We start from the raw sequence: 70,917 nt of genomic DNA on the forward strand, positions 1-70,917 counted from the left end.
TATATATATATATATATGCTACTAATTATGGATCAAAGATTTATGCAAGTCCTATTAGATATATTATAAACATATAAATGTATACCTGACTCGGAAATAAAATTGATTAATGTCATAGAAAAAAAGATAACTCCGAATTAAGTAGGCGTTAATTGGTTAGAGACTCGTGCTGATAACATGTTGTGAAATATTAGCAATATAAAATTATCTAAGAGAATAAATATGTAGACAAGATATATGGGAGAATGTTTTCTTATTTCTTTCTTCTGTACTCGATTGTCTCTTTAATAAAATAATCATCGCCTATTTATAGTACAAAATATCTCTTTAAAGTTACATGAATTAAAGTGTTCATTTGTTTCGTACATGAACTTTCAAAGAGAGTTACGAATAATCTTTTAAATGAGTTACAAATGACATCCACATTAATGTATTTATAAAAAAAAATTGTGAAACTTTAAAATATTTAATAATAAAAAGAAAATAATGAAAGAGAGAATGAAAGAAGTAAAGGGTGAAATACATTTACACCCTCAACTTTATTTTAAAAATCAAACTCTCCCCTCAATTATGAACAATATAAATTCTCCCCCCTTTGTCCTAATTGACTTTCGAAAATGCTTATTTCACCCTCTGCATTATCAACCGAAGAAAAAATATTTCTTATTGAAAAATAAAAGTAAAAATAATACTAATGGAGTATATATAAGTTATGACATTCAAAAATGAAATAAATGAGCAGAGTAAAGAGTTAAAATTTTAATAGAAATTAAAATTCCAATATTTATTTATACAAGTAAAAATATAACCCCCTCTAGTTCATAATAAGTGAGTAATTTTTTGTATTTCTCATTCGATGTTTGATGTGTGATATTCACATTAAAACCCAATATATTCAAATTTGCACCGAAAAATTCCACTTGAGTATATATTAGTTAATGACATTCTAATTAAAATGAAATAAATGAGCAGAGTAAAATGTTAACATTTTAATAGAAAGCAAAAACTCTAATATCTATTTATACAAGTAAAAATACACCCGTCTAGTTATTAGTGAGTTGTTTTCTTATGGTTTCTCACTTAATGTTTGGTATCCATATTAAAATTCGATTAAATTTGGATTCAAGCAGTAAATTCATATATTAGGGGTATAAAAAGCTCTGTAACAAATGTGACTATGTAACCAAGGGAATTCGAATACGAACTTTTTGGTTAAGGGTGAATGAGTATTTACAACTCCACCACAATCTTTGTTAGTAATAAGCGAATTGTTGGTGTATGACACCCTTTAGGAAAGATATTTGAGGATGATTCTTCACTTGAGTGTTAGTCTTTACTAGAGTTTTGAGTTTTCAAGTTGCAAACACTAAGGTTGTAACTATTGAACATAATCTTTATGAAGAATACTCATAACCTTCAAGGTCATGTCATTGGCCGAGGTTTCTACCATTTCTGTCATAGTTGGAGACTGTGCACCAACCAACCAACTGTACTTTTTTCAGCCTGGCAATTGTGTGTATATTTGCACAAGGGATCAAGTCCCTTTACAAGGTTCCTGAGTTTGTCAAATCATCAAAACTATAAATACCACGTATCCTTGAAAAGCCCTGTGTCATATACATTATTAATATTTTTTGTGTATGTTAGCTTTGTATCTTCATTTTAAGCCAGCCAAAACAATCCTCAATATTTAAATTTTGTCGAGAAAATATATGTTTCTAAGGAATTCCAACCACATTCACTCGAAAAACAACTATTAAAAAAAATCCTACTTTGAATTGATGTTTCAAATAAGATTTGATGGTGAGATTACAATTTAGTATGATGATGAAAATTGTTATCAACCGTTCCTTATGCTTGTGTATTAGATATAGATAAATTAATAACAAGACCGGAGCGGTACCCAAGATCAATGATTCAATTTTTGAAATTGTATTCTATATTTGCATTGTTATAAGGAAAATTGGTTACCATGCCAATACCTAAAATGTTGACCATATGATTGTCGGTATATTTTTAAAGTAGTATTTTCCTTTTTCATAAAATATTTGTCATATTTTATTTGTTGAAAGTTAAGTTGTTTTAATTTTGATAAATATATTTTTATTATATTGATATAAAAAGCATTATACTTTTAATATTTTCAAATATTTTTTAAATATTAAAATTTAAATTTTAGTTAAATATTAAATTACTCTAATTCAATTTTGTAGGAAATTTAAGTCCACCAATAAAAGATACTTTTAAGGTTCATTGGTACAATTAACATTTATCCTAATATTTTCCATATAGGTACATTTACGTTGTATGATAATTAAGGATATCGAGATCACATATTTTTCACCCTCTTCTCTCTCACAATCATGATAAGATTTAGATTATAAATTTATAATATAAAGAATTGATCCAATATATAGTAATAATCATCATCGATCACTAATTTCAGTTGTAATTTATTAAAGTCTTTTACTTTTTCTATACCATCAAAATTTCATTTTTTATTTACAGAATAAATTATATATTGTGTTTAATTTTATAAATTTTATTCTAAAATATAATCAAATTGACTTTAAACAAAAGTGATAATCATAATTAGTTGACAAAGGGGAAAATTTTGGCTTAAAAAGAAGTTGACAAAAGGGGTAGTATATTTATCTAATTTTCCCAAATATATCTTTGTGATATCGATATGATAAAGTTTGTGGAAATGATGACTTCCTAATCAATTGTCTAAGAACTCCATGGGAGGAGCTCTGAGCTTTGACAGAGAAGAACCGGGAGTGAAGCTAAATTTGTGCAAAATGAAAACTGAAAATATCATTGAGCTGATCTTTGTACATTTATACATGCTAAACTCATCTAACATAATGAGAATCTAACTAACTAGAAAGAATTAACAAACTAAGTAACTGAAGAATAAAACTCAAGTCCTAGCTGTACTAATTTAACAGAATATAAAATACATGATCTTAACACCACCACCACCCCCTCAAGTTGGCAGTGATGTAGTTACTGACAACTTGCGCAAGATGTTAGAATGACTAGGTCCACTTAAAGCTTTGGTTAGAATATCAAACATTTGTTCTGAAGTGGAGACATGATGAAGAGTAATGAGCCCTTCTTGCAATTTCTTTCTCACAAAATGACAATCAACCTCAATGTATTTGGTGCGTTCATGGAATACTGGGTTCTTTGCAATATGAATTGCTGCCTGGCTATCACAAAAGACTGAAATATGCAACCTGCAAGACTCAGTTAGCTCACCCAATAATCTTTCCAACCAAACTAATTCTCCAACTACCTTTCGGACGGCTCTATATTCTGCTTCTGCTGATGACAATGATATTGTTGTCCGTTTCTTTGATTTCCAACCAATAGGACTATCCCCTAGGAACACTATATATCCACTTACAGACTTCCTAGAATCAGAACATGCTGCCCAGTCTGAGTCACGATAGACAGTAATTGTACAGTCTGCATGTTTGGTCATGAAAATCCCTTAGCTCAAGTCATTCTTCAAGTATCTCAACACATGAAAAGTTGCCTTAAGATGTGGTTCCCTAGGTGCCTGTAGAAATTGGCTGAGATGTTGAACACTATATGTGATGTCCATCCTTGTATTTGTAAGAAAATTCAATTTACCCACCAACTTTCTATAATAAGTTGGATTAGTAAGTAGTGTTCCTTCATTTGAGCTCAATTTCACAGAGGGATCAAGTGGTGATGATGTTGTGTTGTAGTTTGAACAATCAAACTCCTTGATTAAATCAGTAGCAAACTTCTTCTGAGAAATCAAAACACCATTGTCCTTGTATAGAATTTGCAGGCCTAGAAAATAATGCAACTTTCGCAAATCTTTTATCTTGAACTGATCATGTAGATGTGCTTTTAAAGACTCAATTGTTGTCAAATCTGTTCCTGCCAAAATAATGTCATCTACATATATTGCTACAAAAACTACAGACATTCCAACTTTTCTATGTAAAAGAGAATAGTCACTGACAGAGTGTGAATATTCTCTCGAGCAAAGTGTTGTGGCTAGTTTTTCATACCACTATCTGCTGGCCTGTTTTAATCCATATAGAGACTTTCTCAACTTACATACCATTCTTGTATCATCAACTAAAAGACCTTGTGGTAGTTCCATATAGACCTCTTCATGTAGATCACCATGAAGAAAAGCATTGTTAACATCCAGTTGAAATAAACCCCAACCTTTTTTGACAGCCAAACCAATTAATGTCCTTACAGTGGTCATCTTCACCACATGTGAGAAAGTCTCATTATAATCAACCCCTGCTTGTTGTGTATAACCTTTGACAACTAATCTTTCTTTAAACCTCTCCACTGTGCCATCAGCTCTGTGCTTGATCTTGTAAACCCACCTGCAACCTACTAATTTCTTTCATGCAGGCAGTGGTACTAAATCCCAGGTGTTATTATAATATAAAGCTTTAAATTTCGAAATCATGGCTGCTTGCCATGCAGGATCCAAAGATGCCTCCTCATAAGAAAATGGTTCAATGTCATGAGAAATTTGTTGCATTAGTTGCTGACTATCCAAGCAAAAAGAGGTGAGGGAAATATGGTTAGAATTATGATGACTGGTGTGTGGAGTAGAGGTTGAAAAAAAAGAATGTGATGAAGGCAATTTGTAGGCATATTCACTTAGATATTTTGGAACAGTGTGTGTCCTAGTTGATCTCCTAAGGGCTAGTTCATTTTGTGTTTCGGTTGGTATTATAGGAACAGAATTAGTTTGGGTAGTGGTTGGTTTAGTGTGCATGTTTGTTGGTGAAACAATAGTGGTTTGAGTGTTATCTCTAACAATATTATCAAGTACAAAAGGTGAAGAAACAGGATCATCAATGTTAGTGACTTCCTTAGTGACATCCTTATCCAATATGTTCAACATTGTAAAATTATTTCTCAAATTCTTCAAGACAGAAGTAAAGCTAGAATCAGGAAACACATCAGCAAAAGGAAAAATATTCTCATGAAATGTGACATCTCTATAAATGTGTATCCTTTTAGACTCCAAGTCTATAACCTTGTAACCCTTTGTGTTAAAAAGATATCAAATGAAGATGTGAGGTGTTGATCTTGGTTCAAATTTATCTTTATGTGTTTTTCAGGGTGGTTGGAAAGCACATGCATCCAAATGACCTGAGATGTGAATAGGTAGGTTGATTGTTGTACAATATTTCAAATGATGTTTTGTTGTTTAAGGTTATGTAAGGAAGTCTATTGATCAAGTATGTTGCAGTAAGAATATATTCCCCCCAATATTGTAAGGGGAGTTTTGAGTGATATAACAATGCTCTGGCAGTTTCAAGCAAATACTTATGCTTTCTTTCTACAACACCATTTTGTAGTGGTGTATAAGGGTAGGTTCTTTGATGAATGATTCCTTTATCCTGGAGAAAATCAGAGGTTTCTTTATTTGTGAATTCTAAGCCATTGTCAGTTCTAATGGACTTTACTGTGGTCTTGAATTGGTTTTCTATTAGGCAAATCAAAGCCTTAATGGTTTGCAGTGAATTACTTTTATAGCTGAGCAATTGAGTCCATGTTGATCTACTGAAATCATCAATCATGGTTAGGAAGTATTTTTTATTTGTATGTGTTGGTGTATGATATGGTCCCCACAAATCAATGTGAAGCAATTCAAAAAATTTTGTGGACTGTATAGTCTTTTTGGTAGGAATAGGAAGTCTTGCTTGTCTTGTCATTGGACAAATAATGCAGGTGAAAGGTTGTTTTGTGGCAAAAGAAACAGGTATAGTGGAGATAGCCTTCATTTTTCCAAAAGGTACATGGCCTAGCCTTGCATGCCACAAATGATCCACATTTCCATGAGACATACATGACTTATGAGAACTAACAGGACACAAATTAATAACAGATTGTTGTGGATTCCAGCAATGTCTTTGTTATTTTCATGAAAGGATTTTACACAAAAAGTACAAGAGAAAGTAATTCTCCCATGTGATACAGGGTGTGAAACAGAAAAACATGGAGTTGAAACAAGTGAAGAAAGACTAGATAAAGTCCTGCAGTTTGGACACCTTGAACAAGTGAAGTATAGGCCATCCTTCGCACTACCAATCTCCAGAGGGCTCTTCAGAGAAGGGCCCTGCATAATACATGATGAATTGGTGAAACTAATAATAGCTTTGAGTTGTGAAGTCAAACACTGGACAGAAATCAAATTGAATTTAAAACTAGGTACTACTAGTACTTGATATAGAGTCAATGTTGAATTTAGATAGGCATCACCAATTTCAGTCACTTTCACTTTATATCCATTAGGCAGTGTAACTAAGAATGGATAGGCTAGGGGTCTGATTCTAGTAAGTAAGGCTTTATTATATGTCATGTGGTTTGTGGATCCTGAGTTTATAATCCATGAGGCAGCAGGTGATACAACAGATTTACAAGATATTTTACAAAATTCAGTTATAGAGGAATGACAAGCTAAGATGCCTGCAAGGTTCACAGCTCCTTGTCCATATGCAAGACTGTCAGCAGAATCCTTGTGTCCATCACTTGTGGCTTCTTCACGAACATGAATATTTCCCAACAAACTGAGCAACTGATTATACTGGTCATGTGTAAGACTATGAGTCACATTGTTCTCTTGTTCCTCATACTTCTCAAATAATTGAACTTCTTGAATTTTCATGAACATTTGCTGCAGATCCTGAATTTCTTCCCTTAGTAAACTTGAAATCTTAAGTAAAACCATGTAGCCTATAACATTTTTCCTCAATGTGGCCTGATTTCTTACCATAGTCACAAAACAAATTTGACTTATTGTAATTTGGTGGATATATACTGAATGAATTTCCTGAATTACTAGATGAACCTGCATATTAACCAGAAGATGAATTGTCGGTAGGATTATTTGGCTTGTACACACCTTTGCCCCCTCTTCTATTTGAATTATAATTTCTTCCTGAACTAAGATGGAGAAAGTCTGTGCCATGGTGGGTAGAGGATTCATCATCAAAATGCTTCCTCGCACAACTGTGTAAACTTCATTTAGGCCCATTAAGAACTGAATGAGGCGTCGATCTTGTTCTGCTTTGTGCAGTTTATTCTTACCCCCACAGGTGCATGAGCAAGTGCATTGTGTGGTGACATCCAAAGTAGCCAATTCATCCCACGGCCTTTTGATGTTGGTGTAATAACCTGTAACATCAAGGTTCCCTTGAGTAAGACTGCTGAGTTCCTGTTGAATTTGATACAATTTCACACCATTTGCTTGGTCATATCGATCTTCTAATTCCTCCCATAATTCCTTTCCGTTATTTACATACTGTAGGCTGTCAGGTAGATCCTTCGACAAAGAATTAAGAATCCAGGAGGTTACCATATTGTCACAGCGCCTCCCATTGATCATACATAGGCGAAGTAAGAGCTAGTTTCTTAATCTTGCCATTGATGAAACCTGTCTTGTTCTTCACCGAAAGTGCTCTGAGAATTCCCCGTCGCCATGATCGATATCCAGTACCATCAAAAACGACTGGAGTAATTGATGACCCAGCATTCTCTGAAGGATGCACATATAGGGCATTATTGGAATCATGGATCTGTGTTTGTTGAGTCTCAGCAATCAAGGTCGGTTGATCTGTACCAATCGCCATGAATCAATAACCAGTAATAAGAAGAAGAAGTGAGAACCGAAGGTTGAGATCCCAAAAAATGGGGAATATTAGATTGAGAATTAATCGAAAAAGACAATTGCGAAATCACAAATCGAGAATTGAAAGGAGAAAAATCAAAACGGAAGAATTGAATCACAATATTGAATCAATGCGGAAAAATAATGAATCAACACGGAAGAAGAATCCTATGATCTGATACCATGTAGAAATGATGACTTCCTAATCAATATTGTCTAAGAACTCCATGGGAGGAGCTCCGAGCTTTGACAGAGAAGAACCACGAGTGAAGCTGAATTTGTGCAAAATGAAAACTAAAAATATCATTGAGCTGACCTAAACTCATCTAATAGAACGAATGAGAATCTAACTAACTAGAAAGAATAATAAACTAACTAACTGAAGAATAAAACTCAAGTCCTAATTGTACTAATTTAACAGAATATAAAATACATGATCTTAACAAAGTTAAACTCCTTGAGGAATGGTAATCGATTGGATTGACAACAAATTTAGTAACATGTTATCATAATACTCATAATTTTATTTGTTGTACTCATTGTGTCTCTAACATAATATTTAATTTATTTTTATTGGGTTAATATATTTCCTCCGTCTCATTTTATATGTCATTCTTCTTTATATATAGTTAGTTCATAATATTTGTTATTTCATAAAATTAATGTATAAATTACCATATTGTTCTTTTTTTTTTTATTCTTGTGAGTTATTGACCTTGAAAATATACATTTGATCTAACTTAGAAAAGTTAAGTAAATGTTCATGTTCAATGGTTAAATTAATTTATATTAATTGATTGAAAACTTGAGTTCCAAAAATATTAAATAAGGATAGAAGGGTAAAGTTACATCATTTCTTAATGCAAGTGCAAAGAAAAAAAATGACGTATAAAATGAAATAGAAGGAGTAATAATTATTCCGTAAATTTGTAAGAAAAAACAATTTACATATACGAACGGAAATTTATTTTAATTAAATATCTCAATTTTTAATATAGAATTTCAATTAAATATGGTCAGTTATTTTGAAATTTATTTTGAACGTGTTTTCATTCGTTTATTAAGAGTTAAGTTAACTAAATAAAGTATGTCATTCCCTTTAATTATATGCAATTGACTTAACAGTCCATAAAATCCCATATAGTTTATACTTGAGGTTGATGTGTATAACTTACTGACATATTTTATGTGATTAACTTAATTACCTAATAAATAAATAAAAGCACACGCAAAATATTCAAAATTCGAATAGAAAGTATGTAATTGGAACATTAATTTATTAGGAATTGATATTTTCAATTGAAACATGACTTAATTCGAGGGTCCAAATGAAAAATCATAAAAAATTATTACAAGCTATATACAACAATAATAACAATAACAATAACGACATATTTTATGCAATCCTACGACTGGAATGTCATTTCTTAATAACAATAACGACATATTTTATGCAATCCTACGACTGGAATGTCATTTCTATTCTTTCACCCTTTTATAACTTTGTCAGTGCTTCTTCGGTTTCAAAATAAATGGTATCTTTAGTCTGAGTACACCTTCCAAAAAAACTACTCATTCTTAAAAAGTAAACATATTTTTAATAAACGGCTAGAAAAAATGTAGCTCTTTTTGATAATTTTTTGATTATATGAAACTTTATTCAATTAAGGGTATTAATCTAATACTAGTTGTTTTTAAACAAAATATAAACAAACACCACATATTTTAAAAGAAAAAAAATGGTATAAATAGTTTCTTTTTAACTATAGGAGTAGGTCTAAAATGGTCCCTCAACTATACACTTGACGGATATAGTCCTTTAACTATTCAAAAACTTGTCAGCTTTGGTCCTTTAACTATACACTTGCCGTTTTTAGTCTCTTAACTATAAAATTACCGATTTAGTTCTTTAAGTATTCAAAAACTTATCATGTTTAGTCTTTTTCATTTTTTAATATAAATAGCTTTGGTTTATATTAACGAAACCCATGTCTCGAGAAATTAAATCTTTTAGAAATTCCTCTTTCTTCGCTTCATTTTCTTGAAATTAAACTTATGCGACGAACCTTAACTTTAACGATTTAAAATAAAATTCACGAGCAAAGAAAATAGAAGTCATAGTTTTATTCAACAGACGATACAATAAAGCATATTTATTGCTACTAATGACTTGAACATGTTAATCTTTATCATAAAAAGAAAAGAATATTCCCCGTTAAATTCAAAGTTTGTACTCCAACGACTTTATTGAGCGGAATTTATTTAATATTTTCAGAAATTGAAATTTATAAAATGGTATAGTTGTAATTTTTTAAAATTATTTTTAAATATATTAATTTTATTATTCTATTCATTTTATTTACATAAAGAAATTGAGTAAATTAAATAAAATCCACACTAATTAAAATATCAAGTGTGACTTCAAGTCATTAACAACAATTATATGCTTAATTTTTGTCCTCCATTGAATAAAATTAGGACTTATATCTTTTTTTTTCATTGATTTAATTTTGAATCGTAGATGTTATTGTTCTTTTTATAACAATAGTTTGAAGAAGAAATGGCGGGGATTGAGAAACAACTTTTAAAATGGGTTAAAGATTTAATTTCACGAATATTTTTTTTAATATAAACCTAAGCTATTTGTATTAAAGAAATGGACAATGACCAAACCTGATAAGTTTTTCAATACTAAAAGGACCAAAATCAGTAACTTTTCAATTAAGGGGCTAAAACCGATAATTGTATAGTTAAGAGACCTAAGCTGACAAGTTATTGAACAGTTAAAGGACTAATATGTTAAATATAGTTAAGAGACTATTTTAAACCTAACCTTAGTTAAAGACTATTTGTGTTATTTTCTCTATTTTTAACCAATCGGATAAATAAATAATGTCAAGGGCTCCCGTGAAAGAAACTCAAAAAAAAAAAAACGTATTTGATAAATGTGACGATGAGTCAAATTTATAAGTAGTCTTTTCAATTCCTCTTGCTTACATAACAAGTTGATAATAATTCTTTTTACGATGAGTCAAATTTATAACTAGTCTTTTCAATTCCTCTTACTTACATAACAAGTTGATAATAATTCTTTCTTTTCTAGCTAGTAACGTAGCTTTTGAGTTTTCAGCTCGTCTTCCATCAAGCCAGCACAAAAGAAAGAAAAAGAGAAAGAATGTGAAATTAAAGTTTAATCAAGCTACCTAGCTAGCCATATATATTATATATAAAGGAGTTGAAGAAGTTTATAATATGAATAATTAAGATGGGCTCAATGGAGACAATATCACAAGCAATGAAAAAATTTGGAGATGAAAAAAGTACATTACTTGATGAATATGAAAGAATTACATTTGAAATACAATTAAATCAAGCTATTCTTGCTAGGAGTTTATCTGAGCCTAGCCGAAGGAGTACTACTACTACTAGGCCACCACTAATGGCTGCCGCCGATCAACAGCCGTTCTGCCGCCGCCATCGACGCCGTGGTTATGGATTCCACAAAGTTATGAAGAAATTGCTCAAACCAATTCTTGGGAAAATCAAAGGAGATAATAAGGAGATGATGGAAACTCCTCCTAAGGACCCAAGATTTTGGAACAAGTTTAGTACATCTTTCAGGCTTTAACTTTATGTTTATGATAATTATAATTATTTATTTATTTCATGTTTATTATACTTACCAAAAATTTAGTAGAACAATAATACTGTATGAGCTTTTTCTTTTTCGTTGTTGGCAAAATATGGAGATTTTGATGGTGATGGGAAATTAAAGAACAAAAATTATGACTACTATCATTTGGTTGTTTAACAAATGTTGGAAATATTGGACTAGTATTAGTCAAAAATATCAATAAATATAAGTCTCAATTATTCAAAATTAGTGTGCAGATACTATATTGTTTTTCTTGTGAATACTATTTTCTGTAATTTTAAGACAAACAAAAACTTTTGTAAAATTAAAGATTTTCTTCAATCTCACTTTACTTTCTAAAGCACATACTTGTTTTAGGCCCCCTAGAAATCGACACTTGAAATTATTAACTCTTTCATTATTTTATGTATTAATATTTGACTTTAAATAAAATTTATAAATAACTTTTTTTTTAAATTTATGATCCTAAATAAATTATAAATATTTGTATGTCTATAATTTATTTTATTATGATTAAATAGATATTTTAAAAGATAATAATGTTATATAAATATCGTGATCCAAATCTCAGTGTCATGAGGAAATTTATCCGAACCCACCTATAGGTAATTAACCAATATTTCACCCCAAATCATTATCTAGTCACAATGCTAGAAGTCCTAAAAATAGCGAAAGTAAATCCGTCAAATATTAAAATTTCCTACATAGAATAAAAGTGTTATAATAACTAGATTTGTACCAAAAGATGTAGTTAAAAGTGTGATAATAACTAGATTTGTACCAAAAGATGTAGTATGAATACAACTATACATATAATCAGTAAGCATTATAGGCCGATTGAGCAACAATAATAACTATATCGTACAAGAATGATGATAGAAATTCTGCACTCAGAAAATATTCTAATAGTTCAATATAAGATAGCCAGGAATATAACAATAACAAAAATATAATGTATTATGTACAATATTAATATAAATACAATATGTTGGGTAATAATAAATTACTAAAGAGGTTGATATTACATCTTTACTCTACATAAAATATATAGGATCAAGGCTAGCTCAAGGCACCCAAAGAGAAAAGTCTACACTAGCTTAAAGAGATTGATAATGTATCTTACTCTATGTAAAATGTCGCGCCCCATTTTCGCAAAAATGAGTTTTATGCACGACCTAACAACTCTTTTGAGATTTTGAGTTTGGAGTCGCCACCTAACGAATTAAGGCGCGTTAGGGCACCTATCTAACCTAACTAAGTATAGCTAAGGTCAACGAGTCAGAGATCAGGGTAAGGGTTCAAATTACCTCGAGAGGAAGGTGTTAGACATCCCTCAAGGTCCACAAATGTGGGTCTCAGCCGTATCTCATGCACTCTATGTAGGGTTACAAGTAGCAAATATGGTCACTTCATTTATTAGTTTATTTAAGTAGCATGCTTGCTAGGTGATAAGAAATATGAAAGAAATAAGACCATTTTATTATTTTAATTAATTTAAACATGCAAGACTAGGTGATAGCAATAAATAAACAATCAAGTTTATTTTTATTTATTTTAACATACGAGACTATGTGATAAACGAATCGAACAAATAATTCATATTATTATTTTAATTAATATTTAAATATGCGAGTCTAGGTGATAAAATATTAAACAATTGAGAAATAAATTTATTATTTTTTTAATTAATTATTTAAGCATGCAAAACTAAGTGATAACAATAAATGAACATTAAATAAAAATTTAAAATAAGCGAGGGGATAGAAAAGAGGCAAATAAATAAGCAAACAAATTTATTTCAACCCCAAAAAAATAAATATAATTAAACAAAACAAATAAAGGGATAAAGGGAAGGGAGACTCTAAGAGACTTTTTGGATCAGCACTCGACTTTTCTTTTTCTTATCTGATAGGCTGCCGTATAGGGACAGACAAAATCAAGGTTTGTCTTTCAAGCCTGAGTCGGTGTCATCATCTCCATAGGGCCAACTACCCCTACCCTACCACCACATGCATTTCGTACCTAAAAGGTTCCTAATCAACCCAACTTGATTGTCCAAGAGGCATTGGACTCTTAAAGGGTGGGTTTATACAAAATAGAATATAAGGCCCTCCTAGACACCAAGTCAAACAAACAAGACAAACAAGATGGTCATTTTAGCATGTTAGATTTCAATTTGGCCTCTAAATTTTAAGTAGACATGCTTGCAACAACACATAATTGTGAAAAGGCCTTCATGCTAAGTGTGAGCACACAAAGTTATAATGAACAAAAAAATTGTGAGAGCATACGAATATAACATGTATACAGATTTCAATATTCAATTGATTTAAGGTGAGCAGAAATTAATAAAAAGGTTTTTTTTCTCTTAATTCTAAGTAGCAAAGAAGTGATCCCACATGCATATATATTTTAAAATAGTAGTCGGTTTAATTATAAAGGCAGAAAAAATTTATTCAAGGCAAAAGGATTTTATTTTGTTTAAGGCGAAAAATTATTTTAAAAACGACAATAAATTTATTACTAATGCAAAAATATTTTTTGCGGACAGTAGCAAATTGATCACATGCAAAAATATTTTTATCATGGAGATTAGTGAAGGACAGATTTGATTTGACAATTAATATTGTAATATGCTGAAAATTCATCCATTTTTTTAAGTAGCCAAACAATGCAGTAACTAATAAAGTTAATTGGGGCAACAAGCAATTAAAGTTGCAAAATCTAAGTGAACGTGCAGAAAATTACCAAACTGATTTATGTGACGAGGGAATGTTCAAATGCAGAAAATAATCTTTGAGCAATATTTAATGCAAGCAGATGATTTAAGTAGATTTAGCATGTTGAGAATAATTTATGAATTAATTTTAATACAGGTAGAAGAAGATTATAAATGCAGAAATTATTTAACATTTGAAAAAAAAGTGAAGCACATTGATTTCAATTACTTAACATACTGGAAAAAAAAATTATTTTGACTAGTTAAATGAACTTGATTTTATTAGTTAAATCCTATGGCATGACTTCTAATGACAAACCAAGTTGGTGAACACTTAGGGGCCTTTCATGCAAATATTTAGTTCAATCCAATAGGCATGGATTTTAGATGTATTTAAAACAAATTAATGGCAAGATGTTGATTCTATTTATTAGTATTATCACCTAAAGGATATGCGGAACGACAATTAATTAATATTAATACCAAATTAGTTTATTTCACATATATAGAGTTGACGAGTTATACAAACATTACAAGTAAAAATAAAGAACGAATAAAGATATATAACAATAAAATGAATGAGGCTTCCTCCACAATTTCTTCTAGGCAAATCTTCAACATCTTGATCTATAAGTTTAAAACCTGGTAGAAGAGGCAATGTAAAACATATACGATGAGGAAATAATTGTATATAGTAGACTTATAGTAGCAAATTACTCTCACATATATGTAAATAACACACAAAAAGAGATAAAGAATAACCATAGTTATATTATCAAACTTAACAGGATAATGAAACTAACTTGGATGCTTCCTTGTTGTTTCGTTTCTCAACACACAAATAAAAAAATCAAATTGAAATTAATAAAGAGGATTAACCAATTCTGCAGAAAAGATTATCAACTTGTATTATAAGAATGAGTGATGAGTTGAGAGCCTGAATGTGTGTATGAGCAATGAGAGAATGAGAGAAATTATAGCAAGAGTTAGTGTTAGTTGGGAGAATGTGAATTTTTCTCAAAGATGTGGATTTTTTTGTCAATGAATGAGAGAATGGTCTAATTATATAGCAAAGAGGAGGAAGCAAAATAAGGAAAAGAATAAATTAAGGAATTAAATAAATATACTATCTTCCTTATTCAAAAAGGAGATTCAAATCAGCCAAAATTTAAAAATATCATTACCAAATATAAGCAAGTAAGAACAGTTAGGAAGAGTAATATATATTTTCCTTAAATAAAGAGAAGCCAAAATCAGAAAATATTATTCTACCATAAATAAGCAAGTAAGAATTCAATAAACTTACAAATAAGGAAAAAATAGATCAATTAATATTATTTTCTTTATTTCAAAGGAGTCAAAATCAGAAAATTTTAAAAATATACCATAACCAAAAATAAATAAGTAAGAATAAAGTTAGGAAGACAATATTCTTTTACCGTAAAATAAAGAAGAGCCAAAACAAACCATATAATATAAACAAGTATGAAATTAATCCATTTCCAAATAAAGAAAAAGGCATCAATTAATCATTTTCCTTATTTCAAAAGGAGCCAAAATTAGATTTATACAGATCTTATTGTCAAATATAAAAAAGTAACAATAAAATTAGGAAGAACAATATACTCTCCTTAAATAAAAAAAAAAGCCAATATCATAAGATTTTACTATTAAATTATTTTACCAAATATGCGCAGCTAAATATGACAAGGAAATAATTTGAAGTTGTCATAATAAAGCAAGCAATGGCATATAAAAAACTGATCACCTTAGTCCAATGTTTACCTTATATTAATTAGAAGATTTTTATAAATAAATAAATAAAAAATTAATTAGGACAAGCATTAATGGAAGGAGCCGCCAGAATGCAGTAGTTCAATATTTTGAAGCATTGAATTATCACCTATGCATGGTCAAAAAATTAAAAGAAATATAATTAAGAGATGAGACTGTCATGCCTTAGTTTCCATAGGAAACAAAATAAATTAACTTTCAAAAAGGAAGATAATCAATTTAGGGGGTAATTAAGGAGAAGATAAATATTCACAACTTACTAATTGGATTCAGTAAACTAAAATTTCATTTTAATAAAGAAAAAAATAAATAAATTAGTCGTTCTATGAAAAGAGAAGAATATGAAATCTGAGTGAACACAATATGAAATTAGAATGAACACAATATGCTATAATCGAACTAAAAGGGTAATATTGCATTCAAGCTCGATTTCAAAATTCATGGCGAAACTAAGGAAGGTAACGAACAAATTCGCCACTTAAACAAGAAACTTATCCCAATTATATTGATAAAATGGTAGCTCGTAACATTCACAAACACACTTGAATAGGGAGCAATATTCACATGAACATTAAAGCAACTTTCACATATACTTAACATGCATAACAACCTCTATATATCCTAAAATCCCAGACAACTTGTGAATGAAAAATACAAACAAAATTACTATTAAATGAGATGATAGTTTTAAAGTATGTACCTGGACGGATCTGTCAAGATCCGTCTTAATAAACTCAAAAGCTTCAACACTATTTTCTAGAATTCGATGTCCGTTTCTTGCAGGAACTCGCCTGGTGCTGCTACTAGCCGCTGATGTTGCTGTCATTTCCTTTGCCGGTGGCCTCTCCTAGTGCTGCTGGAGTTGTCCTCACCATAGGAGTTGCTGGTACCTGCAAAAGAGGAAGAGAAAAGGGGAAGAAGAGAGTGGACAAGAAGGGAACAGAGTGGAGAAAGAAGGAGAGGGAGTTCAGGCGGGGAGAGAGAAGGGAGGAGGAGCGACGGCTGCCAGCGGCTGCTAGCTCTGGGCGACTGGTGGCTGCTGTCCGCTGCTGCTGTCGTGCGCCTCTCCAGGCGTTGCTGCTGCGCGGGCTGCTGGTGCCTGCAAAAAAAAAGAAGAAGAGAAAGGGGAAGAGAAGAGACGGGAAAGGGAGAAAGACGGGAAAGGGAGAAAGACGGGAAGGGGAGAAAGACGGAGGAGAGAGGGGAAAGGAGAAGAGCAAAACGAGAGGGAGAAGAGGAGAGAAGAAAGGGGGTCGCCGGGGAGAAGAGAGGCGGTGAATTCCTTTAGAGAAGAGAGAAAGGTGACTGGATAGAGGGGGTGGGGCGTCGCCACCTTTGGCGTTCGCCGGAAAAATTGGAGAGGAGAGGGGGGGCTGATTTTGGAGAAGAGAGGGAGGGGAACGGGAATACTTTTAGGTTTAGTTATTTGATAATTTAAAAGAAAGATTTGATCCAATAGTTGATCTAATTTGAAATAAAGGGCTGGGATTAGATCTAAAATTTATTTTTAAGATGGATGGATGAGATGAAGTCTTAATATTAGATGAGAAAAGATATGAAATGGCTAAAATTGCAATTAAATTAGCTAGAATTGAAATGGAAGAGTAGCTATGATTGTAATAAAATTTGAATTGGAGTGGCTAGAATTGGAAGAAATTAGAATAGAATAGGCTAGAATTTAAATAATTTTAAGGAAAGTGTATGAATTACTATTTAATAGAAATACAACATATATTAAAAGAATTGTATACTTGAAAATCATTTAAATTTTAAAACATTTGAAATTCATTAATAATTGTAACATATTTTAAAAATATTTACGATAATTTTATAAAGTAAAACATACTAAAATATATAATTTCCAAGCAAAATCGACTAAAATTCTAAACTTTAAATAAATTTTAAAATACGTATTTAATCGAATAGTATTCCTAAAAAAGGTTAAAGGTCGGTCAAAATTGGGTGTCAACAGCTGCCCCTTGGTTGATTGAGAATGAAGAGTGAATTGTCAGGCAACCAATGTTGACATAGTAGCCGATTTTGTCCGACCGACGAGAGATGTCAGTTGGATCTATTGAAACGATATAGAGTTGAAAAAGGGTACGACTGAGACTTTGGTATTAAGCCGCCTACATATCTCTGGTTATACGAGAATGAGGTCATGTGTAGTTCTTGATTCAAGAGCAAATGAAACTCTTAAAAGTTGAAAGAGCGCTAAAGTATTCGGAGGACACGATGTCGGCTTGAATGGATAAGATTAGCGCAGCGAGAAGAGAGAGATAGAGAGGCTAAAAGAGCATGAAAGAGAAGCGGGAAGAGCATGATAGAGTGAGGTTATCAGCCTTTGAGCAAGGTTAGTGTGAGTAGCACAGAATTGATAGGGTCTTCGTTGCGCTAGATGATAGCATGATAAATGTAATCAAGACGCGATCGATCATATCTGCAAATTCTAAATAAAATGTTAGCTTATAAATAGATAAAGTATGACCAATAATGAGTTCTAAATAAATGACAAGAGGTGATAAGAAGCGTATCTGCTTTGAGATGTTGTGCAAGCCTTGATAGTCTTTGGCTTAACTTCTTGAAGGATAACGTCAAACTCCGATAGATCTGATAATATAGCGATATAATAAAATAGACGAGAATGTCTGGTTGTAAGGAGAGTCTAGACGTCATTTTAAGGCGGACCAGCCTAAGTGTCATTTTAAGGCGGACGGCCTAAGTGTCCTATAAAGCGGATGAACATAAATGTCCAATGAGGCGGATGAGCCTAAATGTCGTTTTAAGGCGGACGGCCTAAATGTCCATTTAAGGCGGACGAGCCTAAATGTCCTTTTAAGGCGGACGGCCTAAATGTCCTATAAGATGGACAAGCCTAACTGTCGTTTTAAGGCGGACGGGCCTAAATATCCTATAAGGAGGACGAGCCTAAATGTCACGTTGTAAGGCGGACGAGCCTAGATGTCGCATTGTAAGGCGGACGAGCCTAGAAGTCACATTGTAAGTTGGACGAGCCTAAATGTCGCGTTGTAAGACGGACGAGCCTAGATGTCGCATTGTAAGGCGAACGATCCTAGAATTTCTATTGTAAGGTGGACGAGCCTAAATGTCATTTTGAGGTAGACGAGCCCAACTGAAGAAAAGGTAGGTCACAGTAGCGAGTTGGGTCTGACAATATCTCCATGGTAGTCTGAGCGGAGCTGAGTAGCCGAAACAATGATGCGAGTAGCCAAGAATTTGTCGGAGCCTTTGTTTGTAAGAAAGGGAACAACCGTTCAGAAGACGACTTTGTCTGTAATCTGCACAGCTGTAACTTGTAATATGACTTAAATAGAGTGGTTAGAGCAGAATAAGCGGTAAATGTAAACATGATGCAATTTCCATATTGACCATGAATGTTTTCCTTAAGACCATGAAAAATGGTGTCTTAGGCTATGATGACTAGGGCCATGATACGCAAAATGTATCCTCAGGTCATGAAAATGTTGTCAGCAGGCCATGAAAATGACGCCTTTAGAATATGACACATTCGGATCATGATAGACAGAAATTAAACCCTTAGGCCATGATATGATGTCCGCAGGCCATGAGGTCATGCCTTTAGACTATGATACCTTAGGAACATGGTAAGCATAAAATAAGTCCTCAGGCCATGACATGAAGTCTGCAGGCCATGAAAGATGATGCCTTTGGAGGATGACGCCTTTGGAATATAAATAATGAGTAAAGAGAGCGTATCTATTTTTTTTGGCATCTGTTGATACTTGTGACTTGATTTGACTTTGGCACATGCAAACTTCAATCTTGGGCTTATGCAAACTTCGGGCACAATGCAGTCTCGGGCACAATGCAATGATGCATTTCTTCGGGCACATGCATTATCAGGCACATGCAATGATGCGTTTCTTCGGGCGCATGCAATATCGAGCACATGCAATGATGCATTTCTTCGGGCACATGCAGTATCGAGCACATGCAATGATGCATTTCTTCAGGCACATGCAATATCGAGCACATGCAATGATGCAATTCTTCGAGCATAAGTGAATCTCGGGCACATGCGATGATGCAATTCTTCGAGCATAATGCGATCTCGAGCATAATGTAGTCATGCAAGCCTAGATCTCAGGCATAGTGCAACTGCATAGTTGAATGAGGAGGGTATGTAGTAGCTTGGACATCCGCCTTGTTGGAAGGGTCGAGTGTCATTTGTCGGGCTCAAAAGTGGTATGTTGATTGTTGAAATTGCCTTTGTATATGTACCTGTATTTTCTACATTCAAAGAAAAATAGTTAGTTTAAAGGGGGAGGTTGATCTGTATCCATGATTTGGCACAGCGTGCTCCTTTGGTGTCTGATAGAATGTTCTTCGGAGTGTTGTCAAAAATTTTGAGCTCCCCACAAAATTTCTGCCCCACTGTAGAACTTCTGTTATTCTGATCTGTTGTAGTTGTCGCTGGACTGTTGAATTTTTTGAGATTCTCTTAAAAATTTCTACCCAGTCTTGATCTTCAGCAATTTTGAGATCCTCTCAAAATTCTGCTCCAGTTGTTGAGAAGAAATATTTTTGATGGAATTTTTGAGTTTACTCAAAAATTCTGCCCCAGTATGGAGATGTGCAAGGAGAAATCTTGATGGAATTTTTGAGACCCTCTCAAAAATTCTGCCCCAGTTATCAACAGAAAGGGAAAATAAAAGTTTTATTTATGATAAGACCTAACCCCCATAGGAGCGCCTATGTATCCCCTCTTAAACGAAAATCAAGTCTGATGTAGTTCCAAATTATAAAAAGAACATAAGCGAGATATTGAGAACATTCTTGAGCAGCAATTGAATGGTAGATTTGACCAACTTTATTTGCCCATGTGTTATCATGGGTGTCTGCATGTGGAAACATGAACTTAAATGGCGCAAGCCTTATTTGAGAAACTGGATCAAGTAGACGTTGGTGCGTTCACATCTGAACTTCCTTTGTTGCAAAGTCCTCCAAGCATATGGCCTTAGTGTCAATCAGTTGTTGAATCTTGTCTTTCAGATCACGACATTCTCCTATTGTATGTCCTTCCATTCCTGAATGATAAGCACAAATCTTGGAGGGTTCAATCCACGATGCATGCGTAGTCATCCTTATTTCATTGATAGGAGCTATGTGACCAGCGATCCTCAACTTTTCATAAAGTTGGCCTATAGGCTCAGTCAGAGGAGTATAAGTTTTGTCAAGTCTCTCCTCAACCTTGAAGAGGTTTTTGCGGATATGCGGTCGAGTGACTTTGGAATTGTGGCCAGGATATGTTGGTTGTCGATATGGCATAGGAGGCCGTTGGTACAGAGACATTTGATATGGAGCGATTGGAAGTGGCATGAGAGGCGCATGATGCCAGGGAACTTGGTGTAGAGGTGTTTCGTATTGAGGAGCTTGCATAGTGGGATGATGCGGGTGTAAAGTAATGTGTTGAGGTTAGGAGCATATGCATGATGCTGCGGAGGATATGAGTGATTTGGGAAGTAGATGTTCTTTGGAGGCATTTGAATGGAGCTCGGTTGACTTTGAGAGGTAGAGTAATCTGGAGGAGGATTATTTTGGAGAGTGACTTGACTTGCGAAAGGTGACATATCCATGTTTGTCACCAAAGTGGGATTGGCGGAGAGTAACAACTTTGCCCATTCGCGCATATCCAACAACTCTTCTTCTAACTTCTTTATTTTCTGCTCAAGGTTTTATACCAACTTGTCTGAAAGACACTTCTCTTCAATAGTTTTGCACATAACCCTAGCATTAGTCGCTTTCACTTTTCCTTTGCAATTCTCAGTCGGGAGAGAAGGAAATGAACTCTTTGATCGCGTGTGGTAAATCATGGTCTACAGATCAATCATTAGGAAAGGGTAAAGGAAATAAAAAAATAAGTAAAAAAAATAACAGCAAAATAAAGCCCAAGTTAGAACATTGCATAAATTGGGATATCAAACACATTATTTTAAGATAAACGCCCTAAATGCAAAGGAGCCTCGTTGAGCCAGAGGTAGGCCTAAGCGACAGATAAGTGATGCACAATAATTAATTCAAGCCTTATTTGCCAATTTGGAGTTTAGATTAGAAGAAACAAAATAACTTTCGTTTATTATAAAATTCAAACAATACATCATAAGAAAACTGAAATAAACTAAGGGAAAAGAGATAACTTAGGGGAAATCATCCTAAAATTCTGAAATCTTGGAGGTATCGACTCCAAGAGCATGGCGCCAATTGACCTCTTGTGATGGGAGGAATTTCTTGTCTTATGTTCAACACGCTCCGTGCCCATATGTTTTCCCTTTCATCGGCAAGCGCATGTATCCTTCTCCACTTGATATTGGGACTTCATATTCTATCAAGATCCATATGCGATACTCATGCGTGCATAAAGCCTGTCGTGCTCCAATAGGAATGGTCAACACACGCTCCCATTGTCGAAGTATGTTGTGTACTTGCGGTTTATTTAATCGAATAGTATTCCTAAACATGGTTAAAGGTCGGTCAAAATTGGGTGTCAACATAATATATACTCCAAAAGAGAAAAGTCTACACTAGCTTAAAGAGGTTGGTATTGCATCTTACTCTACGTAAAATATCCAGGATCAAGGCTAGCTCTAGGCACCCAAAGAAAAAAGTCTACACTAGCTTACCAGTCCAATCCATGAATAATGTCGGACGTTATTTTTTCATTCATAAAAGTCATTCAACTAAATTATTTAGGAGCTTATACTTACAATCGGGGCGGATCCGCGTTGGGTCCAGGGAGCAAAAAAATACACGATATTTAAGATAAAAAATAAAGTTAAGAAATGCGTGAAACACAGAATTGAGGGCATGCAACTTAATATTCAGTGGCAAGTTTTTTATTTTAAAAACGTGCTAAAAGTGTGATTTTAGATTCAAAAATTTTAAGAATTCCATTTCGAAAGACTTATATATACATTTATATTTATATTTTTCGAATCCCTGAACGAAAATCTCGAATCTACCACTTCTTAATATCAGCTCTTAATTAAGAAGTCATTTCTATAAATTTAGTTATTGGATCTCTACCTTGTAACAAGGGCAGCAAATTCTTAATTTTTATCAAATACTTTTATATTTTCTTTAATGTCACAACTCTCGAGCGCCTATTTATCAAATACTTTTATATTTTCTTTAATGTCACAACTTTCGAGCGCCAAATCAAAGCTTCACTAGGTATCTATTCCTCGAAGATATTGTCGGACTTAGACCAATACAAATTACATTTACTTAATACATCTTTTATTTCAATTACTTTTTTTTAATTTACGATTTTACTTATTTGCTAAATTTATGATATATAATCAATTCAATTTGGATATCATATCTTGTATTACACGTCCATTGATCAAGTGAAAAGGAGATTAATATTGTATTTTATTCAATTTAAAAGCTCATTTAATAAAGTGATATTCTCTTTGTCTCTAATTACTTATTTAGTTTCTCTTTTACCTTGTCCTTTTTGTTAGACCATTTTGACAAATTTAATTTTGTTTTGATCTATTATACTTTCAATTAATTAATTTTGAAAAGAACTGTAAAATAAGTAGAAGAGTCTATTCGACAAATGAAGTCAAAGAGTATTCATTCCACCTTTATCAAAAGCATTGAACCACTAAATTTCTTTAAAAATGTTTTATCCAATTCAAGTCATTAGTAATCAGAAAATTAATTTAATTTGGAACAAGCCTAGAATTAACCTTCTTTACAAAATCTATAACAACTGGATCACAAAACCATAAAACAAATAATAATTACTTTGTAAAAAATTAAGTCTGGTCGCTGTCCCAAACCAAAAGATTAATTCACATTCGATTAATTTGGATATTTTATTTTTTATAACATAAAATACTTATAAATATGAAATATCCATTTGATAATAATAGGTATAATGAAAGGTGAAAGTGTTGTAAATTGCTCAAAGTTTTTGCTATTGCTAAACTGCTATGCCTTGTTCAGCTCTCTCCCCTATCCAGCAACGTCTGGTTTTCTCTGTTACGCCTCAACTATCCACTTCTCTACACAAAAATGGAAGCCAGGTTCACTTTGCTCATAAACAAACTTGCACTCCTCTTTTTCTTGATACTATCAATTCAAAAAATGGTGGGTTTCAAACCATATCTGATTTCAATCATCAACTTACATCTTTAGTTTTAGCAGATGAGTTTGAACTAGCTTTGAAACTGACCTCATCTTCATCATCTTATGGATTGACACCCAATGAATACACATACTCAATTTGGGTCAATTTGTACTGCAAAATACATGACCCTGAAACAGCCAAATCCATTTTAGATCACATGCTGGAGCATGGGTTTCAACCAAAAGTTGAAACTTTTACAACTCTCATCAGTTCTTTCTGCAAAGCTGGAAAATTACAACAAGCCTATCAGGTTTTTGATGTTATGGGTCAAATTGGATGTGAACCCACAATTCATACTTACAATTGCTTGCTTAAAGGTCTTTGTTTTCTTGGTAGAGTAGAGGAAGCCTATGACTTGCTTATAAATATCAAGAAATCTAAGATAAAACCTGATATTTATACTTATACTGCTGTTATGGATGGATTCTGTAAGGTGGGTAGGTCTAATGAGGCATTGGAATTGCTTGAAGAAGCTATGGAAATGGGGTTGACACCTAATGTAGTTACTTACAATACTCTGTTTAATGGGTATTTTAAAGAAGGCAGACCTTTAGATGGGATTGGTTTGTTGAGGAAAATGAAAGAGGAAAAATGTATGCCTGATCATATTACTTACAGCACATTGTTACATGGGTTGTTGAAATGGGGAAAAATTGAAGTTGCTTTATCCATTTACAAGGAGATGTTGAAACTTGAATTTGAGATTGATGAGAGGATGATGAATACCTTGTTGAGAGGGTTATGCAGGCTATCTAGGAAACAGAAAGAACTCTTACAAGATGCATATCAAGTGTTTGTAAAAACGCGGAGCCGAAAACTGGTTGTAGATCCTGTTGGTTATGAGTTGGTTATTGAAGCTTTTTGTAGTGGTAACAAGCTGGATAAAGCACTGGAGAATTTGTATGAGATGATTAGAATTGGGTATTCTCCTAAGGCATTCACGTTCTCTAATCTCATTCGTGTACTTTGTTTGGAGGGAGAAGTTGAGAAGGCGTTGTTAGTTTTTATTCCTATGATGAAAAATGGAAAGTCTCCTAGTAAAGTTCCGTTTAACTTGTTGATCAATGAGCTGAATCTAAAAGGAATGATATTGAATGCTTGTTACTTGTATGGTGTAGCATTGAAATGTGGGGTGGTGACAAGAAATAAACCTGTAGTATGTTTGCGTGGGGATGAGGTTTCGAATTGAGGATTCATATAATCGACTTGAACTTGTTTGAATTGAAGCTTAGTTTGTTTTGATGGCAAGCTTTGTTGTAAAGAGGTTTCTAGTGTTTTTACTATAGCATAGGAAAATTGCTGTAATTACTATCTCATCTGCTGAAATTGAAATGTATAGCTTCCTCACCTTGTTAATGGTCCTATTTTTCCATGTTTTAGAAACTTAATGATACAAGGACTCTTCGACATTCACCACAGTACCACCTTACAAAACAAAAGTTAACTCAGTGCACTGAGTTTTCGCTATGGGTCTATTGTACGGAACATGACATTACATTTCTACAAAAGACTGTTTTCACTAATTGAACTCATAACAACAACTTTAACAATTCTGTTAATACTCCCCTTCAAAAGATTTAGCAGTAGCAAGCTTGCACCAGCCTCATTGCTGTCAAGCAGATAACATCTCTTTTTATGCCTATCACAAAATTCTAGTGAAATACTCTTTTTGAGATACCTTATTATCCAAATTACCTTCTTTTACAGTACAAAAACAACAATTACTCTTTAAGATACCCTTCTAAGGCAAGTTACATTCTTGTATAGCACCAAGCTGGATTTTTCCATCATCTTTTCTTTCTCTTCCCTTTTTCCTTTTCTTTTCCAGGCAGTGGCGGTTAGATGCAAACAATAAAAGCAATATTAATATCGCCCTCGGGATCTAGGGAACACTACTCAAACCAAATGGATACCATATTTACAAAATGGCATTCCCCACATCTTCTCCCATGAGGAAGGGGAAGGTGGAAAACCATGTGCTTATCTTCTATATCTTTTCATGTAATCACTTGTCAAAAGGGAAGGGCCGAAAAAAGAAAAAGCAATTTGAAGAAAAAAGTGTCAAAAGGGAAGGGCCCAAAAAAGAAAAAGCAATTTGAAGAAAAAAGTGCTCTACAATCGATCAAAATCCTTCGACACTAGACCTCCGAACAGATGAAGATGATGGCCTTCGATTTTCCAATCGATCAAAGTCCTCCATAGAGAGGATGGAGGAACATGAAGGTAGAGACAGCAGTGGAGCAGCTGTCCTTGTCGGAGAAATAGATATAGGGTGGGTTGGCGGTGAAGGGGAGAAGCTCAATCTTGATGTTGGGGTAATAATTCCATTTAGGCTTGGAGACTTTGACATGTGTTTTACACCAACTGCCCTTGGCTCTTGAAGAGGAAACCGAGAAGGGTACTTCATCACTTGTACAGTCTTGAGTTGCTCCACTACAGTTCTCATGGTGGGCCTTTCAGATGGATCCTTTTGCAGACATCTTTGAGCAATATCAGCCACAGTTCTTGCTGCTTTGGCAGGGAACCGACCTTTTAACCGAGGGTCCATGATTAGCGATAATCTACTGTCATCAGCTAGAAAAAGCTTGCTCCACTTCACTAAATTCCTCTCTTCCTTTGGATGCCGACTGCCTAAATTCTTCCGGCCAGTCAGCAGCTCAAGAAGAACAATCCCAAAACTCCAAACATTACTCTTTGGAGTTACCAATCCTCGCTCCAGAGTCTCCTCAGAGAGATTTGCCAGGGCCTGAAAAACTCAAGGTTATTAACAAGAAAGTTCTATGGTCTTTGATGAGGTCACAAAGTGTGAACAACTTCAAGCAGAACACATGCTAAAATGCCAATTAGACCTAGCGAGTGGCACAAATACCTCTTTTTCCTTTCAAAATTCACAAAGATGAAATATATGTTGAGCAAATAATTTTTTTTTTGAAGTTGAAAAAGAAAGAAGTAATTGAAGTTATTGAAAAAATAAAATAAAATTTGGAAGTCAAAGTCATGTTTAATCATGACTTCCAGTTGAATTTGGAAGTTCAAGTCATGTTTTGTCAATGAACTATTATTTCACTTGAAATACTCCTCAAACAAGTTTTTTGATATCAAATTCTCTATTTCAAGTTGAAGATAAAATAATGGATAAAATAGTAAAAATGCAAACTTGGTTTTATTTCAGGTTCAAGTTGAACTAGTGAAACAATTTTAATGGCCAAATGAGACAAACCATGGCTATATGCACCTGTTAAGAGCTAAATCCAATAAACACGAGCCTCAATTATTACACAGAACCTGCATAGTTGCAAGATCCTATTCATATACACTTCTAATTAGTGGTGTGGTATACAGGATATGCTAATATCGCACTGGTCACTATGTTCAGGAAACTACTAGGCGACCCCGATTGTTGGTGGAACTTTCAAGACCAGGGTTTTTAACAGAGAGAGAGATGAGTGTTCTGCAACTGTTAACATAGGAGAACTTACAGTTGAACTGCATGATATGTCTGTCTCTTGTATATGAGTAATGCATCCATATCCCGAGAGCTTTGCACTGCAATCCTTATCAATTTGTATATTTGCAGTGGAAAATTCATGGAACATTGCCTGTCACAGGAAATAAGAAACTTAACAATATATAGGTCTACCCAATATAAGAAAATGGAGATTCCTCAATAAAGAGACACAAAGGTAACATGGAGTAATACAAGGTTGCATACAGAAAATGAAGGCAACCATGATTAGACTACAGGTTTAGGAAGCAGCATTGCCACCTGAAAAGGTCCTTCCTCATGCAGGAATGTAAGACCTTGAGCAGCACAAAAAGCAATTTTTGTTCGAGCATTCCAGTCTATTGGGGGACCATCCGACCTCCCAAATAAAAGCCGGTCTAAGCTTCCATGAAAAAGCCTTTCATAAACCAACATTCTGTGCTCAGAACCTTCCCGTGCATGGAAACCAATCAGTTTACAAAGTGATGGATGTTGCAAAGAAGCTAGTGTATTCACCTCAGTCACAAACTCCTTCAACCCCTGAAAAGCAAAAAGATAGCGAGTCTTACAAAACTCATAAAGAATTGTAAAAACAAGTAACCTGCCAAATTGTATCCTAAATATAAAACCAAGAAAACTAGACCATTTTTTCCGTGACATGATCTACAAATGAAGATTTTCAATACGGTGTGACGCAGGAGTTGCATCCCAGAAATTCTACCTCTGGATAGCAACCTTGCTTCTCTAAAATTACATACGTCAGATGATGAAGAAACAAAACACTAATCTAGCCAAAGTATGAGCCTTCCCAATATTAGATATCACATGGAAATCAGACGAAAGATGCCGACCCCCTCCTCACCCAATCAAAAGGAAAAAAGGGGAGGGCACCAAAAGATGATCAGTAGATATGCAAGATAATTCAAAGTCAATAAATCATACCTGCGAAGAAGGATGAAGCCGGGTTACAGTGGCTTCAAGCTTCTTTGCACCAGTGGCATCATCTCCAAAAGAAGCTCTGTAAATAACAGAAGAGAGACCTTCTGACATACATCGCTCAGGAGAGAAGCGGTGGCAGGCAGCAGCAAGTTCTTCAAATGAGAAGTTCCTGAGTGCTCCAGTAGAAGGCAATGTTGAAGGCAGTATAGGAGGCAGTGGCAGGGGTCCAGAGGCATTTAAAGGACCGCTGGCATTACCAACTTTAAAGCTTCCCATAGTCTTGAGAGTGGCAGCAGCACTCTGTGGAGATGGAAGAGGAAGAGGCTGAGGACTTGGTGATTGGTATTCCTTGATTGAACCAATACGACTCCTGAACTCATCATGTTCCTCACATTCATTTGATGCTAGCGCATCTTGTTCTGCGGTGTCCAGGCTAGACGGAGCAGAGAGTGCCCGTGCCCTACTGCTCGTAACTCTATTATTTGACTGTACAGGTTTTACTCTAGTTCTAAAACTTGGAGGTGCCGACTGCAACGACCGTGTCTGCACCTGAGGCTCGGGCAATGCAGTAGGAGAATGTTCTTGAGGATTCACACGTTTAATATGAATACTCTGTTCAGACTTCTTCTTCTTACTTTTTGATACTGTGAAACAACCCATCTTTGTTGTTAATACACTCCTGCCAAATCAGTAGCATAAACAAACTTACGATTCCATTGCGAAATACAACCACAACTCAATTTCAATTCAACCTTCATGTTTCAGAAATTATCAAAAAAATCTACAGATTTACACAATTCCAATATAAATATAATTTCCTAGGTTTGAGAGGCAAAAAATCAACAAGCGAAAAAACGTATATACTAAATAAATAAAATTATCAAAATTCCAACAAAACAAAAGGTGATACGCAATCAATTACGACATACTAGCATTAAACATTCAAAAAAAAAAGGCCAAAACTGTTCTTCTGAATTTGACATTCATATTGAATAAGATGATCCAGTAGAAATTGTATTCTTTTCCTTCGAAAATCATGAATAATGACAAACCAATCTAAACAGCAAACACGAACAAGGATTCATAATAACAAACAGAATTATCAATTCATAGAAAACGAACCTTGAAAAATTGCGAGCTCCAGCAAATTGTATTGATTGATGTTTGAAGTATTGTAAGGTTTAACGTTTCGATGAGCTAAGAAACCCTAAAGAAAGAGAGAGAGAGGAGAGTCAAATGTGAAACGGCAGATTGATTTTCTTTTTTTTTTTTTTGTTTTGAGAGAGAAAAAGGTTGATAGAAATGGAGTAGAAAGAAGCAGTGGTCAAACACTCAAACCCCCATGAGTAAATTTCTCAATTAAGAAACATGCCACTTTATTCTTATCTAATTATAAAGACTCTTTTGCCCCCTTATAACTATTTTTTCCCTAATATTAAACTAGCAATTTTTTCAATTAAAGTCATTAATGCTCTTTTCCTATTTTTCAATTTTAAGTCATTAATGCTTTTTTCCTTTTTTTATTAAAATGAAATATTATTCATAAAGACGTTTCGTTTTTCTTTTAATTCTATGTTAAACTAGATTTTTTTAAAAGTAATTTTATCTTCGTAAAAGTAACAGTAAAATTTGCAAGTGTTTTATATTATATATTATTATTGTTTTTTTTCATTTTGTTCTTTTTTCTATTTATTGAAAATCCTTGGCTACACTTTTTTAATTTAAATTTGTGATTTACAATGAAATATACTTTAAATAATGTTGATTGTTGCCTCATTTCATCTTTGATCTTTTTTATTAAATTTTGTTTGTGAATTATGTTGTATTAAGTAATTTAACATTATAATAAAAATATACCTAAATATTTGACTTATTCGCTCAATTAACATGTCACTAGTACAATTTAAATAACATATTTAATTATGATCACGACTCTTATAATTTAAAATGATTTATTAGTTAATTAGCCTTGATAGTTTTAGGTTACTTATATCACTAAAATTGATTGAAAGGATAAGTAGGCGTTTGACTATAAATTTAAAACTTATTTTATTTTGAACTTATGGAATTGAAGTTTAAAATAAAATTTATAAAAAATAAATAATACTTCAAATAATGTTCATGCTTAATGTATGTGAATATAATTTTAAAAGTGAAAAGTGAGTGGAAAAACAAGCTATAAGTTGTTGTCTAAATTCAAATACAATTACAGGGGTTTAGAAATATTTATTTAAATACTATTTTTCAAAGAGAAAAAGTTATTTTTAAAAAGAAAAATTCATTTTCTTTTAAGTTGTTTCTAATATTTTAACTTGATATGACATTTAAAAAAATCAAAAGTAATTAATCATCTAATTTTAATTCAAAAATATATCAATTCTTTAATCTTGTATTTTTAATCTGAAAATTAAAATTAAGAAAATAGTTTCATTAAAATGAAATTTAAAAAGCTAATAAATTAAAAACGAAAATAATTTTATCAAATGAATTCTTGGAATACTAAAAGATGAAAAGGTTGTAGGGGCATGATTGTCAATTATCGGTGCTATCAAAAGAAAAAGTACCTCGAAATTCAACTAAGAGGAGCCCTCGATTAAAGTGAAACCCCAGACATAGTTTGGAAAATTATTAGTAAGAGCAACAGCAACAGAGTAATCATAATTACTCCCTGCATATATTTTTAAATCCCTCATTTTTACTTTTCAAGAATTAAATTGTATAATTTAAAATTATATTTAATTCATTTTTTATAATATTAATATATGGTATAATAAGTTATAATATATTAATAAAATTTTCATATTTACAATTTAATTTATTAATTTTAAATAAATTAATAAACTTTAAAAATTAGTCCATTGAATTTTATAAAGTTAAATGTGACGTGAAAAAAAAGAATGAATTTGTTATGAAACTATTAAAAAACAACCAGAAGAATAAATTACGGAGAAGAAACAAGGTTTCTTATTCCTCTTAAACTATATTTAAGATTTACAGATTTGATTTACCATGAAGGAAAATTCATTTATTTATAGAGAAAATCTAACTTGGTCCCAAGTAGGATTCCTAATTATATCCTAAAAGGACTCCACATAATAGACATTCTCTATAATACAAATATGTTTATAACATTGACCCCTCCCCTCCGAAAGTCGATAGATTATGTGCGTCCTTAAAACCTTACAAGATAATATTCAGCGTAAAAAATCTAGTAAACGATAAAGAGTACACATATATAATAGTACACATTATGTATGCCTCATTAAAAACCTTACAAAGAAAACTCAAAGGGACAAACTTGTGAGGGAAAAATGGCACATCACGTATTAAGTCCCCCTAATGAGAGCATCAATCAAGAGAAATGAATCTTCGTTTTACAAGCTTGTGCGTCATCTTCTTGAAAGTTGTAGTTGGTAGAGACTTGGTGAATAAATCAAGTATAGTATTACTTGAACAAACCTGTTGCATGTTGCTATCACCGTTCTTGGCAGCTCATGAGTGAACAAAACATTGACGAAATATGCTTCCTTCTATCTCCTTTTATGAATCTTCCCTTTAAGATCAATTATTTATGCAAGTTCCTTACTTCAACTTCTTTAAGCAAAGAGTTTCAATTCTAATCATCAACTTGCATAACACAATATTTGTATACGTTTTATGCATTTTGAATTTATTTAATCCTTACAAGGATTATAGACAAGTTTTTCAAAAACTTATCTATGCTTTAGAGTTTGAACCCATTAGATATTTTCATATCAATTTCGCCAATTGACAACATTCAATATTAAATGTATGACATCTTCTATTGTTTGATTGCAAGTCAAATAAGCTTTACGCTTACCAAGATGCATCGTTCCACTTTCACTTGATAATTATTTATGCACCAACATGCTTTAATAGTCATAGAATTTATATCATAATAATCTTTTACAATATTACGCACTATATATTGTATCAAAGATATCTTCGATGAACATCACTTTGTATTGGTTCATAATACGCCATAATTTATTGAGATATCATGATTTCATTATTTTCAAGTACGTATCCCTCTCATGAGGTTTCATGAAGTGTTATGTCTTAAACTTTGTAATAGCTCATTGCCTCCTTGTTATGATCATTTTGAGCCTCCCCTTTTTCAAAGATTATTTTACTTAGATTGGATTAGTCTAGCATGCTTCATGCATCTCATAGACTTTATCCTTTAGAAACATTCAGTAGGAGCTTACAACACTTGTGTTGTTTCTTATCCCCCCTTATGTTATACAAACTAACATATATCTCAATCTATTTTGGAGAATCCATCTTTATGCATCATAGTATATTTATTAATTATATACCCCACTTTAAAATTATTAGATGAAAAATATTTGGTCCCTGACAATAAATCAATTGATCATAATTTATTGGTCTGATACGTACAATGCAATATCATATTTCAGAACAACACATAAAGCTTTATTTTCACAAACAATGATTTCATTATCTATCTGAGACATATTGTCACATCAGCTTGAATATTTATCAATATTATCAAGAGGAATTGTCTTGATTACATATTCTGAAAATTGTTCTTTTAACTCAATTATATTGCACAAACAATTTTGCGAAAGTCAAACTTCAGGTTGACAACAAACGAACATATGATTATATTATGGATGCTTCTCTTTTGTCATAGCACATGATAGGTGAACGGACCCATATTCACCTTTTATACATTTCAGAATTTAAGGATTTAGTCCTAACATTAGTTTGATCCAATCAACTTATCACGAGAACAAGCAACAATAAGAATTCTTGAAGAATCTTCTAGTTCTTCGATGTACGTCTATTACTCAGTATGCATATCTTTGGAATGTCCAAATTATTCATGCCAACTAGTAAAATTATTAGTACTCGTAAACTTCAAGTTTACTATGTCATATACCTTTTTTTTTGCTTTCGTAAATTTTTAATTTATTTTTATTATATAAACAAATTTCAACTTTAGTACTCCAGGAGTAAATTTCAGATTTATTTTTTTCTCAATTACTCTACCTCTTCTAAATTAAAGGTGAGTCGTGATTCCATCACTGAATAGACTAATCTAAAGCAAATTGTGTTTGTAATCATATATTTGTGTCAACATTTTTGAAAACATCAAGTTGCGAGATAACAATATGCACACATGAGACCATATAAAAGCATCATCTATTAGGACCATGAAGTATATAAATAACCCACTAGGTAGATGAATAGGTCTACAAATATCCATATGTATAAGTTCCAAGAATGCGGTGGATTCAATCTCAACTTTCATTGATGATGGTCTCATCATTAATTTGTCTTGATAACAAGCTGTACAAGAAAATTCACCATTTAAAATAATCATTAGATTCTTTCATGAATGTCCATTTTAATTGTATATAATTCGCCTCATCATTATAGACCCATGATGTTCCATACAATCATGCAAAAATAATACAATATTGGAATTAGTATAGAATGTGCCTTAATCGCAGTAATTATTATCCAATAAAAGTCAAAAGATAAAATATGAAAATTTTCTTTAACATATGTCCGCCCAGAGACATTCTTGGTGATATCACATGCACAACCAAAGGTAGCGATCTTTTTCATGCCTAGCATGGTGGCTTACACCTCATTCACTTTAGAGAATGAATGTATATTTTTAGCATTTATCAAAAGTTCTCATTCTTCATGAATGAAACATAAACATGCAAGCATATCAAACTGTGATAGCTTTAGTACCTCATTCCATATTCATGTGCATTATTCAATCACTTGTCTTCTTTCGGACATAATATGCACGACTATCAAATTCGCTTCAGGAAATTGATCTGCTTCAACGATATATATTTCATGACTAATTTTTATCAAAAAAATTATTATTTTGCCTTAGTCATCATTATATCATCAATATGGTGCATAAAGACTCAAATTCAATGTCTTATCTATATAAAGACGTCTTATGCCATAAATTGATAAGACATGAATCCAACATTTTTTATCAAGGTGCACCAAAATTTGAACCAAATGTCTTATCCTCTTGGTGCGATTGGATATGAATCCACTGTCTTATCCTTTTTGTGCAGTGGAATTTGAATTAATCAGCTTACTCTCAACTAATAGCATAATAGGCTAAACGCTTATTGTTCAATGCTTAAGGCATAAATAAATCAAGATATAAAAACATTTTCACTCTCTAGTGATCATATATTTCTTTCAAACTTTCATTTAGCCATAAGTGATTAACATTATAATTCTTTAAAATGCATTATCTTTTCGAAAATGATTTTGAGTTATAAATGGCCCAAAACCAATTAGGTTCCCTCAGATCCAATAGATCTAACATAAGTATACAACTATTAACAAAAGATATAAAACACAATGAATTAATAATATTTATAAGCCTCGAAAAGTCAAATTTAAAAATAATATGCAGATGCATTATGCCTTCATGAAAAGAAAGCCTACAAATAAGCATGATTGATACGCTCAAACTTACTTCTCAATTAAGAAGTAAAGCGGTCGTATCAAGTAAAGAACCCAACTAATGAGGTTAGGATCGTTCCCACGAGGAAAATAGTTCAGACTTAACTTCAATCTATTATTACTACTATTTAGTCAATTATTTCCTTGGAAAAAATAGACAATAAAAAGGGGGGTTTTATTTCTAAATGAATGAAAATAACTAGCTAAATTAAAGGAGACAACTAACAGATTCAAATGTTGGAGTTTAATCAATTAATAAAAGTAACTAGGGTTTACGTGTTCCCCACAAGTTCCTAACTTCATAATTCTAACTATAACAATTCTTTCCTAGTATCTTGCATGCAAAGTGATAAGTTATGTATTTCTAAATCCTTGGTCCGGCATCTAGAATTATTTCACTCCGCACCTTGGTCCGGCTGCGTGTGTTGCTATACTAACCCTTACCTTTACCTCATATTAAGCATCGTATTCGATATTTGACTAAGTTATTACCTCGTACCAATCAATACTAGCCTATTAGATAGCATACACTAAATCTATGTTGATAATTCTTTTCCTATTATCTACCTCCTTGGTCCGGCAAGTAGCATTAAGGCGAGTTCTAACGTTGGCCATCCGTTACAAAGACTTCTAAGCGAAAGAATTATCAATACATGCAAGACACTATTCTAGAATTGTTATTTTAGTTAGGTTTTACCTCATTATTCGCCCATGGTTCCCACAACCCAAGTTATGGAGTTTAGTTACCCATAATCATAATCACAATATTCAAATATGTAATATAAGAATTCATGCACTTACTTCAATGAGAAAGAATAAAATCCAGAAATTCACTTGATTAATCAACAAAATCATCAACAATCAATTACTTAAAAAAGTGTAATAATCAAAATAATCTCCTCACAAAGAATATAACATCAAAGTGTCTAATAACCAAGAGTCTAACCCCAAAAACGAGGCTTTTCGAACTATAAATAAAAACAAAAACCTAATCAAAGTAGGACTCTATTTGCTGGAAATCTGTCAAAACGCGGCTGGGTCGACAAACCTCGCGACGGGTCGTCATGGTCACAACGGGCAGTCATGGCCTCCATTGTCCCATACTTTGCAAATTCTTCTGCTGCTCTCTTCATTACCCTCGACGGCAGGTATGACGGATCGTCACAGGCACAACGGTCCGTCGAGGGTCTTCGTTCCATAACACTTGAACTCTTGGAATTTGGGTACTGGGACTACTTCTCTGATCTTCATGACGAACCAGCAGGACGGACCATCATGGCTACGATGCTCCGTCACGCACTTCGTAGCTCCACACTTGGTCAGACTTCCCCATCTTCCTTCAGCAGCTTCACTACGATGCCACCTACGGACCGTCACAAGCTCCATAGGTGGTACTTTTCTGCATTTCTTGCTCAAAAACTTCCGCATTCATCTTTAGACAGATTTTCTGCAACTAAAGAGAAACTTACATAAAAATTAATACAAAAAGGCTTTTGGACACACTAAATTTAAGAAAAAAGCATTAAAAATACCGTGAAACCAAGGTATATCAATGATCACTTTGGCAAGGACATTTACTAAAATTACCATATGTATATAATATAGAATAACAACCAATTTATGTTCAACATCCTCACTTTAGTAACAAACCTGGCCAACAATAGTGGAAGAGAAATCTCCATAAAACTCGTGATTCTTTTTTCTTCATATCAATGTAGAGTTTCGTGTTGATAACCTGTTATAAAAGCATATAAAACAATGAGAAGAATAAAGTAGGGAGAAGAGAAAAGATTTATTATTCCTCTTTGAACTATATTCATGATTTACAGGTCTGATTTACTATGAAGGAAGACCCCTTTATTTATAGGGGAAACCTAACTTGGTCCCCAAGTAGGATTCCTAACCATATACTAAAAGGACTCCAGATAATAGACATTTACTATAATACAAATATGTTTATAACAAATTTTTATGGGGGGATGAAAGATGGTTTTCTTTTCATATTTTCTTGGCGGTCAAAGAGATCTTAGTGATGAGTCTTTTGACTCTCAATTTGTTGTTGATTGGGTTATGGTTGGAAGATCAATGACTTACGTTGCTATTTAAAAGAACCCTTTGGGACTCATTGACATCTATATTATTGTGCTTTTAATTTGTGGTGCAATCATATGCTTCTCACCGCTCTGTCAAAATGTGAGTCCACTTTTATTACCTTTTACAATATAAATTATCGGATCAAGTGGAAACCTAGTCGATTCTAATTCGATAGGCGAACGCTTCCTCCATTCCTTATTTTGTAAAATTTCTAAAGAGATATGTGATAAAGATAAATAATAAATAAATAATAAAATCCATCTTATCCTTATTTATAAAAACGTTTTCCATTTCCCAAGTACCTAGTTGTGATATCAAGTTTCATATTTTTTTTCACTTTTTCTATAAAATTATTATTTTATTCTTCTCCATAGTTGTGTTATGCTTCATTTGTGATGTAGGGTTGGTTGGCATGGTGAATTTAGCGATTTTGAGGTGATTCGTTTTGATAGAGTTGATTTGGTCAACATTTTGAGATCTCAGTGTCAGGTGGTGATTTTGTCAGTTCTGGAGAATGTCAAATTTAGTATAGTAAGAGGGTTAGTTTGGGTCTTGAGTTTTAATTGTATGGAATGAGCATAAGATGAACCTCCTAAAACATCCCGAGGGATAATTTTAAGCAAAATATTTTTTTTCAAGAAATTTTATGATTCCATAACCTTCATAATATGTTTTACAATCAATTTGCACTATTGGATCATGTATACAGGTTTTCAAATAAGTTTTGAGGGCCAAACCCATATTTTTCTATAGATATGTTTTTGGACTCGCTGTTTCGCTAGAGTGGGGGAAAGATTGACGATCTACGTTCCGCATAGTCCCTCCACCACTGCTTTATCTCACCTTTAAGCTGGAAGGTCATGAACTCTACTCCATGTTGATGTACAATGCCTAACTTGTGAAACCTCTCACAGAAATCTAGAATTAACTCATAAGCATCTTCACTTTCAGAACCATGAAACACATGCGACTTTATCTTAAGAAACTTAGCCAGCATCTCATGCCCCCTACAAGTCATCATAGGACCCAATAGGGGATGGAAAAAGGCATTAGTGCCTAATGCTCCATCAACCTTGGGAACAATAGCAACAAAGGGGCGGTTAGATAGAGTTTGAGCCGTTTGCACTGTGGGAAGGACTCCGAGGATGACCGACCCCTTCAGAATAGACATGATCTGCTGAGCAAACACTGGGTTTAAGTAAGGAATGCAAATATTCACAGTTTGTGCGTCCTTCTCTTGTCCAACAACCTTATCATCTTCAATTTCCACATTCTCTTCCACCTCTCTTGGAGAGTAGGAGGGGCCTCTTCCCTATGAACATTCTCCGCTGGGGCTCTTCCAATCCTATTCATCCTCTTCCCCTTCCTCTCCTCCTACCCCTACTCGACCACGACCTCTAGCTGCGGACTCCTCTACTAGCTAATTAATGGGAGCTACGGGCCTAATGTTGTTGTATCACGGGTTAACCATCTACGGACAAAAAAGTGGAGGAGATCAGATACAAATTTGGATCGCCAGATACCAATTGGAATTAAGTCATAGCACAAGGAGAATAAAACAGAGAGATTTCCTCAAGTCCTATAGCCTCTTGAAGAAAAGTAAAGATGTCTTCATACCGTTTCATATGACTCTACTTGACTCGTTTTGGTACAATAAGATAAACAAATCTAGGACACTTATACCAACTTTGTCACGATCTAGACCGTCGTGATTGGCAGCCTCACTAACCCTCCGGTGGGAGAATCATTACTACAACCTAACTAAGAAATTTAACAAAACTAATCAATCAAAGAAACGAATGTAGATTTAAATGACTAAATAAAATACGGAGTTCCCATAAACTCTAAAGGTCTAACAAAACAATTATTGCGGAAGTTCAACCCGTAGAACTAAAAGTCATTGCTCAAAACTCTATTTAACCAACAAGTCTAAGGAAAAGGTGCGACCCCAAAAACTAATCATAAAAGCCTCAAAAGATAGTCCGAGTAAAAATTGTAATACCCCGTATCCAAAATAGACCAGAAATACATTTTTCAAAAATTGTAGGCGCAATCTACGGTCACCATATACGGACCATCTACGGACCGTAGTCTAATCTACGACCTGTATTGTGGGTCTGTGGTTCACAACTGTAAACCCTCCCAAAACTCAACTCAGAAAATTGACTTAGTCTCGACCCACGGATAGACCTACAGTCGGTAAGTTAGACCACGGTCTGTGGTCTGTGTCCGTGGATAAGGAATCTTGTTACCCAACCTCTAACATGAACTACGAATGATAATCACAGACCTTCGTTTGATCTATGGTCCGTAGGTCTGACCGTATGTGATGGTTAACAATTAGTTAAGGAGAAATTGCTGATTGGGTCAACTTCAAATGGTCATAACTCTTAGCACAAAACGAATTCGGTGTCTTATGAAGTATGATATGATATATAATTGAATCCTCCTTCCAACTCCGTTGAGTTTGCTAAAATCCGACGTACGAGTAAAAAGTTATGGCTATTTTAATAAAAGCTGTCGAGCAAACTCAAAAAACGGACCCAAAAGATGGACTGTTGATTGAACGATGGCCCGTCAGTCCAGGTCATCAATTGCTCCAATAAAAATTATTTTAGGGGTCTTTTGGTCTTTTCCTAGTTCGTTTAACTCCTAAGATACGTCGTTTAAACCCTAAATCATGATATTTTAGTCAGTTTAAGCCTAGAAACATAACTAAGACTTACTAAGTCAAATCATTGATCAAAACTTAGAAAATAAGAAGCAAGAGAGGAGAAAAAAAGTCAAGAACCCTAGTTCAAGAATGCAACAAGGTTCCATCAGTTTCACCCCCGTAATCTAAAGATTTCTCCATGGAATTCACCAGGCATGTGGGATTTCACTAGTGGGTTTCTTTCACCCATTAGGTCCCTAGTTTTCAGTTAGTTTCTTGATTCCCATTTCATGACTAGACTTAGGGTTTCTTGACTGTTAGAATTATTGGGTTCTTAGCTATTAGAATGATCGAAATTAGATTATTACGTTAATATTCAGCGTACTATATGAACTTCAGAACCCTATCTATGTATTTCTTTATTTCTTGAATTACACATGCTATGTAAGATATTTCAGTTATTCAGTTATACATGACTCAGTTATTAATGAATCACTATCATATTAATTGTTGCATTCTCAGTTTGGATGTTCAGTTTGAGCTATCCAGTATTTACATACTCAGTCATAATCAGTTAACTACTTAATTATTGGGAGTAGCATAATACCGAGTTGCACTAGGGTTCAGCGTACCCAAATCGTCCCAAGACTACTGGTCAAGTAGGTTGTAAGTCCCCTTTGTGGGCATCAATTTAGTGATCACGCCAGCATGCCTTTATACCTCTGACAGGGTATATTGGGTCATCCCGATGGGGTGAATACATTAGACTCCACATTTAGCTCATGTGGTTTTAGTATCGGTTATTAGTAGATACCACAGTTTAGTCAGACTCTATTGCATTGACCATATTTGTAGTTCAGTTAGTATTCAATGTCAGCATGTTATAAGTTTGGTCATTTCATCCAGTTATCTTAGCATGCGTAATATCATGTTTAGATTTATAAATGCTTTATTGCTTTATTCAGTTATGTATTATTTAAGCTTTAATCTATCCTACATGATCATTACCTTTCAAGTACAGACACATACGTGCGCTACATCTTTTCGTGATGTAGGTTCAGGTTCACAACATCCAGATCATGCTTAGATCGATTCCCGATCTGCAGTTCAGCAAAATCAGTAATGAGTCCTCATTCTCTGAGGACAAAAATCATGAGTTTCTTTCCAGTATTTTTAGTCCTTTAGTTTCAGTTTTGCTAGACTTAGCTAGGGTTGTCCCAACAATTCTAGTCAGTTAAAGGGTATTTTCAGACATAGTTAGTTTCAGCTTGGTATTGAGTTGATATCTTTTTTGTATTAAACTCATCAGTTTTCATATATTTCAGTTATAGCATATGGATATTCCCCACCTTTTCATTATAATTATGATTTAGCTTCCGCATCAGTTTATTATCTTTAGTATGCTCTTGATTATGCTAGTAGAGTTAGCTTGGGATCACTTGTGGTCCTAGGTCCCATGTCCGCATCTCCGGGGTAGTTTGGAGCGTGACTTAGTTGGTATCAGAGTACTAGGTTTAAGAGTCCTAGGATGTCTGAAAATCCGCACTAAGTAGAGTCCTTTTCATGGGTGTGAAGTGCACCGCATCTAATGAGAAGGAGGCTACAAAGTGTTTTAGGAAAACTTCATTTTCTTGATATTCTTATCGTGTGTTGGTATGATCCCTTTTCTAATCCATCATTATGCGCTTAAGATCATGCCTCCTCATAGAGTTTATGCATGGAATGCTTACACATGCAATGCTAATGCAACACTTCTAGTCCCAGACCATGAGGTTTTGAACACAGAGTTTTGGAATGCGATTCAGATTTTGTCTCAAAGTATGACTGACCAAAATAATCAACAGGTTCCAGTTTCTACTAATAGAAATAGTGGATCAGTGTCAACTACGATTCACATTTTTTTAGGAAGAATCCACATGATTTTTGAGGTCACAAGTTGGTAAGGACACACATAACTTCATTAATAAGGTTAAGAACATATTTGGTGTGATGCAAGTAACTGATAGTGATAGGGTGAAATTGGCATCCAACCAGCTTAAGGATGTGACTAACACATGGTTCACTCGGTGGAAAGACAATAGAGACTACTTTGTCTCTTATAACTCAGTATAGTAATAAATTTCAGTGTTAATCCAAAAACAATCTCAGAACCTTTCGCAGTCTCTACTCCAGTTGGTGACCCAAATATATCTAGACGGGTATACAAAAATTGCCATGTCACATTCTCTCAAAAAGTCACCTTAACAGATCTTGTAGAGTTAGAAAAGGTAGACTTCAATGTCATTCCAGGCATGGATTGGTTACATTACTATCATGCCTATGTCGATGGTAGAACTAGGATTGTTCGTTTTCAGTTCCCAAATGAACCAATCTTAGAGTTGAAGGGTAATAACTTAGCACCTATGGGTCGATTCATTTCTTATATTAAGGTCAGAAAGATGATATCTAAGGGTTATCTCTATAATCTAGTTTGGTCAAGGATTCTAACTCCGAAACCCTAACTCTTGAATCAGTTCCAGTAGTATGTGAGTTTTCAAAAGTGTTTCAAGAATATCTTCCCGGAGCCCCTCCTGAAAGGGAAATCAACTTTGGAATTGATCTCTTTCTAGATACCCAACCTATTTCTATTCCTCCTTACAAAATGTCTCTAGAAGATCTCAAGAATTGAAATATAAGTTTAAAGACCTTCTAGATAAGGACTTCATCAGACCTAGTATTTCGCCATAGGTTGCACCGATGTTGTTCATAAAGAAGAAAGATGGTTCTCTCTGAATGTGCATTTACTATAGACAGTTGAACAAGGTCACAATCAAGAATAAGTATTCCATCCCTAGGATTGATGAATTGTTTGACCAACTTCAGGGTGCTAGTCATTTTTCAAAGATAGACCTTTGATCGGGTTATCATCAGCTCAGAGTCAGAGATAGTGACATTCCCAAAATAGCCTTCAGAACTTGGTTGTCATCATGAATTTGTAGTTATGTCGTTTGGACTAACTAATGCTTCTGCAACTTTCATAGATTTAATGAAAAGAGTGTTCAAACAATTTTTCGAATTTATTCATTATCGTCTTTATTGATGATATCCTCATTTACTCTAGGAATGAGGAAGAACATGTGAGTCATTTGAGAGTTGTTCTGCAGACTCTCAAAGATCGCCAGTTATTCGCTAAGTTTAGCAAATGTGAGTTCTGGTTGAAATCCGTTGCTTTCCTTGGTCACATTTAATATAGCGAGGGGATCCGAGTGGATTCGTAGAAGATAGAAGTAGTGAAACAATGTCCCAGACCTACCACTACTACAAATATAATAAATTTCTTAGGTCTGAATGGGTTATTACAGAAGGTTCGTGGAAGGATTTTCATCGATAGCCTCACCATTGACTAGGTTGACTCAAAAGATGGTCAAGTTTTAATGGTCAGATGATTGCGAGAAAAGCTTTGCGGAACTGAAAACTAGATTGACTACAACTCCTATCTTAACTCTACCAGAGGGTTCAGATCGTTATGTGATCTATTGCGATGCATCTAGAGTTGGCCTAGGTTGTGTGTTGATGCAGCGAGATAAGGTTATAGGTTATGCTTCTAGACAACTGAAGGTGCATGAGAAGAACTATCCAACTCATGACCTCCAGCTTGGAGCAATGGTGTTTGCACTCAAGATCTGGAGACACTAATTGTATAGTGTTCATGTAGTATGTGTTCACCCAGAAAGAGTTGAATCTTCGCTAGAGGAGATGTCTTGAGTTCCTTAAGGATTATGATATGAGTGTGCATTACCATCCTGGTAAGGCGAATGTAGTAGCAGATGGTCTTAGAAGATTATCTATGGGTAGTGTAGCCCATGTTGAGGAAAAAAGGAGGGAACTAGTGAAGGATGTTCACAGTGTTGCTCGCTTGGGAGTTCTCCTTATGAGCATATCACACAGTGGTGTAACAATTCAGAATGGGGCAGAATCTTCTTTGGTAGTGAAGGTTAAGAAAAAGCAAGACAGTGATCCAATCTTTCTTGAATAAAGGGTGCAGTCCACAATCAGAGAGTGGAGGTTTTCTCCCAAGGGGGAGATGGTGTACTTCGCTACCAAGGTAGACCGTTTGTTCCTGATGTGGGTGAGATGAGACAACATATGCTTGCAGAAGCCCATAATTCCAGATATTCTATACATCCAGGTTCCACTAAGTGTATCACGATCTGCGGGAATTATTGGTGGAATGACATAAAGAGGGATATCATAAATGTTATGAGTAAGTGCCGTAACTGTCAGCAAGGCAATGTAGAACATTAGAAACCAGGGTATGACTCAAGAGATGGACATTCCTATTTGGATCTGGGAAGTGATCAATATGGATTTCATCACAGGGTTACCCCGTACTGCAGACATCATGACTCTATTTAGGTGATAGTTGATAGGATGACTAATTCTTCTCACTTTTTGCCAGTCAAGACTACATATTCGTTGTAGGACTATGCCAAGCTTTACATTGATGAATTTTTAGGTTGCATGGGTTTCCTTTATCTGTCATATCTAGTAGAGGTCCTTAGTTTACCTCTCATTTCTGGAAGTCATTTCAGAAGGGTCTTCGTATTCAAGTTAATTTTAGCATACCATTTCATCCGCAGACTGGTGGATAGACAAAGCATACTATTCACACCCTAGAGAATATGTTGAGAGCTTGTGTTATTGATTTCAAGGGTAGTTGGCATGATCACCTCCCTCTTATTGAGTTCGCCTACAACAATAACTACCATTCCAGCATTTAGATGGCCCCTTATGAGGCACTGTATGGGCATAGATGTAGATCTCCTGTTGGTTGGTTTGAAGTAGGTGAAGCAGCTTTGATAGGGCTAGATTAAGTCCTTTATGCTATGGAGAAAGTGCAACTCATTACAGATAGACTTAAGACATCTCCAAGTCGTCAAAAATCTTATGCAGATGTAAGGACAAGGGAACTAGAGTTCCAAGTTGATAATTGAGTGCTCTTGAAAGTGTCACCTATGAAGGGGGTGATGATATTTGGCAAAAAAGGAAAGCTCAGTCCTTGATATGTAGGCCCTTACAAGATATTGAAAAGAGTTTGCAAGGTGGCATATGAGTTAGAGTTGCCAGCAGAACTAGCAACAGTGCATCCAGTCTCTCACATCTCGATCTTGAAAAAGTGTGTGGGTGACCAGCCTCTGCAGTGCCATTTGAGAGTGTGGCGGTGAAAGATAGTCTTTCTTATAAGGATCTACCAGTTTAGATTCTTAATCGTCAGGTTAGAAGGTTGAGAAAAAAAGAAGTCGCTTTAGTCAAGGTTTTGTGGAGGAGTCAGTCGTAGAAGGAGCTACTTGGGAAGTAGAAGCACCATGAAAGCGAAGTATCCTCATCTCTTTCCTTCTGATTCTATTCTAGCTTGAGGTAATAGTTCCTCTTCAGTTTTTAGTCATTCATGCGTAAAAATTCAGCCATAGAATCATGTTGCCTCAGTTTGTACTTACATTATCAGCGTATTTGCATGTTCTTGCAACTCAATTCAGTCAGAAATTTAGTCCTCAGTGTTTAGTGGTAGGGATTGCAGCACTCTCCCTCTATTTCAACTAGTTTAGTCATCATTCAAGGACGAATGATCCCAAGAGGGAGATATTGTAACACCACATATCAAAAACAGACTAGAAATCAGCTTTTCATAAATTGCAGGTGAAATCTACGGTGATCATCTACGGACCGTAGTCTGATCTGCGGCCCATACTGTGGGTCCGCGGTTCACCACTGTAGCCCCTCCCAAAACTCAACACAGAAAATCATCTAAGTCTCGACCCACGGACAGACCTACGGTTCATAAGTCAGACCACGATCCGTGGATCAAGACTCTTGTTACCCAACCTTTGACATGAACTACGAAGACCAGAATGGACCTTCGTTCAATCTACGCTCCGTAAGTCATGGTTAGCGGTTAGTTGGGGGGAAATTGCTGATTGGGTCAACTTCAAATAGTCATAACTCTTAGCACAAAATGAATTAGGTGTATATGAAAATACAAATATATCTAATGTATATAAAAATACAAAATACTGCTGTGGGAGTTTCTCTAACCAACAACCACCAGTCTAAGACTAAGTAATGATACAACACCCTCCCACTCTGCTAGAATTTTCCTATACTTTGCATTCATACAGGACGCTTTATCTAAGCGGATCCAATAGTCTATGCTAAAAAACACACTTAAGGATTCATCTTAAAAGTATGATCTTTACTACCCACGATGGCTACATGGTTTACGGGGGTTGGAGTTATCTGAACTCTCCCCCATATCGGTGCTCAATACTAAACCTAAAATATACTACCTCATATTCTTAAAAAATAACATCTTTCTTTGGTTTGAGATAATTACTCAAAACTTAGCTTAAAAGTTCTTGAAAACTATATATATCTCAAATGATCTTTTGGAAGTCAGGGTTTCCTTTCTTCTTTTGATGTGAAAGCATTTACTCTTTAACTGAAAACTATCTTAAAGATCTTTTGGAAATCTCCATTTCTTTTCTTGTTCAAATGTGAAAACATTTTTAAACTCTGGGGAATACATAGTCCCCATATACTCTTTTGAAGACATGAACTTCAAACCTTTCTCTTTACTCATTGCTCAACTTAAAACTCAAGTCTTAAAACGTTTGTAAAAGACTTTTGAAAAACTTTCTGAACTTCTCTTGATTTGACTCGTAACTTTTCTTGAATTGACTGTTAACTTTCCTTGAATTGAATTTTGGATTTAAGGATTTTATTTGGGATAGAAAATATCTTATGATGTTTAAGAGTGTTTTTAGATAGTTAAACATGAGAAAATATCAAGAAATCACAGTCTAAAAGCAGTTTGTGACGTGCTGATGTATTTAATTATTTGTTCACAAAAATGACTTTTGAGGCAAAATGGTCTGTCACCGCTTATCGAACGAGGATAACATTTTCAATCCGAAGGAACAGGCCCGCAATGCAGACTTGGTACCTAGATTTGCTCGACTTGTTCCTTCTTCATTTTCTGAGCCCAATTCACGTAAAATCGGTTATTTTATTCAAATTCCTTTTAGATTCAGATACCCAGTATGTATACACAGGAATGTAACTCAAAAAACTCAAGGAAAAAACATTATAACTTCAAGGAACTCCTCAATATCAATCTAACTCAACTACGAAAGCCAATTTCAAGAACACCGTTAAAGATTAATCAACTTTCAACTTTATAGAATGAACATCGCTGAAATAAACATGATTGGCGCGTGGCTGAACGAACCCAACGCTTTGAAAGACTCACATACCTCTTTAGGGAGGAACCCTTGTCAAAATCCACAATCTAAACCTTCAAGAACGATGAACTTTGCTCTTTCTCCTCTTTTCTCCTCTTTTCTCCTCTTGTGTTCTTCCTCCAAAAACCCTAGCGTAAACTTCCAATTTTCTAAACTGAACCAATTAACTTTTGACGCTTCGTTAATTAACTTATAAAGAATTAAAATAGTAGTGTATGGAAAAGACCACAACACCCTTCAAAAATCCGAATAGGACATTTCCTTAGTTTAAATGACTAGTTTCCGAACGTCATGGCTGTTCCTTGACGTTCGACCTCAAAACTCCTTAAACTAAAAGGCAAAAGACATAACTCATCATTTTAATAAGGTTACTACATCAAACACACCATAGGAGGATCTAGTTCTTCCTATTCCATTTTAGGGTCATTACATTATCCCCTATTTGGTAACACTCATCCTCGAAAGACACTTAAAAACACATTAAGAGTAATGAAACAATACTAGCAGCCCACAATCAAGCACGTAACATCATAAATAAGGCACATAAATAGGAGGAACATCAACTCCACATAAAGGCCTCAAATAACTCCATGCATTTCAAGAAAGTAGAAATACATCCAACAACTCCTTATGCACCAAACTTTACTTTCTTCATTTCGTTGGAGAAACTTCTTCTCCAAATCCCATTATGCTCATTACAAAATATTTGGCAATTTCTGCAACTTCTCAATAACAACTTTAAGCATGTTCAAATTTAACCTCATGAAACATTTGAGCAAATCATACTAAATGCACATTAACATGAGGAACTCATTCATGATATCTCATTTTTTTCTCATTAAATAAGGATACAACTAAAATATGCATAACATCTACAATCCATGGAAAAACTCATTAATGCTCATGACTTAAAAACATAAAACAAGCTACAAGAAAACCCTAGGTCTCAAGCTTGAGTAAGATTAGAAGGGAAAGAGATAAGGGTAAGGAACTCTCACAACCTTACTATTCATCATGCCATCCCCACTTAAGCGAAAACCCATAAAAATGAACACGTCATAAGATATGTCAATATACATTATCACAAGGAGGACTATCACTTACAGGTACCTTCATTCGTACTATCTCTTTTTCCCTTCGTGACTTGAAGAACATAGAAACGAGTCTTCTTTTTAGCATCAAGATTTGGGCCATCAAAAGAAGTTTTATTGGCCTCCCTTACTCTAGATGTAAGAGTAGGGAAATCTTTCACTTGGTGATCATTACCGAATGGTACCGACTAGACACTTCTCAAAATGTTTCTTTCCACAATAATGGCAAGTAAGTCTAGCAATTTGATATCCACCACCTCTCTCTTGGTTATCCTTAGGAGACCTTGAAGAATATTTATTTGGAGCTATCTTCTTGAACCTAGGTTGACCTTACTCATCAGACCTACCCCTCTTCAAATTCCTATTTATCCTCTTATATTTTGTCACAACCCAAAACCATATCCTAGAAGTTAGGGCACAATCTTGGATTGTGGCACGACGTCGTCGAACTCTCAGAGTTCTTAGACAAGCCTCTTTCATATCATTCATTGCATATACATAGTGAAAAGTAGTGCGGAATTAAAACTTTTCACAAAACATAATAGTCTTCAAAATCTCTTTTATATAAAAGTAATAGGAAATCCTAAGTCTCAATCTCATCATCTTAAGACACAAGATACTTGGGACACGGCCCATACTTTAAAATATGAATATAGAAATACTTAGTATATTATAGTACTTCAATAAGAAACATAAAAGACGTATATGCCCTCGAGTCAAGCGAGGACATACTTCAACTTCTCTTTAACGATCTTCTAAGTCCAAGTCTTCACTTCTCAAAGCTCGTCACCTACCAAGAACTATATAGATAGATTAAAGCATGGAGTTAGTACAACCACATGTACTAAGTATGGCTTATGCATTAAAATCATGAAAACAGACTTTATTGGAAATATGCATCTTTTCATTTACAAAACATATTTGATCATAATAACATCACTAATCAATTTATAAACACATAAGATACTTTTAGCATGTAATTTCCTCACTTAAAGTAATCCTAAGATTCACTTAAGTCACACAAAGAGAGACTGCCCATACACCCTCTCTAGATGTGCCTAGACAACCCTTAAGATTACCTATAATGAGTTACATACATACTTACAAACAATCATAAACATTAAGGTAAGATTCTTCTACCAAAGGTGAACTCTAAGTCTCACTTGAGTGAGTTGTGAAGCGACCGACCATACAATCCCTTACACACACACTTAAGAGATCCAATAGACTCCCTAAGATAGAATCATACTCACATAAATCACCAACACATAGATGATATGACATTCTCTTCCGAAAAGCTATCAAAAGACCTACTTTAGTAAATCAAGAAGATAACGTCCATAGTGACCTCTTCAAGATTACCTAAATTGTCCTTAACACTGCCTAAGGCTTAGATCATGTCCACAAAATCAACCAACTTCCCTAACTAGAGACACCCTCAAGACTTCCAAAGATAAGACATGAAGAGATCATCCCTTATGCCCTCTGCACACTTTAGCTAAGGAATACTTAAGTCACTTTAGATTAGGTACTCATTTATTTATATACTCCTTAACATAAGTCATTAGCTCATTGGTTCATTAAGTCTCATACATCACATAAAGGACATTCAAATAATAGTCTTGGACAAGACCTAGGAACTCCACATAACACCTTCAAAGTCTATTGCGCAATGTCTAGATGGAATCCGGAGTTCTATCCTACTCCGATGAGGTTGTTCTACTTGCAAATGGTAGAACTTAGACACATCCCATGTAGGCACATGGTTAAGGAATATCAAGGGCATACTTTGTATTCTAGTCTCATACTTAACTAGAACTACTTTCCCTTACCATACTCACTCGGTGCTATCCTTCGTTCTCATAGAGTAATTCATACATTAGGTTCACATAAAAGGGTTCCATAACAAGTTCATAACCCAATCACATTTACCCTACCAAGGAAGGTCCACTAGGGATACCTCACAATGGCGACAACAAGCTCATGATGACTTTCATAAGGATTAATATGATGCCGTTCCAACCAACTAACCTTAAGTTCATCATTCCTTTACTTTGAAGGATACAATTACGACTTACACTTCAATCATTCTTAACCTTACCCTTAAGTCAAGTTTTTCGCATAATAAACTCTCATATCATCATTGAAAGTCACATGTCATTCATATAATCAAGACTAAGAGCTCTATAACTCTAATCAAGACATCACATGTCCATAACCATATACATATCAAGCAAGAGGTACAAGTCAACTAAGACAAGACATCACATACTTCACTTTTAACACATAATACAAGCCATTCTGGAAACATCTCTATAACAACCTAACATCCTCAAGTCATCCTATATATCATCATAACATCATTAATATACTCCACATAGACTCATAAAGTCAATTAAGAATAACCAAGACTTAACCTAACACTATACTCATAATGTCAAGTCAAAGTCTAACATGATAACTTAAGGCAACATAACTAGAAAAATACATATATGACTATATAACTTCACATGATATAGATAATTTCATGCTTCACATAATCAAACTACACAAATAGCCACATAACTTCAAGTAGTTTCCAATAAGGCCATGCTCATAATGTTGCATAAAGTAACGCCGACAAGGCCACGTCTATTGCAAGTAAAACACATAATACCAGCACCATAAGTCGACCATACCAATCACAATAGAGTCGAAGTATAATTAATATCAAATTAAAGAAATCCGGTAAGAATACCTTCATTCCCTTATTCACACTTCAATTCAATGCTAAATCGTCTAATTCAACATCACAAGGCCCTTACCCAAGGCCATAACCAACAATTCAAGAATAATCATAAAATCCAATGAAATCTCTATCAACTCAATCTAGGTTTAACAATATAGGATCAATTAGATAACAATTGAATATAATTCTTATATCATTAGAAAGCCCATAAGAATCTACATAAAATTCATCAATATTAGCTTAATATCAAGTAACCTACATTATAGTCAAAAACTAGGGTTCATCCAAATTCATGGGTTCATAGGTAATTTAGATTGAAATAATCAATACAATATCAATTAGATCATTATTCAATGTTTAGAAATCATTTATGCAAGAAGCCATGGTAGAATCATGAAATTGGACAATTCACTTTAGAAAACTTTGAAAAACATGTTGAGAGTTGGGCTCTTTGATGAAACGAGTTTCAAGGATCAAAAGCCATACCTCAAGGATTATAATTCTTCACTTTGATGAAGAATTTCGACACAAAAACCCCTCACCAAGCTGCCTCTTCAAGCTGGACTTAAATGGAGATTTTGGAATATTTTCTAAGAGTTTTGGGTTTATGATTTTGAAGAATGAAGTCTTCCATGTGATTACTCTATATATACTTGATTAAAATACCCAAAATACCCTTAATAAACCGTCCATGAATTAATTTAAAAGTGGGGCGAATTTACCAATTCACCCCTTGACTTGGCAGCAGCCCGCGCAGGAAGGCAGTTACGTGCGACGCCTGCCCTTGACGGGCTGTCACAGCCACGACGGGGCGTCACATCCCTCCGTTGTTGGCTACAGTGGTTGGACAAGATTCCTTCCCCTCCCATGGTTAAGTCCCCATCGACTACACCCTTTGACGGGGCGTTACAGCTACGACTGACCGTCGACTACTCCATCGTTTGGGGTCTGCCTGGGACTGCTATGCCAACAATTTTGGGTACTTCCTCAAGGACCCTTAGATGGTCCTTGGGGATAATTTCCCGGACGTTTCCAACCCAAATACGATCATTTATAAGTTGAACACATCTCACATGAATTTCATCCAAAAGTAACACCGAAAACTTGATGAAACATGCCTAGACGTACAACATCGACTCAAAGCATATCTTTCGAACACCTTGGACGTTCTTGGTCATTTGACCTCCAAACTTCACGAAACTTTAACCACTGATTATACATGCTATATTAACTCTATTAAGAACCTCAAAACACCATGAAACACATATAAACACATAGAACCACATTTTAGACATTTAGGTGACTTAGTCGTCGAACGTCTTAGTCGTTCCATGACGTTTGACTTCCAATACCTCTAATATTTTAACTATTTCCTATATACCATATATTAGACATATTTAGGACCTTATAAAATCACATCAATACCAACATTTTAGGCTCTAGTTAGCCTAGGTCCTCTTCGGGGTCTTACAATCTTCCCCACTTGGACAACCTTCGTTCTCGAATGACACTTGCCACTCTCCGAACACTTCCAAAATTAGATACTCAACTAGAAGTTAATAAACATTCCATACAACACATAACCAAGAATTAAACATCAAATTCACATAGTCAAGAGATTCACAACACAACAAGAAACTAGAAAACAATTCTATAACTCATTATGCTACAAAATTCACATTCTTCAATCTAAATAGTAAAAACTCATTTTATGCTCAATACCCTACTCACATACATTAGTTCTAACCAAATTACGATATTTTTAGGCAAACAAATCAATTAGTCATTTTCTAAAAAATATAGCAGCATGCAGTTTTTAAGGAAACAATGACTTTTTAAGCAATTTTTTTTCAAAAATCCACATTTTAAGCAATTCATGATATAAACATGCTATTATGAAAGACAACATCATATAAACACATCTTACAACATAATCATGGCTTCATAAAACACGCAAACGCACGAAGTTAATGAAATTCAATTTCAACCAAACTCCTAAACATCATGCACAAGCAACAATTTCAAGGACTTCTATCCTATCCACAAACCATACTCGCCAACTTAGAAGGAACTCATATCTTAACAAAAGAAAGAGAACTTACCAACATCATCATCACTCTCCTCCTCATCCGGCTTCTCCACTCTAGAACGGAGTGCATAGAAACGCCTCTTAGTAGAAGCATCATCCTTTTTGGAACACTAGGAGCAACTTGCTTACCCTCTCTTCCTCTAGAAGCAATCATAGGGCAATCTCTCATTTTGTGCCCATATTTACCACAACTAAAGCAACTTCTGGTACCCAATAGACACTCACCATAATGTTTCTTGCCACAATTTTCACAAGTAGGCTTGCCATCCTTGGAACCACCTCCTTGCTCAACCTTGAACTTAGCACTCCTAGATTCTCCTTGAGATTAAACCTTCTTATTAAACCTAGTTTGCTCTTGATCACTAGCACCACTCCTTTTCAAACTTCTAGCCATCCTCCTAAGTTTAGACTCTTCAATTGATTGTTCATACACCATGAGTCTAGCTAGGGTCATATCATCATGCAACATAGGGGTACGACATTCTTCCACCACTAAGTTGGCTACCCCCATCACAAAACGACTCATTTCATCTCTTGGATTGGACACAAGAGAAGGGGTATACCTAGACAAAGTTGAGAATTTCAAAGAGTACTCCGCAACACTCATATTTCCTTGCTTGAGATTGATAAACTCCTCCACCTTAATTTCTCTCCTCTCTCGCGGAAAGTACATACCAAGAAAAGTTTCCTTAAATTCTCCCCATTCAATACGACCCGATCCTTCCGACCTATTATCCTTCCATTGAGTGTACCAAATTTGAGAAACATCCCTCAATTGGTATGAAGCCAAATCCGCCTTCTCCCTAGATGTAACCCCCATAGCACTCAAAACTTTGTACACTCCATCAAGAAACTCTTGGGGATCCTCATTTACCTTAGAGCCAAGAAAGATAGGAGGATTCATCCTCACAAAACCTCTCAACCTAGATGTCATAGTGCTCTCCACCACCCTAGGCATCATATTCAAATTAGCTTGAATAGTCGCGGCTCGGGCTATAGCAATCAAAGCCTCTCTAATCTCCCTATTAGACATCTCTGTAACCTCAATACCTCTTTCCACATTAGGAATAGGATCACCTCTGGGAGGCACTTGGGCATCTTGAGCACCTTGAGTTCCTTGCCCACCTTGAGGAACTTGCTCAACTTGCTCAAGTTGAGGGGTAACCTCCTCATTCACCCTCTGCTATTCCAACCTTCTAGCGTCCATCCTTCTAGTATTCATCTCCTAGAAAACACAAGGAAACTCATAAAAAGGATAATCATAACATTTACTCTACCGCACGACATAGGAGTAGAAAAGAAGGGAAACTCTATCGTCCTATAACCTCTCGCCAATAGATATGTCACAACTCACACTGATGGTCAAGACTCTACTAGACGTGACTTGATGAGACTTCTTGATTTCTAATACTACTTTCACCATCCTATGCTTTGATACCAAGCTATGTCACAACCCGAAACCATACCCTAGAAGTTAGGGCACAATCTCGGATTGTGGCACGGCGTCGTCGAACTCTCAGATTTCTTACACAAGCCTCTTTCATATCATTCATTGCATATACATAGTGAAAAGTAGTGCGGAATTAAAACTTTTCACAAACATAATATAGTCTTCAAAATCTCTTTCATATAAAAGTAATATGAAATACTAAGTCTCAATCTCATCATCTTAAGACACAAGAATACTTGGGACACAGCCCATACTTCAAAATATGAATATATAAATACTTAGTCTATTACAATACTTCAATAAGAAACATAAAAGACATATATGCCCTCGAGTCAAGTGAGGACATACTTCAACTTCTCTTGAACGATCTTCTAAGTCCAAATGTTCACTTCTCAAAGCTTGTCACCTACCAAGAATTATATAGATAGATAAAAGCATGGAGTTAGTACAACCACATGTACTAAGTATGGCTTATGCATAAAAATCATGAAAATGGATTTTATTGGAAATATGCATCTTTTCATTTACAAAACATATTTGATCATAATAACATCATTAATCAATTTATAAACACATAAGATACTTTTAGCATGTAATTTTCTCACTTAAAGTTATCCTAAGATTCACTTAAGTCACACAAAGAGAGACCGCCTATACACCCTGTCTAGATGTGCCTAGACAACCCTTAAGATTACCTATAATGAGTTACATACATACTTACAAACAATCATTAACATCAAGGTAAGATTCTTCTACCAAAGGTGAACTCTAAGTCTCACTTGAGTGAGTTGTGAAGCGACCACCCATATAATCCCATACACACACACTCAAGAGATCCAATAGACTCCCTAAGATAGAATCATGCTCACATAAATCACCAACACATAGATGATTTGATATTCACTTCCCAAAGGCTATCAAAAGACCTGCTTAAGTAAATCAAGAAGATAACGTCCATAGTGACCTCTTCAAGATTACCTAAATAGTCCTTAACACTACCTAAGGCTTAGATCATGTCCACAAAATCAACCAACTTCCCTAACTAGAGTCATCCTCAAGACTTCCAAAGGATAAGACATAAAGAGATCATCCCTTATGCCCTCTCCACACTTTAGCTAAGGAATCCTTAAGTCACTTTATATTAGGTACTCATTTATTTACATACTCCTTAACATAAGTCATTAGCTCATTAGTTCATTAAGACTCATACATCACATAAAGGACATTAAAATAATGGTCTTGGAAAAGACCTAGGGACTCCACATAACACCTCCAAAGTCTATTGTAAAATGTCTAGATAGTGTCCCATACCACCACCTAAACTCCATAAACTCCTCAAACGCTAATAGGTATTCCATATGATGAGAATAGGCAATAACCGACATAGACCATGATAGCAAGATATGGAATCCGGAGTTCTATCCTACTCCGATGAGGTTGTTCTACTTGCCAATGGTAGAACTTAGACACATTCCATGTAGGCACATGGTTAAGGAATATGAAGGGCATACTTTGTATTCTAGTCTCATACTTAACTAGAACAACTTTCCCTTACCATACTCACTCGGTTCTAGCCTTCGTTCTCATAGAGTAATTTATATATTAGGTTCACATAAAAGGGTTCCATGACAAATTCATAACCCAATCACATTTACCCTTCCAAGGAAGGTCCACTAGGGATACCTCACAATGGCGACAAGAAGCTCATGATGACTTTCCTAAGGATTAATATGATGCCGTTCCAATCATCTAACCTTAAGTCCATCATTCCTTTACTTTGAAGGATACCATTACGGCTTACACTTCAATCATTCTTAACCTTACCCTTAAGTCAAGGTTTTCACATAATAGACTCTCATATCATCATTTAAAGTCACACGTCATTCATATATTCAAGACTAAGAGCTCTAACACCCCAAATCAAGAAATCACATATCCATAACCATATATATATCAAACAAGAGGTACAAGTCAATTAAGACAAGACATCACATACTTCACTTTTAACACATAATACAAGCCATTCTAGAAACACCTCAAAAACAACCTAACATCCTCAAGTCATCCTATATATCATCATAACATCATTAAAATACTCCACATAGACTCATAAAGTCAATGAAGAATAATCAAGACTTAACCTAACACTATACTCATAATGTCAAGTCAAAGTCTAACATGATCACTTAAGGCAACATAACTAGAAAAATACATATATGACTATATAACTTCACATGTAGATAGATAATGTCATGCTTCACATAATCAAACTACACAAATATCCACATAACTTCAAGTAGTTTCCAATACGGCCATGCTCATAATGTTGCATAAAGTAACGCCGACAAGGCCACGTCTATTGCAAGTAAAACACATAACACCAGCACCATAAGTCGACCATACCAATCACAATGGAGTCGAGGTATAATTAATATCAAATTAGAGAAATCCGGGCAGAATACCTTCATTCCCTTATTCACACTTCAATTCAATGCTAAATCGTCTAATTCAACATCAGAAGGCCCTTACCCAAGGCCATAACCAACAATTCAAGCAATAATCATAAAATCAATGAAATCTCTATCAATTCAATCTAGGTTTAACAATATAGGATCAATTAGATAACAATTGAAGATAATTCTTATATCATTAGAAAGCCCATAAGAATATACATAACAATTCATCAATATTATCTTAATATCAAGTAACCTACATTATAGTCAAAAACTAGGGTTCATCCAAATTCATGGGTTCATAGGTAATTTAGATTGCAATCATCAATACAATATTTATTAGATCATTATTCAAATGTTTAGAAATCATTTATGCAAGAACCCATGGTAGAATCATGAAATTGGACAATTCACTTTAGAAAACTTTGAAAAACTTGTTGAGAGTTGGGCTCCTTGATGAAACGAATTTCAAGGATCAAAAGCCATACCTCAAGGATTATAATTCTTCACTTTGATGAAGAATTTCGACAAAAAAACCCCTCACCAAGCTGCCTCTTCAAGCTGGACTTAAATGGAGGTTTTGGAATATTTTCTAAGACTTTTGGGTTTATGATTTTGAAGAATGAAGTCTTCCATGTGATTACCCTTTTATATACTTGATTAAAATACCCAAAATACCCTTAATAAGCCGTCCATGACTTAATTTAAAAGTGGGGCAAATTTACCAATTCATCCCTTGACTTGGCAGCAGCCTGCGCAGGAAGGCAGTTGCATGCGACGCCTGCCCTTGACGGGCTGTCACAGCCACGACGGGGCGTCACATCCCTCCGTCGTTGGCTACAGTGGTTGGACAAGATTCCTTACCCTCCCATGGTTAAGTCCCCATCGACTATACCCTTTGACGGGGGGTTACAGCTACGACTGACCGTCGACTACTCCATCGTTTGGGGTCTGCCTGGGACTGCCATGCCAACAATTTTGGGTCCTTCCTCAAGGACCCTTAGATGGTCCTTGGGGATAATTTCCTGGACGTTTCCAACCCAAATACGATCATTTATAAGTTGAACACCTCTCACATGAATTTCATCCAAAAGTAACACCGAAAACTTGATGAAACATGCCTAGACGTACAAGGTCGACTCAAAGCATATCTTTCGAACACCTTGGACGTTTTATTCATTTGACCTCCAAACTTCACGAAACTTTAACCACTGATTATACATGCTATATTAACTCTATTAATAACCTCAAAACACCATGAAACACATATAAACACATAGAACCACATTTTAGACATTTAGGTGACTTAGTCGTCGAACGTCTTAGTCGTTCCTTGACGTTTGACTTCCAATACCTCTAATATTTTAACTATGTCCTATATACCATATATTAGACATATTTAGGACCTTTGAACATAAATACCAACATTCTAGGCTATAGTTAACCTAGGTCATCTTCGGGGTTTTACATGTTTGGACTCTTTAATATATTCAGCATACACAACAAGTCTAGATAAGTCGATATCATCATGGAGCATCGTTGTACGTCACTCTTCCTTACCTAGGTCGGATACACTGATAACAAATATACTCATATCATTTCTAGGGTTAGACACCAAGGATGGAGCATACCTAGACAATAGGGTAAATTTCAAGGAATACTCCGCAATATTCATGCTACCTTGCCTATGGTTTATAAACTTTTCAATATTCACCTCCCTCTTCTCATTAGGAAAGTACTTACCAAGAAATTCCTTCTTAAACTCTTATCAATTTATAGGACCCGCTCCTATAGGCTTATTTGACTTCCATTTAGTAAACCAAATTGAGCAACCTTTTGTAATATTCTATAAAATTACATGCCTAGTGAACAACCAATAGGTCTTTAGGAATGCATATTGGGGGTACATAGGCATCCCAATGCCCAATATTGAAAAATATTGGGCCTTGTATATGAAATTGGCTAAGGGGTGTGAGCCAATTTCTATATTTACCCAAGTATTCATAACATGATCCAAGCTTGTTTAGAATTGTACCTGCAATAAAGACCCTTTGCTAAAATTATAAATTGTTTGATTCACAACCCAATTCATTAGGTACTAGGCATCCAAGTGTCAAGCCTAGCACCATAGCACATAACCATTTAAAATGATCATGTAGATTAAGCAGTGCCCAAGGACATAGTGAGGATCCTTTGGACAAGAAGTAAATATCCACACATGTGAATAAGCTGCCAAATGAGGGGACCACCCTATCCAAATTCTGTTAGGGGAAACGTGCACAAGGGACCACTCCATGTGGGGCCTAAACTCCCTACCAATTCTAGAATCTAACCTACTACCCTAAATAACTAAATAACCTAGGACTAACCGAATCGTACCCATTAGTGCACCCGACAACCTAGGACCATGTTACTAACCTAGTAATAGTTAAAGAGACAACCTAGTACCTAACCTAAGATGGTCCAAAAGGTTAGTTATGGTCCTAACAACTTAGGGATACTTTAGCAATTCCCCTAGGTTACCTATTTAATTAATTTATCAAATTAATCAATAAATTTAAAAGGGATAAAACCGAAAATAAAAAGGAAATTTTAAGATTTCGGTTAAGACAAGAAAGGGACAACCTAGTACCAAACCTAGGATGGTCCAAAGAGTTAATTAAGATCCTAACGATTTAAGGGTACTTTAGTAATTACCCTAGGCTACTTAATTAATTTATTTATAAACTTAATAAATTAATTTAAAGGGGCAAAATCGAAATCACAAAGCAATATCCAGATTTCGGTTAAAACAAGAAAAAGACATCCTAGTACCTAACCTAGGATGGTTCAAAGGATTAGTTATGGTTATAATGACTTATGGGTACTATAATAATTAACCTAGGTCACTTAATTGAATAAATTAACCATTTAATTAATTAAATTAAAGGGGTCAAACCGAAATTCTTACACTAACCTAGTATAACTCAAGAAACATCCTAGTACTTAACCTAGGATGGTCCAAAAGGGTTAATTTTTGTTCCAATGATTTAGGGGAACTTTAATAGTTAACATAGGTACCTTAATTAATTAAATTAGACATTTAATTAATTAATTTAAAGAGGCAAAACGAAATTCATAGGAAAAAATTCAGATTTCACCAAGTATTGTGTTTTCCTAGTTCTAGCCATTCTAGAAGGGGCTTTTTCGTAATTAGTTATTTAATTTATTTAATTAACTTATTAAAACCTAAGTTGAATGAGTCAAAGATCAGTTCTTAAACCTAAAAATCACATTCAAACTCATAGACAAAAAGGTCGCAAAAATAGTAAGCAACGAATGCAAGAAAAAGACAGAAAATTTATCGATTTCTCTAGGGCAATTTTAAGGTTTCATCAAGGTTTCATTCAAAGTGGTCTTCGTAGATTAAGTCTACATAAGGTATGGGTTTCTCTCCTTGACTTATTTCTCCAAGAGAACTTTCTTTCCAACTTTTTAAAGATCTTGAAAACTAGGGTTGTTCCCGTGTTCTCGTCGAACTCCTTTGTCCCTAGTATCCTTTTTGATTCCATGTTGAATAGGTTAGATATAATGTTGTTGGTATATGAATCTGGATGATCTTATGTGTAATGCTCTTGAATTATCCTATGAAGTTGTGATCGTATAAAGTTAAGTGCTTAAAACGTAAATCATGAATCGACAATGTGTTAGTTACATCCGTAATTGTTTTAAGTGTTTGTTTGTCCGAATGTTGCATTGCTATTATTGTGACTTTATGAAGGTGTTAAATTCATCAAATATTAATATGATGATGTCCAATATGTCTTAAAAACATTACCCTAAAGTCATGGGTCAAGATTGATTAATAGAATGATACTATGTTAGGATGTGTCCGAAACTGTTATGTATGAAGATGATTACGGTTTGTTGTGTATACCTACTGTAAATGTGACTTTTTGATGATGTTGTGTTCGTTAAATGATCATATTATGCTGTTCAAGATGTTTAAAAACGTTATGCCTAAAGTTATGTTATAAGGATTGGCTAAAAGGATCTCCATGAAATCATAATTTGTGTGACTGTTTGGCTTATTCCAATAAAATGACTAACAATACATTGTCCAAAAGGGATGCATGCAAATGCCTATAATATTATGTTAAATAATTAAAAGATTGGCTAATGAATAATATACATATCCAACCAAGCATGAAAGAATGTAAAATTGGCCTATGCCAACAAAGATGGTTATGTAATCTATACCCAAATGTTTATGCCAATACTAATCATATGTCAATATTGTGTAGTAAGAGTATCAAATATATTATAAGCACTTATAAAGGAATTCAAAGAATCCATAACCAAGGGCATGACACTCATTGGGACAACTCCCAACATGATCTAAAAGAATGACATATGAACTCATGAAACTCATTGAATGAAGTGCTCATCGCCGATAAACGATGAGATGAATCTACTACACTAAATAAGTAAGTAACGTGAGTTATAATATAATTAAAGGGGTTTAAAATAGTAAGTGACCAGAATGGGGTGTTAAAGAAAGTGAGACAAGTCTTAGTTACGCCTAAGCTACTATGTTAAGCCAGTCTCATTAACACCAAAGGATGATATGTAAGGAAAATTCACATTTCATCAATGTAAAGTAAGGATGACCAGTCATCAATAGACTAAGTAACTCTCAATCTAAAATAAAGACTCCATAATGCTTGAGTCAACACTAGAAGATAAAGAAGAAATGAACATTCACGTAATGAGGTGAGTAATTATGTTAATCTATGATTCTAATGAAAATATTGACAACATGATAAGTGGCTAAGATGAATGGTGAGACAAGTCTCAACCAAGCCTATGTAAAGGTCACTAAAAGTAATCACCGAAAAGAGTGTTGAATATCAAGAGACAAGTCTCAATCTTACTCTATTTGTAAGTTTAAGGACAATTCACAGTTAATACTAATGATGAGATGAGAAATCATCTAATGAGAAATGATGCGCTCATGCTTGAAGACAGCTTCCATGATGTATGAGTTGAATATAATAGAACTTTATACTGAGCACCGATAGGCTATCTATGAGCTGTGATGCCTTCCTTCGGGAAGGGCGGAGGTTCACGTAACTCTAATGAGATAAGACTGTCTGGCATACCGGGTATGATCTCCTTATATCTACTAGTCTTTGAACCTATACTGCCAATATAGGGATCTAGCAGAGTTCGACTCCCTATATACGCTAGCATGTTCAGGTCACTTTGGCCGGTGATTCCACCTTTTTTGGTGTGGGGCAGACACTGGATTTCATGATGCTCACATAATCTATGTCGGTTAAGGTCAAAGTTCCCAAGAAAGAATGAGGCCAGCCTCAAAGTATGAAAGATAATGAAATGAACGATACCGAAGGTGTTTGTTCAAGACAATCAGGAGGTGAAATCAGATTCAAGTAATGACATTAGGTCATTCTTGCTCATTGCACTTGAAGATCCCGATGAGAGTCTTAAACTTCATCCTAGGTATAAATGGTGTTTACATCAGCTTACGAAAGAATGAAATGAATAATGTGAAGTATGAATGAACGAATGAAGTAGACTCTGTGTTTGCTAAAGAAGGCCCTCGGGTTGAGGTCCCATATATTGGGCCCTCACTTGAGATGTCTTAACTCTACGTCAACGCTTCCAGAGTCTCGTGTATATGAAATGTATAATATATAAAACATGAAAGTAATGAAATCAATGGCATGATCAGTAGAGAATTACTTGTGAAATTTAATGAATATATAGTGTATAGAATGACTCTCTATAAGGTAGGGAAATCATTCCTTAGTCCTTGGATTACTTACATCGATTCATTGTGGCTATGGGACTATAATGAATCATTGCACTTGTAAGTAAAACGTAGGACCAAAATAATTATTGAACTACACGAAAAGAAGAAGAAAATACTGAAAAATAATCTAAGTGTACAAAGAGGAGCTCTCGGCCTAAGAGGATCAAAAATCTCAAATCTTCGCCCGAGTTGTTCTAAAATTATGTTGATGATACTAATGTTTTGTAATCATATAGAAGATGAGTTGTGTTCTTTGAATGCTTTTAATACATCAAATTCATACCACAATTCACACCTAACAATTTAGGAAAGTCGAGTGACTAGGCTTTCAAGAAATAGCATGTTGTTTAGGAAGAGCTTTCTTTGATCATACATAGCCTTATGTGTATGTGACCATACACCCATACTTAGTACAAGTGGTGTACTAACCCCTACTATTTACTATTTTATTGATGCAGGTTAAGGGACAGATTGACGACTCTTATAACGGTTTGGACATCAGCGTTTCTCCAGACCATTTGGTAGGTCCTCTTGATTTTGAGGATGCTACAATTTTAGTCTAGCCTTAGTTTTAGACAAAGCTAGTGGATGTTTTCCCTAGCGTTTCTTTCGTACTTTCATTTCGAAGCTTTTGTAATAAGGCCGTATTTGGAAAACGTATTTACGATATATTCTTACTCTGTTTCAAATTGATTCTTATGATAGATAATTGTTACATTTATGTTGAGCTTAGTATATGATGAATTCATGAAATAACTATATGAAGTCTATGTATACTTCATACGTTTAAAAGTTTTAAATTTTCTGCTAAAATTAACCATATGAATGTGATGAATGCAAGTTGAGGCTTGTCAGCGACCTCTTAGAGGTCAACGACGCCGGTTGCGATTCAGATTCCATAATTCGGGTCGTGACAAACTTGGTATCAGAGCATGAGGTTAAAGTACCTAGGAACTAAAGCTCAACAAAACCACGTTACATAGTTTCTAGCTTATGGTTGTGAAGCGCGCCACAATCATGACTTAGAGATTACGTGATGATCCCTTCTTCTACTTTTTATCGTGCTATCTAGAGCTTTGACACTTTGTGTCAATATAAGTATCTAACTTCCTTATTGTGTGAATGCATAGAATAATTCACACAATAATTAGGATGGCCAAGTGGTCTAAGGAGTCTGGCTCAAGATCTGGCCTTTCCAGGAAGGGGCCATAATGGAAATGTCCAACGTGGACGAAATACGTGTGGTGAGTGTGGATGTTCGCATGGAGGTGAATGCATGGTAAGTTCTAAAAGCCTGCTATGAGTACTAATGAAGAGGATAAGGCTAAGTTGGCTGCATACAGACTAAAGGATATGGATAAGGTATGAATTTGCTTCATAAGTGTTATGCTACAATAGACTATAGAAACAGGGTAGTAAGATTTCAGTTCCCAAATGAGTTAGAGTTGAGATGGAAAAAAAATGGTTCAAATCCAACAAGCCAAGTAGTTTCAAATCTTAAGGCCAACAAGATGTTATCTAAGGGGTTAGGAGTCAACGAGAACCTTTCTTACGAAGAGTTTTTCGTTGAAATTTTAGCTCGCCAAGTGAAATGGTTGAGGAACAAGGAGATTGCCTTTGTAAGAGTATTATGGGGGAACCACCTTGTTGAGGGAGAAACACGGGAGGCCGAGGACGATATGAGATCCCTTTACCATCACTTATTCATTTCTTGAGGTTAGATATACTCCTCCTAAGTCTGGTTTTGCTTAAGAAACTCTAAGTTTTAGTGCAATAGTAGACTTGGTGTTGTAAGTCCATAATCGTATGTGTAATAATTTCACTATGTCGGTTAAAATGAATTCATGTTGCATTTCATGTTGATGTTTTTGTATAGCTTATTACGTGATTGTGTGTTGCATGAGTGTGATGTGCATTAAGTTAAAGTAGAATTGAGAAGTAAGTTCCTCGATTTTCAATAAGAATCTTCAGATAAGCTTACAGTAGGTGCATTATTCAGAGTAAGTCTTGAATTAGACATTCACGAAGATAAAGTTCAAGCATGCTAAAGAAATTTCCAAAAATTTCCCTCTTCAGTTTAAAATGATATGTAGTGTCATTCGGGGACGAATGTTCCTAAGGGGGGTATAATGTTACATTTTGGAAAATTACATGCCTAGTGAACAGCCAATAGGTCTTTAGGAATGCATATTGGGGGTACATAGGCGTCCCAATGCCCAATATTGAAAAATATTGAGCATTAGGTACTAGGCATCCAAGTGTCAAGCCTAGCACCATAGCACATAACCATTTCAAAATGATCATGTAGATTAAGCAGTGCCCAAGGACATAGTGAGGATCCTTGGGACAATAAGTAAGTATTCCCAAATGAACCATAAATAATAGTTAGTTAGGAAAGTTCAACAAACCCATGTGCAAGCACATGTGCGAGACATGTGAAGAAGCTGCCAACGGAGGGGACCACCCTAACTGAATTCGGTTAGGGTAGTTAGGGGAAAAAACGTGCACAAGGGACCACTCCATGTGGGGTCTAAAATTCCTACCAATTCTAGAATCTAACCAACTGACCTAAATAACTAAATAACCTAGGACTAACCAAATTGGACCCATTAGTGTACCCCACAACCTAGGACCAAAACCTGGTTGACACTAACATAGTACTAGTTAAAGTGACAACATAGTACCTAACCTAAGATGGTCCAAAAGGTTAGTTATGGTCCTAACAACTTATGCGTAATTTAGTAATTCCCCTAGGTTACCTAATTAATTAATTTAGAAAATTTATTAATTAATTTAACAGGGCTAAAACCGAAGATAAAAAGGAAATTTTAAGATTTCGATTAAGACAAGAAAGGGACAACCTAGTACCTAACCTAGGATGGTCCAAAGAGTTAGTTAAGATCCTAACGACTTAAGGGTACTTTAGTAATTACCCTAGACTACTTAATTAATTAATTTATCAACTTAATTAATTAATTTAAAGGGGAAAATCCGAAATCACAAAGCAATATCCAGATTTCGGTTAAAACAAGAAAAAGACAGCCTAGTTAGTAACCTAGGATGGTTCAAAGGATTAATTATGGTTATAACGACTTAAGGGTAATTTAGTAATAACCCTAGGTCACTTAATTAATTAAATTATCCATTTAATAAATTAAATTAAAGGGTTTAAATTAAAATTCTTACACTAACCTAGTACAACTGAAGAAATATCCTAGTACTTAACCTAGGATGGTCCAAAAGGGTTAATTTTTGTTCCAATGATTTAAGGTCACTTTATTAGTTACCCTAGGTAACTTAATTAATTAAATTTTTAATTTAATTAATTAATTTAAAAAGGCAAAACGAAATTCTTAGGAAAAATTTCAGATTTGACCAAGTATTGTGTTTTCTTAGTTCTAGTCAATTTAGGAGGGAATTTTTAGTAATTAGTTAATTAATTTATTTAATTAATGTATTAAAATCTAAGTTGAATGAGTCAAGATCAGTTCTTAAACCTAAAAATCACGTTCAAACACATAGACAAAAAGGACGCAAAATAAGAAAGCAACGAACACAAGAAAAAGGCATAAAATTTATCCATTTCTCTAAGGGAATTTCAAGGTTTATTCAAGTCGGGTCAGGTACGCTTCATTAATGACGCGACGAGTCCCCGACGACGGTCCATCGCAGTTGTGACGGCCCGTCATTGGTTCCGTCGCGTGTGCCCTAGTTTTTAAAATAACAGAAAGACGTACCTGGTATGATGGATTCATACAACGGTCCGTCGCATGCATGACGGTCCGTCGATGTATCCGTCAGTGACTGCTGCAGCGTGATTTTCTGCAGAATTTCCTGGTGATGTGCCTGCAAATTTAAAACCCATTAGTAGAAAATGCTACCATTACTAAAAAGAAAAAAAAAACTATAAGTATTGGGTTGCCTCCCAACAAGCGCCTGATTTAACGTTATGGCACGACTTAGAACACTTGATTACTCAGCCTTCATCAAGATGGTATGACTCTATCACTTCATTCACCAATGCAGTATGCCCAAAATAGAGTTTTATTCGTTCACTATTCACCTTAAACCGCACTCCCTCCTTGGTTTTCTAACTCAACTGCTCCATGAGGGAATACTTGGGTAATCAAGTAAGGGCCAGTCCGTTTGGACTTGAGCTTGCCCGGAAGCCAACGCAACCTAGAATTGTATAAAAGCACCTAATCCCCAACCATAAACACTCGTTTTTTACTTTGTAGGTCATGGTGCTTCTTCATCTTTTCTTTGTAGGATATAACAGATACCGATTGGAGCTCACCACTCTACCTCATGGACCTACAAATGTTGAAGGTCGCTTCTTCATTGTTCAACCGAAATTTCATCTACCCCTTTTCCATATCAACTAAGGCTCTACCCGTAGCAAGGAATGGCCTCCCAAGAATAATAGGCACTTCAAAATCGACTTCACAATCAAGAATAACAATATCAGCCAAAAATATGAACGACTCCACTTTTACTAGCACATCAGGGAGTATCCCTATAGGCCTTTTCACTGTTTGATCGGCCATTAGTAGCCGCATCACAGTGGGCTTTGGGTCACCCAACCCCAACTTCTTGTAAATCGAGAGGGGGATGAGATTTATGCTTACCCCCAGATCACATAATGCTTTCACAAAATGTAATGACCCGACTGTACAAGGAATAATGAATGCACCCGGATCTTCTTTCTTTTGTATGAGAGATCTTGTAGCAATAGCACTAAAATGATGCATTCTTTCATCATCCTCGAAAGTAACCGATCTTTTCTTTGTAACCATATCTTTCATAAATTTGGCATAACTGGGCATTTGTTCTAGAGCTACTACCAAAGGGACATTGATAGAAAGTTGCTTCAACATTGTTATAAAACACCGATATTTACCATCCTCGATCTTTTTCACTAATCTTTGAGGAAAGGGGGTGGTGGTCTAGGCATGGGAATTACCTTTATAGGTACTTTCGCATCTTTTCCAGTGCTATCTTATGCTTCACCACTACCCTCTACCACCTTATCATTATCCTTTATCACATTTTCCTCATTAGACGGTATAGGTGGGTCAATGGTTTGCTTACCACCCCGAGTAGTAATTGCCATACAGTGTGCATCATTTTTCGGATTTTGGACAGTGTTGCTAGGAAGAGTGCCCGGTTGCCGTGTGTTCAGAGTCGCAGATAATTGGGCCATTTGCAACTCGATCTGCTTAATCGATATTGCATGTGTATCGACTTTCTGCCCCATACCCGCTAAATCACTCCTTAACTATTTAATGTGCTCATCATTAGCATCGAACCTCATCATCATTTTGTGCAACATATCCTCAACTCGCGCCATACTATCTCAACCATCCCTAGGAGTAACTTCACGATTTTGAGGAGGGACATAGGGCCCATTCCTATCATTTCTGTTACCATAGTTATCGCTGTTGAAGTTGTTGTCGCGGTTGTAGTTTCCATCTGGACATAATGACCCTCACAGTTATAGTTACCATAGATCCGACCTTGGTTCCCTTGACCTTGGCGCCAATTATCCTTATTTGAGCCTTGGGCACTCGGTCGGAAACCCCCCGTCTGCTCGTTTACCGCATAGGAATTGTCCGCATAATAGCATTCATCATTTGGTGGTGGTGGTTTAGACAAGTAGTTAACTGCATTTATCTTTTCTGCACCCCCAGTGAGATGTTTTAATACCAACCCAAGCTCAGTTCTCATCTGAGCCATCTCTTCACGAATCTCATCTGTGGCTGGGTTGTGAGTGGATTGCACTGCGAAGGTGTTTCTCCTAGTATCTGACCTCCTAGTACTTCAAGCTTTATTGCTCCGGGAGATTTTCTCTAACTTTTCAGCAATCTCAGCATAAGGACACTCTCCATAAGAACAACCCGCTATAGTATCCAACGCCGCTTTATTATTATCATCATGTCCCTTACAGAAGTATTCCTTAAGTGACTCATCATCTATGCGGTGATTGGGGAGCTCTATCCCAAGAACTACTAACTGACTCTCCTGGTAGTGCCACAAAGTTGTTCATTCTGTCTTTGTGGTTTAGTTTCTTGGAGACCGGGTAGAAGCGTGCAAAGAAAATGTCCCTTAGTTGGTTCCAAGTGAAAATTGAGTTATAAGGGAGCTCAGTGAACCAAATAGCGGCCTCTCCAGTCAGTGAGACAGGAAACACTCTTAGCCCTATTACATTCAAGTCCAAGTCAGGTCTCCCTACACAGCTTTTACACACTGCTCTTACCTTAGCTATATGGGCATGTGGATACTCAGAAGGTAGCCCTGAAAACAAACCTCTGGTAGTGAGCATTTGCATCAGGCTACTAGTTACCACAAAGGTGTGGCCTGGTGGTAGAGGGGACAAGACAAGTGTCCCATCGGAGTCTGCTATATTGTCATAGCCTCTGTAGTATTCTTGGGGCCGTGGAGCAGGATTTTGTCCCCTCTGTTAGTTTTCACCAGGAGCATCGGGTAACAACTGACCATGAACATCAACCGGAGCTGGGATGTTCTGGTTTGGATTATCATCATTAATACCCAAGTTTCGATTCATGTTGCGTAGTGTACGCTCTAATTCGTGATCGTAGGGAAACAAGGGTTCTCTTCCTCTCCGTGTATTTGGCATACAAGGAAGATAGTTCTGCAAGAATCAAAAACAATAAACAAAGTAAAATTAAGAATATATTGACTAAATTTTAGTAATAAGCTTAAGTTAATCTAAAAGCTACTTTCCCCGGCAGCGGCACCAAAATTTTATACGCTCAAACTTACTTCTCAAATAAGAAGTAAAGCGGTCATATCAAGTAAAGAACCCAACTAATGAGGTTTGGATCATTCCCACGAGGAAAATAGTTCAGACTTAACTTCAATCTATTATTACTACTATTTAGTCAATTATTTCCTTGGAAAACAAAGACAATAAAAGGGTTTTTTTTGTTTCTAAATGTATGAAAATAATTAGCTAAATCAGAGTAGACAACTAACAGATTCAAATGTTGAAGTTTAATCAATTAATAAAAGTAACTAGGGTTTACGTGTTCCCACAGGTTCCTAACTTGATAATTCTAACTATAACAATTCTTTCCTAGTACCTTGCATGCAAAGTGATAAGTTATGTATTTCTAAATCCTTGGTCCGGCATCTAGAAAATTTCACTCCGTACCTTGGTCCGGCTACGTGTGTTGCTATACTAACCCTTACTTTTACCTCATATTAAGCATTGTATTCGATATTTGACTAAGTTATTACATCGTACCAATCAATACTAGCCTATTAGATAGTATACACTACATCTATGTTGATAATTCTTTTCCCTATCATCTACCCCCTTGGTCCGGCAAGTAGCATTAAGGCGAGTTCTAAAGTTGGCCATCCGTTAAAAAGACTTCTAAGCGAAAGAATTATCAATACCTGCAAGACACTATTCTAGAATTGTTATTTTAGTTAGGTTTTACCTCATTATTCGCCCATGATACCCACAACCCTAGTTATGGAGTTTAGTTACCCATAGTCATAATCACAATATTCAAATATGTAATATAAGAATTCATGCAGTTACTTCAATGAGAAAGAATAAAATCCAGAAATTCACTTGATTAATCAACAAAATCACCAACGATCAATTACTTAAAAAAGTGTAACAATCCAAAGTGTAATAATCAAAATAATATCCTCACAAAGAATATAACATAAAAGTGTCGAATAACCAAGAGTCTAACCCCAAAAACGAGATTTTTCCGAACTATTTATAAAAAATCAAAAACCTAATCAAAGAAGGACTCTATTTGCTGAAAATCTGTCAAAATGCGGCTGGGTCGACGGACCTCGCAACGGGTCGTCGTGGTCACGACGGGCCGTCATGGACTCCATCGTCCCATACTTTGCAAATTCTTCTGCTGCTCTCTTCATTACCCTCGACGGCAGGTATGACGGATCGTCACAGGCACAACTGTCCGTCGAGGGTCTCCGTTCCATAACACTTAAACTCTTGGAATTTGGGTACTGGGACTACTTCTCTGATCTTCATGACGAACCAGCAGGACGGACCGTCATGGCTACGACGGTCCATCATGCACTTCGTAGCCCCACACTTGGTCAGACTTCCCCATCTTCCTTCAGCAGCTTCACTACGATGCCACCTACGGACTGTCACAGGCACGACGGACCGTCACAAGCTCTGTAGGTGGTACTTTTCTGCCTTTCTTGCTCAAAAACATCTGTTTTCATCTTTAGACAGATTTCCTGCAAATAAAGAGTAACTTACATAAAAATTAATACAAAAAGGCTTTTGGACACACACTAAA

At 35.0% G+C, this 70,917-nt stretch overlaps 2 protein-coding genes and 1 long non-coding RNA gene across 3 annotated transcripts; 1 reads left to right on the forward strand and 2 right to left on the reverse strand.

Moving 5' to 3' along the window:
• Nucleotides 1-14,514: 14,514 nt before the first annotated feature.
• Nucleotides 14,515-17,265, reverse strand: LOC114078615. The gene is made up of 2 exons (XR_003580267.1): nucleotides 16,556-17,265; nucleotides 14,515-14,703 (listed from the first exon to the last, which is right to left on the reverse strand). It is a non-coding gene; the product is annotated as an uncharacterized LOC114078615 (long non-coding RNA).
• Nucleotides 17,266-23,837: 6,572 nt separating this feature from the next.
• LOC107031728 (pentatricopeptide repeat-containing protein At1g62910-like) lies at nucleotides 23,838-25,223 on the forward strand. Its single transcript, XM_015233188.2, has one exon. The coding sequence runs from the start codon at nucleotides 23,838-23,840 to the stop codon at nucleotides 25,221-25,223; it is 1,386 nt and encodes a 461-aa protein (XP_015088674.1).
• Nucleotides 25,224-25,566: 343 nt separating this feature from the next.
• LOC107031727 (probable serine/threonine-protein kinase PBL11) lies at nucleotides 25,567-29,798 on the reverse strand. Its single transcript, XM_015233187.2, has 5 exons — nucleotides 29,580-29,798; nucleotides 28,461-29,136; nucleotides 27,801-28,058; nucleotides 27,514-27,633; nucleotides 25,567-26,780 (listed from the first exon to the last, which is right to left on the reverse strand). The coding sequence occupies exons 2-5, from the start codon at nucleotides 29,115-29,117 to the stop codon at nucleotides 26,157-26,159; spliced, it is 1,659 nt and encodes a 552-aa protein (XP_015088673.1). The 5' UTR covers nucleotides 29,118-29,136; nucleotides 29,580-29,798; the 3' UTR covers nucleotides 25,567-26,156.
• Nucleotides 29,799-70,917: the final 41,119 nt, after the last annotated feature.

The sequence above is a fragment of the Solanum pennellii genome, chromosome 9 (genome assembly GCF_001406875.1).
Source record: "Solanum pennellii chromosome 9, SPENNV200".
In the NCBI taxonomy this organism is placed as follows: Eukaryota; Viridiplantae; Streptophyta; class Magnoliopsida; order Solanales; family Solanaceae; genus Solanum; species Solanum pennellii.

Excerpts from the sequence above, each read along its gene's own strand:
- LOC107031727 (XM_015233187.2), bottom strand. The coding sequence starts at position 29,117 with ATGGGTTGTTTCACAGTATCAAAAAGTAAGAAGAAGAAGTCTGAACAG. Across the intron at positions 28,059-28,460 it reads GGCTTCATCCTTCTTCGCAG|GGGTTGAAGGAGTTTGTGAC; the intron begins GTATGATTTATT and ends TTTGCTTTTCAG. Across the intron at positions 27,634-27,800 it reads ATGAGGAAGGACCTTTTCAG|GCAATGTTCCATGAATTTTC; the intron begins GTGGCAATGCTG and ends TTCCTGTGACAG.
- LOC107031728 (XM_015233188.2), top strand. The coding sequence starts at position 23,838 with ATGCCTTGTTCAGCTCTCTCCCCTATCCAGCAACGTCTGGTTTTCTCT.